The sequence below is a fragment of the Capricornis sumatraensis genome, chromosome 6 (genome assembly GCF_032405125.1).
Source record: "Capricornis sumatraensis isolate serow.1 chromosome 6, serow.2, whole genome shotgun sequence".
Classification (NCBI taxonomy): Eukaryota; Metazoa; Chordata; class Mammalia; order Artiodactyla; family Bovidae; genus Capricornis; species Capricornis sumatraensis.
The window spans coordinates 73,875,047-73,934,079 of NC_091074.1; the positions used below are offsets into that span (position 1 = coordinate 73,875,047).

At 44.6% G+C, this 59,033-nt stretch overlaps 2 protein-coding genes across 2 annotated transcripts; both read right to left on the reverse strand.

Moving 5' to 3' along the window:
* Window positions 1–11,836: 11,836 nt before the first annotated feature.
* On the reverse strand, window positions 11,837–27,666 carry LOC138080747 (putative serine protease 47). The gene is made up of 6 exons (XM_068973612.1): window positions 27,638–27,666; window positions 27,162–27,460; window positions 25,981–26,164; window positions 24,262–24,539; window positions 21,813–21,973; window positions 11,837–12,184 (listed from the first exon to the last, which is right to left on the reverse strand). The coding sequence occupies exons 1-6, from the start codon at window positions 27,664–27,666 to the stop codon at window positions 11,837–11,839; spliced, it is 1,299 nt and encodes a 432-aa protein (XP_068829713.1).
* Window positions 27,667–36,057: 8,391 nt separating this feature from the next.
* LOC138080749 (uncharacterized) lies at window positions 36,058–39,018 on the reverse strand. The gene is given in 3 exon segments (XM_068973613.1): window positions 36,058–36,096; window positions 36,099–38,507; window positions 38,509–39,018. Coding segments are annotated over 3 exon segments (2,958 nt in total).
* Window positions 39,019–59,033: the final 20,015 nt, after the last annotated feature.

Below are 59,033 nucleotides of genomic sequence, written 5' to 3' on the forward strand. Positions count from 1 at the left end.
CATTTCTCATGATGTACTCTGCATAGAAGTTAAATAAGCAGGGTGACAATATACAGTCTTGACGTACTCTTTTTCCTATTTGGAAACAGTCTGTTATTCCATGTCCAGTTCTAACTGTTGCTTCCTGACCTGCATACTGGTTTCTCAAGAGGCAGGTTAGGTGGTCTGGTATTCCCATCTCTTTCTGAATTTTCCCCAGTTTATTGTGATCCACACAGTCAAAGACTTTGGCATAGTCAATAAAGCAGAAATAGATGTTTTTCTGGAACTCTCTTCCTTTTTTGATGATCCAATGGATGTTGGCAATTTGATCTCTGGTTCCTCTGCCTTTTCTAAAACCAGTTTGAACATCTGAAAGTTCATGGTTCATGTATTGCTGAAGCCTTGTTTGGAGAATTTTGAGCTTTACTTTACTAGCATGTGAGATGAGTGTAATTGTGTGGTAGTTTGAGCATTCTTTGGCAAAATTCCCTGAACAGTCAGAGATAAATGTTTATATACCAGATTGAAAAAAGGAGGACATTTAGGGCTTCAAAGGGAAAGTATGTTTCCCACTGAAAGGAAGATTCTATTGAGTTTTTTTATACTAATGTCAGCTGAGTTTGGACTTCCCTGGTAGCTCAGACTGTAAAGAATCTGCCTGCAATGCAGGAGACCTGGGTTTGATCCCTGGGTCAGTAATATCTGCTGGAGATGGAAATGGCAACCCACCCCAGTATTCTTGCCTGGAGAATCCCATGGACAGAGGAGCCTGGTGGGCTACGATCCATGGGGTTGCAAAGAATTGGACGTGACTGAGCAACTAACACACATAAACGCAGCCGAGTTTATACTTTCTAATGCTGAGGGTCAGTCTTCTTTCAAGAAGGAAACTTTCTTGGAGGAGGGTAAATAGCAGCTGTATTTCTACAGGTTCTGCTAAAGTTCAGCTAACAATTTTTTTTTTTTCCTGTGGCTGCTGATTGCTGAGATGTTTCCAGTTTAAAATAATTTCCAGACTGCTTTCATACCACTTTGGTGAGCTGTTAATGCCTTCAGTTTGATAACAACTAGCTAGCTTTTGCTTCTGCAGTATATCAGATTCATATGTCTTCCCCAACACAGAACACTTTCAACACTTACCCAATGAAGAAATCCTAATGTTCCATGCTGTCAATGCATTCAGGAGAGTGACTTAGTGCATAGCTCCTGTTGAAGATCTTGTCTCCCCTCAGTGACAGAGAAACCAGCACAGGTGTTGGATTTTTATTTACCCTTCAGTTCAGTTCAGTTGCTCAGTCGTGTATGACTCTTTGCGACCCCATCAATCGCAGCATGCCAGGCCTCCCTGTCCGTCACCATCCCTGGAGTTCATTCAAACTCACGTCCATCGAGTTGGTGATGCCATTCAGCCATCTCATCCTCCGTTGTCCCCTTTTCCTCCTGCCCCCAATCCCTCCCAGCATCAGAGTCTTTTCCAATGAGTCAACTCTTCACATGAGGTGGCCAAAGTACTGGAGTTTCAGCTTTAGCATCATTCCTTCCAAAGAACACCCAGGGCTGATCTCCTTTAGAATGGACTGGCTGGATCTCCTTATAGTCCAAGGGACTGTCAAGAGTCTTCTCCAGCACCACAGTTCCAAAGCATCAATTCTTCGGTGCTCAGCTTTCTTCACAGTCCATCTCTCACATCCATACATGACCATTGGAAAAACCATAGCCTTGACTAAACGGACCTTTGTTGGCAAAGTAATGTCTCTGCTTTTGAATATGCTATCTAGGTTGGTCATAACTTTTCTTCCAAGGAATAAGCATCTTTTATTTTCATGGCTTCAATCACCATCTGCAGTGATTTTGGAGCCCAAAAAGATAAAGTCTGACACTGTTTCCACTGTTTCCCCATCTATTTGGTAAGTAGAAGTAATGTATGCCTCCTTCAGGCCTGGCCCATAAAAATGTTCCACGAGTGATTCTCTATATGCTTTCTCCATCTCATATTTTGAGATAGAGAAACTAGATGCCACATTTATATGGCTTTTCCAGTTGTTCATTGCTAACATATAGAACATATCCTGGTTCAAATAGGTTAATATGCAAGTGGACAAAATTTTTCCCACACGCGGATATCTAGGATGGAAGTAGCCATTTGAAAAGGGCCATCTGCTGGTCTTGGAGAGCCTCCCATAGATGAGGAAGGCAACTGGGACTCCACTGGGGACATAGACGCTGGAAGCAGCCATTCTGGTGGGCTCGTTCCACCATGAGGATGCCGATGCTGTCAAAAGCCATTTTGGAATCCTCACTCTAGTTTATTAGTGCTGACGTGGCCCTGCCCGTCAGGCAGTTAGCACCAGTGCTGGGATACCCCAGACCAAGCAGCTAGCCAGGCAGGGCTGTAGCATCACCTATCAGCAGACCAGTTGCCATAAGAACCCCTGCGTCCCTAACCAGTTGGGGACAAAACCCACCCACCAGTGGGCCAAAGCCAACTCCGGGAACCCTAGAACTCTGCAGCCAGAGATCCCAGCACACAGCTCCACCCACCCCTGGGGAAATGCCAGCCCTAAGGCTATCACAACCCCTTTAGCCAGCCAAGACCGGACCCACCTGCTAACAAGTCAACACCAGCCTCAGGACACCTTCAGCCCCTCACCTAAATGCCTCAGGGTCTAGCCTCTCCTACCAGTGGACTGACACCAGGTTTTCCCTGGTGGCTCAGATGGTAAAGAATCTCCCTGCAATGCAGGAGACCCTGGTTCCATCCCTGGGTTGGGAAGATTCCTGGAGAAGGGAATAGCTACCCTCTCCAGTATTCTTGCCTGGAGAATTCTATGCACAGAGGAGCCTGGTGGGCTACAACCATGGGACTGCAAAGAGTCCTACACGATGGAGTGATTAACACACACACACTTGGAACACCTCAGAGTCCACAGCCAGCTGTGTCAGGAACCAACCTCACCTACTGGCAAGCCAACACCAGCCCCAGGGATGCCATGGGCCAGGCCTTGCCCACCAGCGGGCTGACACTGGCTCTGAGACACCCTACCTTGCAGCCAGCCATCTGGCTTCACCCACCAGTGGACCAGCAATAGCCCAGAGACCCACCCAAGGGAGGGCTCTGCAGTTGGCTGCTTTGTGACCCAACCACCTCAACCACAGGCTAATATTTTATTAGTCTCAGGTGCCTAACATAGTGCTGGGTGGGGTTGATACTGGTACATAGGTCAATGCAGCAGAATAGAGAGCCCCAAAGTGAACCCACACATACATGGGCAATTAATCTATGACAAAAGAGGCAAGACTATATGCAATGGGGAAAAGATAGCCTTTCAATAAATGGTACTGGGGGAACTTCACTTGTGGTCCGGTGGCTAAGACTCCTTGCTACCAATGCAGAGGGCCTGCATTTGATCCCTTCTCAGGGAACTAGATCCCTCATGCACACTACAATAAAAAGTTTACTGCTGCAACTAAAGATTCCACAGGATGCAATGAAGAGTGAAGATCCCACATGCTGCAGCTAAGACCTGTGCAGCCAAATAAATAAACATTTCAAAAAATAAAAATAAAAATAGATTTTGGGAAAACTGGACAGATACATGCAAAAGAAACAAACTGGACTACTTTCTCACACCATAGACAAAAACAAACTCAAAAGGGATTAAAGACCTAAATGTTAAGAACTGACATCATAAAACTCCTAGAAGAAAACATAGGTAGTACACTCTTTGACATGTCTTAGCAACATTATTTTAGATCTGTCTCCTCAGGGAAGGAGAAATAAAGCAAAACAAGCAAATGAAACTACATCAAACTAAAAAGATTTTGTACAGCAAAGAAAACAATCAACAAAATGAAAAGGCTGCTACTCAGTGGGAGAGGATATTTGCAAATAATATATCTGGTAAGAGGTTAATATCCAAAATATACAAAGAACTCATACAACTCAACATCAAAAAAATAAAAAAACAATCCAATCAAAAAATGAGTGGAGAAACTGAATAGACATGTTTCCAAAGACATACAAATGGCCAATGGGCACATGAAAAGATGCTCAACATTACTAATCATCAGGGAAATGCAAATCAAAACCACAATGAAATATCACCTCAAGAATACTGGAGTGGGTAGCCATTCCCTTCTCCAGGGGATCTCCCTGACCCAGGGAATGAGCCTGGGTCTCCTGCATTGCAGGCAGACTCTCTTTACTCTGAGCCATCAGGGAAGCCCTTTTTAAAAAGAGTAAGCCCTAAATCACAAGGAAAAAATATTTTCTCCTTTTTATTTTGTGTCTGTATGAGATAATGGATGTTCACTAAAATTATTGTGGTAATCATTAAAAAAGAAGAACAAGCAAAGGAAACTAAAACTCAGGAAAAAAAATCTAAGCAAAAGTACAAGACCTATATTGACAAAAGCTGTCAAAGCTGACCAATGGACATAATTTTTTTTCCTTCTAACTAAATGGAAAATCATTGTACATGAACTGGTTTGGAAGACCCAAATATAGTGGTGTTTCTTTTGCCCAAATTAAATCTATAAATTTCAAGGCAAGTCCCACTTAAAATCCCAGTTGGATTAAAAAAAAGAACTTGACAAGATGATTCTAAAGTTCCTTTGATTCACGGTAGCATTCTTTGTTATAGCAAGGGATTGGGAACTACTTAATGTGCATTGGAAGGGAACAATAGGATGCTAAATTGCTATTAAAAAGAATGAAGCTGAACTATAAATATTGACATTGAAAGCTTTCCAAGATCTATTGTTAATGAAAAAGCAAAGTACAGAACAGAGTGCATTCTACCCTACAACCAGGGCCAAAAAGGAAGGAGCGTATGTATGTGTACATATGCACACATGCTTGTGTATATCTAGAATACTTCTGGAACAACACAGAAAAACCTAATAACGATAGTTTCCTTGGAGAAGGGAATTTCTGGAAGTGGGGGTTACAGATGGGAGGGGAAACTTGCTTTTCACATAGCCTTTCATCATCATGTACGTGCATTAATTAAAAAGAAAAAAAATTTATCAAACAAGTTCACTTGGAAACATATGCATAAGAATAGGCAGATTCTGACAAAGAAGACCATGTAGGGGATTTATTCAACTGAATTTCCAAATGTACACAAAGTTGTAGTAATTAAAATTCTGTGATAGCAGACCTAGAATAGACAAATAGATTGATGAAGCAAGGAGACCCAGGTATACTGTGTTAATCTAGATCCTCTGAGAACCAAATTGCGAGATACTGCTGCATTGTTGGTGGGAATGTAAATTGGTACAGTCACTGTGAAGAACAGTATGGAAGTTCCTCAAAAAACTAAAAGTAAAACTACCATAGGACCCAGCAATCCCACTACTGGGCATATACCCTGAGAAAACCATAATTCAAAAGGACACATGTACCCCAATGTTCATAGCAGCACTATTTACAATAGCTAGGACATGGAAGCAGCCTAAATGTCCAATAGATGAATGGATAAAGAATACACACATATACAATGGAATGTTACTCAGCCACTAAAAAGAATGAAACAGGGCCATTTTGTAGAGATATGGATGGACCTGGAGTTTGAAGTAAGTCAGAAAGAGAAAAGCAAATACAGTATATTAACCCTTGTATGTGAAATCTAGAAAAACGATACAGGTGAACCTATTTCTAAGGCAGGAATAGAGACACAAGTATAGAGAATGGGCGTGCGGATGCAGAGGGGAAGGGGAAGGTAGGGCGGGTGAGGTGTTAGGACTGATGTGTGTACACTGCTGTGTGAAATTGATTGGTAGTGGGAACCTGCTTTGAAGCACAGAAAGCTCAGCTTGATGCTCTGTGATGACCTAGATGGGTGGGATGTGGGGGAGAAGGGTAGAGGGAGGCTGAAAAGGGAGTAGATATATATGTACACATATAACTGATTCATTTCATTGTACAGCAGAAACTAACACAACATTGTAAAGCACTTATATTCCAACTTAAAAAAAAAAAAAAAGAGCTCATATGCCACCGCTGAAGATCTTGTATGCCCCAACGAAGATCACAGATCCCAAGCGCTGCTGCAACTAACACCCAGAGCAGCCACATAAATAAAAACAAATATTAAAAAAGGAGAATATGAAAGGAACATCAGAGGATGTAAGTGACTGTGAGTAGATACAATGTATTCCATATAGAGTAAATGGTTGTACTTATGTACAATATATTATGTTTTATGGAATATAGTGAATCCATTAAAAAGAAAAGAATACTATAGCTTTACATAAAACTAGTATGTAGAGATCTCCAAGATCTCTTTCACTATTAAGTGAAAAATCAATGTGTGGAACAATGTTATAGTGATTTCTTTTGTGTTAACTTTTAAAACAAAAGAAAAATCAGTATGGATAGTATATGTTAATAAATGTAATTCTTTCTAGGAAGAATCACATGCTATCATGTTTTTCTTTTCTGAACGGTTTCTATTCTCTAGCCATGAATGATTATTGCTTTTATTATTTAAAAACATCCATAGATGGAGAGTGAGATTATGGTTTCCTCTGTATTTTTTTCTGAATTTGAAAAAATATAGCAAGCATTATTTTTAAAATTTAGGCTGCACTGTAAGGATGTAAAATCTTAGTTCCCTGATCAGGGATCAAACCTACGCCTGCTGCAGTGGAAGCAGGGAGACTTTCCCAGACTGCCAGGGATGTTCCAGGAATATTATTTTTAAATAACATTAAAAAAAAAAAGAAAAACTTTACAATAAAGAAGTTGAATCTGATGCCTATGGTTTATTGTGGCATGAAAAGAGAAAGTTGTACAGCAAATGTATTATAAGAGCCTCTTTATTAATGAAAAGCAAACATATGGAACTATATAATATACTTGCATAAATATGGATAAATAGTATAATAGATATTGATACACGATGGATATAGGTGCACACCCACACACTAAGCAGATAATAGGGCTGGTGGGTGGCGAGGGAAGTGATATTGAGGGTATAGATGGAGGAGGACTTCAACTGCACACACGTCTTACTTCTGCATTGTAGCCTTTAAAGTTTTTCTTATTCCTTATACTTTTACAGAGTCACCAGACTGTATCCAAGACTTTCTTCCTGAGAAGTTAGATTTCTTTTAAGTTCTCGGCAATTATCAGTTGCTGTCTCTTCACTAACGCTTCACTAGCATCCTTTCTATTCCCTTCTGGAACTCCTATGTATCTAGATCTAGATCCATCTTTGAACTTATTTTTAGGCACCTTTACCGAGATATAATTCACATAGCACATAATCATTCACCCACTACTAAATATATATTTGAAATGTCTTAAAGTGTCTTCCATGTTTCTCAACTGTTCACATTTTGGAAACAACCCTTTTGACTGTGGGTACTCTGGAAGAACTTATCCATGCTATTTCCTAAGTCCATGGGAACATTGCTTCTTTCCTCATCCCTTGTCCTAATCATCTCTACCACTTAGCTGTTTCTAAGTTACATCCTTTTGCAGTAGACCAGTAATATAGTCAGTTCAGTTCAGTTCAGTCACTCAGTCATGTTCGCCTCTTTGTGACCCCATGAACCGCAGCACGCCAGGCCTCCCTGTCCAACACCAACTCCAAGAGTCCACCCAAACTCATATCCATTGAGTCGGTGATTGCCATCCGACCATCTCATCCTCTGTCATCCTCTTCTCCTGCCCTCAATCTTTCCCAGCATCAGGGTCTTTCAAATGACTCAGTTCTTCGCATCAGGTGGCCAAAGTATTGGAGTTTCAGCTTCAACATCAGTCTTTCCAATGAACACCCAGGACTAATCTCCTTTAGGATGGACTGGTTGGATCTCCTTGCAGTCCAAGGGACTCTCAAGAGTCTTCTCCAACACCACAGTTCAAAAACATCAATTCTTCGGAGCTCAGCTTTCTTTATTGTCCAACTCTCACATCCATACATGACCACTGGAAAAACCATAGCCTTGACTAGACGGACCTCTGTTGACAAAGTGACGTCTCTGCTTTTTAAAATGCTGTCTAGGTTGGTCATAACTTTTCTTCCAAGGAGTAAGTGTCTTTTAATTTCATGGCTGCAGTCACCATCTGCAGTGATTTTGGAGCCCAGAAAAATAAAGTCAGCCACTGTTTCCATTGTTTCCCCTTCTATTGGCCATGAAGTAATGGACTGGATGGAGAAGGCAGTGGCACCCCACTCCAGTACTCTTGCCTGGAGAATGCCTCGGATGGAGGAGCCTGGTTGGCTGCGGTCCACGGGGTTGCAAAGAGTCAGACACGACTGAGTGACTTCACTTTCACTTTTCACTTTCATGCATTGGAGAAGGAAATGGCAACCCACTCCAGTGTTCTTGCCTGGAGAATTCCAGGGGTGGGGGAGCCTGGTGGGCTGACGTCTACGGGGTCGCACAGAACCAGACACGACTGAAGCGACTTAGCAGCAGCAGCAATGGGCCCGGATGCCATGCATAAGAAGCAGTAAAACAAAACAAATGTCACTACAGAAGTATCAATGAATGAAATAAATTTTTATCATATATGTCAGGATGAAAAAACTGAAATAATCAGTGAAAGAGAAAATAACTTAGGGAAAAAGAGTCAGTGTAAAACAGGAAAAAAGGGAATTCAAAATTAAAATCTCTATAAAAGAAAGTGGGAGAGAAAGATTTGTGGACTCTAAAAACATTGCTTAGTGCCCTGAGTGTCATGTCATTTCCAAACATGTGGACCCTGATCTATACCACCTCAGTCTTCCCTGACAGCTCAGCAGGTAAAGAGTCTGCCTGCAATGCAGGCGACTCAGGAGACTCAGGTTCAATCCCTGGGTTGGAAAGATCCCCTGGAGGAGGAAATGGCAACCCACTCCAGTATTCTTGCCTGGGAAATCCCATGCACAGAGGAGCCTGGTGGGCCACGGTTCATGGGGTCGCAGTCAGACATGACTGGATGCACTAGCACCTACACCATCTCATCGTGCAAACACCTCCTTGCTGGATACTGCCTTCAGCAGAAAGCCTCTGTCCTTGCTACTTTAGCAAGGCTATATATATGGTACCTGGGCTTCCCTGGTGGTGCAGAGGTTAAAGCATCTGCCTGCATTGGGTTGGGAAGATCCCCTGGAGGAGGAAATAGCAATCCACTCCAGTATTCTTGCCTGGAGAATCCCATGGACAGAGGAGCTTGGTGGGCTACAGTCCACGGGTCGCAAAGAGTCGGACACAACTGAGCGACTTCACTTTCTTTCACTTTCACTATATGGTACCTAACCTTTAACCAGGCACTCAAGCCTGAGCACACCTTTCAGATCTTTTAATCACGCAATCCCTTGCCTAACTTGTCAGTTCTTTCAGTATGGCAAAGAAGTAAGAAACTAAGACTGAATAATTAACAGGTGACCAGATTTCTTTCCTAGACTCCCCTTTAGTAATCCCGTAAACAAACTGTGTGAACAAGATAAGGACTAGAGGAAGATCACAGGGAGTCCTGGAGCCTGCATGCAATGACTCTGACTCAATCTCAAGGATTAACTGAAATTACTTCTCTCCTTTCCCTAGTAGTTCAGCTTGTAGAGAATCTGCCTGCAACGAAGGAGACCCCGGTTCGATTCCTGGGTAGGGAAGATCTGCTGGAGAAGGGAATGGCTACACCCTCCAGTACTCTGGCCTCGAGAATTCCAAGGACTGTATAGTCCACGGGGTCACAAAGAGTCGGACACAACTGAGTGACTTTCACTTTTCCTTTAAAATTTTCACTATTGAGTAGAATCTCCAGAAGTAGTTTTCTGAGGGACACGGAGTTTATCATCTTCCCAGATTGCTGGCACTCTGATAAAAGACAACTTTCCTTTCTATCAGCATTTGTAAATTTGATTCTGTAAGTGGTAAGCAGTGGGCCTTGATTCAACTATTCTGTAATCCCCCTTCTCTATCTCTCATCCTCACCCTGACATCCACCCCCAACCCAAGATTTTACTCTTTTGTTGTAACTCAGTTCAGTTCATTATGTCCCTTCTGAACCTAAAAGTGAGAACAGGGAATGCAGCTCTTGCATGTTGGGGGCCTGCATATGGTAGACATGAATGCATATTTCTTTTTAAAAAATATTTATTTATTTATTTGACTGCATTGAATCTTAGTTGCAGCATAGTGAAAGTGAAAGTGAAGTCACTCAGTCGTGCCTGACTCTTTGCGATTCCATGGACTGTAGTCTACTAGGCTTCTCTGTCCATGGGATTTTCCAGGCAAGAGTACCATTTCTTTTTCCAGGGGATCTTCCTTACCCAGGGATCAAACCCAGGTCTCCTGCATTGCAGGCAGACGCTTTACCCTCTGAGCCATGCAGGATCTTTAATTGCAGCATGGTAACTCTTAGTTGTGGCACATGGGATCTAGTTCCCTGCCCAGGCATCAAACCCAGGAAGCTGGGGCAGTGAGTTTAGGACCAGGGGGTGGGTGAGGGGACATGGGGGTGGGTGAGGGGATGTGAGGGTGGGTGAGGGGACGTGGGGGTGGGTGAGGGGATGTGGGGGATGGGTGAGGGGACGTGGGGGTGGGTGAGGGGACGTGGGGGTGGGTGAGGGGACATGGGTGTGGGTGAGGGGACGTGGGGGTGGATAAGGGGACATGGGGGAGGGGGAGGGGCCATGGAAGTGGTTGAGGGAGCACGGAGATGGCTGAGGGAGACTCTGGGAGTCTACTCTAGGATCAGAGATGTGAGGACTGCCAGACTGGACCTCAGCTCGCGGCCTGACAAGGGCCTCCTCGTCCTGTCTCCAGCTCAGTCTCCTAGATCCCCCACATTCAAGAGCCTTCTGTGCTGCAGGCTGGAACTCCCTTCTTTATGGCCTGGGTCATTATACTCCAGTTCAACTCAATTGTCCTGGACTCTGGGAACTTCCCTCTACCTCCACCAGGAGGAGCTCCTCCCTCCTCCAAACCCGGGGAGTGATGCTTCACTACCTTACTCCCCTGCACTACAGACACCTGACGATATGTCTTACTTCCTATTACGGGCTGAATTGTGTACCCCAAATTCTTATGTTGAGTCCTAACCTCCAGCACCTCAGAATGTGACTTTCTTTTGGCTGCGCAGTCCAGCAAGTGGGATCTTGGCTCTCCACCCAGGGACTGAACCCACATCCCATGCAGTGGCAGCCTGGAGTCAACCACTGGACAACCAGAGGTCCCCAGAATGTGACTTTATTTGGAGTAGAGCTTTTAAAGAGATAACTCAGTTAAAATAGGACCCACTAGGTTGGGTCCTAATCTAATATGACTGGTGCCCTTTTAAGAAGGGGAAACGTGGACACAGACACACAGAGGGAAGGCAGTGTGAGGACAGGGAGAAGATGGTGTCTACAAGCCAAGGCGAGAGGCCTCAGGCTGCTGGGCTCCAGAACCGTGAGATGATAAATGCGTGTTGTCTAGAACACATTGCCTGTGATATTTGTTACGGCAACTGGAGCTGACTGATGTTCTTCCTCTGAGGCCTGTGCATTTCCATGGTAGGAAGACACCCTTCTCTCTCCCCAGCTGGACTCCTTCAGAGTCCCCACCCCTGCCTCCTCCTGCTGTAATGTTCCTGCCGGTTCCTGTTTGCTTGTCCAGGGAATCAGACGACAGACCTCAAGAGAAGGGCTGAGTGCTGAGGATCAGGAGGAGCAATAGGGCCCCAAGACAGAATCAGGATGACTCTTTCATTTGTTTTTATTTGGCTTTTCAAGCTTGGATTGTGGGGGTCACAGCTGGTAGACAGGGAAGCCAAGAAGGGACCACTGAGAGTGACGGGGCTGGGGGAGGGGAGAGGGGAAGGTTCCAGTGAGGAGGCTGGAGCCTGAGGCACAGAGCAGGAGCTGAGGGGCTTGGTGCATCACCGCATGGTTTGCCTCGGGGAACCAAGCAGGAACAGCAGCAGGGGCCAGGTCTGTGGAGGCCCAAAGGCTGTGCCCAGCACAGACGAGGCGGCAGCCTGCAGAGACTGGTGTGGAAACTGGGTCTGTGGAGGAGTGGACGTGGGCTCAGGGAGCGGTGTAAGAGCAGACATGGGCTCAGGGTGGGGTGTGAGTCTCTGGATCTCTTCGATCCAGTTGGTGAAGTAGGCGACATTGGTGAAGATGCTGGGGTAGATGGGGTGTCGGCAGTCAAAACCCCAGCTGGCCAGCCCCATCAGAACCCAGGAACCGATGAAGTCACAGACGAGGGGGCCCCCGGAATCGCCCTAGGAAAGAAATGGGAGTTCACGTGAGTGACTGAGCCAGTTCTGAGAAGACCAGGTAGCAGGGTGGGGCTTATGAGTCTCTGCCCTCCAGCCTCATTCTGTGAAATTCCAAGCACCAACTTCCCACTGCAGATCAGCCCAATTAAGCCATGCAGGCAGGCACTGGAATCATGCTTCAGGAAGTCCTGATTGACCCTCAAAACAATCACAGATCTATATCCATCAATATATGGATCCTATGCCCAGGGAGGGTGTGGTGGCCAGGGACAAAGCACTGTCCAAGGCCGAGAAGGGACAGACAGCTGCAGGATCTGAGCTCAAGAAGGCTGGTCTGAGAGTGGAACCAGCTGAAGCTGCTGCAGACCTGGATCTTGCAAATTCTGAGCTGCAGCAGCACATGTCCACCCAGGTCCGCCTCCTTTTTCACTCAATTCGTCAGTCCTTTAGTTTTCTCTCAAATTCTTGGTTGAGCATCTTCAGAAAGTGCCCATACCCAGGCCTGGGGGAGGCAGCCTGTATTACTCAGAGAGCAATGAAAGCTGCTAGGGTCCCCTGAAAGCTGCTAGGAGTTACTGGAGTCTTGAAATGCTGTCAGGGCAGGACCACCTGGGTGGAAATCTCTCACTTCATCACCCAAAGGGAAGGTGTCATCCTTGGAGGCAGGGTGAGAGGAGCAGGATAGCTGTGCTTGCTGCCTTCCATACACTTGTCTAACACGCACATCCAGCATCCAGGGAAGCTTCTGCCCTGGGCACAGGGGTGAAATGTCAAGGTTCCTCTTTCATGGAGTTATTGTAAATAAGGCAACCAGCCTGTCATTGTCAGATGTGACATGTGGAAACAACACATGGAAGGGACAGGAGAGGAAGGGAAAGGCATTTCATAGGGTGGAAACATGGAGCTTTCCCAAGCTGAGAGTCCAAATGGGACAACCCAACTTTCTGATGCTGGAGCAGAGGGAGCAGTGAGTGCAGACGAGGAGAGGAGGGATGGCCAGGTGGGTGGGAGGAAGAGCAATGACATATGGGAAGCGAGGGGGGTAGACGGGACTCGGATTCCCAGGGCCTTATGGTGGGGGTTGGAGTTGACGCCCATGGAGAACTGAGCCTATCTCAGGGAGGCGGTGTGGAGGGGAGGTATAGCCCCGGGGTCTCCAGCATTCAGAGGTGGGCAGGGAGGGGACCAGGTGCAGAGTGGAGTAGCTGGCTGGTCCTGGTGCCCAGGAAATGGCAGTGACACTTGGTCAAGTGCCGAGTGAGAGGAGGATTTGGGGCCACGGGTGTATCTGGCAAGACAGGTCCCCAGGGACATTGGCCATGTGGCTCTGGTGGTACTGGGGACACTCCTGGGTAGAGTGAGTTAGATCCAGGGCTATTAGGAGGAGTCTCTGGGGGAAAGGAGGCAGAGAAACTGGGCAGTAGCGGGAAGGAGAGTGCCACTGCACATTTATACGAGAGCCGTGAAAGCGGAGACAAGACATGGAGCAAGGGAGCCTCTGGACACCCAGAGCTCCAGGAGGGACTGGGTACAATGGGCCAGGAGGCTCAGAAGAGATGGAAGATGTCCACTGGACTGGGAAGATGAATGGCATTTTGTCCAACAGAATGCTTTGAAGTTCTCAGTGAAATAGGAAGCAAGCTCTCCAGCTGAGAGGGAGGGGTGGGGGAAGTGGTGACTTGAAGGAAAGAGAAGGGTACATGGTGTGGCTAGCCAAAAGTAACCCTCAAGGATGGCCATCCTCATCAGCAGAACCTGGGGCTATGTTACCTTACGTGGCAAAAGGGACTCAGCAGCTGTGATGGAGTCGAGGATCAGGAAATAGGAAGATTATCCTGGATGATCTGGTTGGATCCAGCATAAACACAAAGGTACTCATGAGGAAAGAGGGAAGCAGGAGGTCAGAGTCAGAGGAGGAGATGTGATGACAGGAGCAGAGGGAGGAGCAACGTGATTTGGTGGCGCAGGAAGGGGCCATGAGCCGAGGAATGCTGGGGACCTCTAAAAAGATAGAAAAAGCAAGAAAACGTTCTCTCCTAGAGCCTCCAGAAGGGAGCAGCCAGGCCCACACCTTGATTTTAGACTCTGACGTCCAGAAATGTAAGATAATACATTCTGTTGTCTGAGCCACCAATTTAAGGTGATGTCACCAAAGCACCAAGAAAGTCACACCAGGGGCTTCTTGGACATTGGGAATGTGCCATCATCAACTCAGTTCTTCCCTTCTGGTGTCCCCACCTGGGTTGCCCTTGGCCTTCCCCACAGTGTACCCTCCCTGAGCTGTTCAAGGCCAGGGGAAGGCCTGGTCCCTGTCTACCACAGGCCTCCAGGATTCGTGCAGATAAGCCTCATGGTTGCTGATATTATGGTGAAATCTGGGCCAGTCTGTGGGAGATGGGAAGGGCTCCAAAAGCCTCCTGCACCCTAGGGAGCTCTCAGCACTAGTGGGAAGCCCCAACACTAGTGTATCCCATGGAAAGTGAGCTGTGGTTTGCACTATTGAAGAGACAGAGCAAACCAAGGCAGTGTGTGTGTGTGTGTGTGTGTGTGTGTGTGTGTGTGTGTGTGTGTGTGTGTGTGTTGTGTACTGTGTGTATATGTGTTGGATGGGGCCAGGGCAGTGAATTCTACCTTGGGTGAGAGGACAGGTCCAAGACAGGCCCAGAAGAACAGGTACAATCCTGGTAGAAGGAGACAGAACAGGCCAGGATATTGAAAGCCAAAACTTGCTAGTTCAGCTTCAGTTCAGTCACTCAGTCATCTCTGACTCTTTGTGACCCCATGAATTGCAGCACGCCAGGCCTCCCTGTCCATCACCAACTCCCGGAGTTCACTTAGACTTGTGTTCATTGAGTCCATGAAGGCATCCAGCCATCTCATCCTCGGTCGTCCCCTTCTTCTCCTGCCCCCAATCCCTCCCAGCATCAAAGTCTTTTCCAATGAGTCAACTCTTCGCATGAGGTGGCCAAAGTACTGGAGCTTCAGCTTTAGCATCATTCCTTCCAAAGAAATCCCAGGGCTGATCTCCTTTAGAATGGACTGGTTGGATTCCCTTGTAGTCCAAGGGACTCTCAAGAGTCTTCTCCAACACCACAGTTCAAAAGCATCAATTCTTCGGTGCTCAGCTTTCTTCACAGTCCAACTCTCACATCCATACATGACCACTGGAAAAACCATAGCCTTGACTAGACAGACCTTAGTCAGCAAAGTAATGTCTCTGCTTTTGAATATGCTATCTAGGTTGGTCATAACTTTTCTTCCAAGGACTAAGAGTCTTTTAATTTCATGGCTGCAGTCACCATCTGCAGTGATTTGGGAGCCCCCCCAAAATAAAGCCTGACACTGTTTCCATTGTTTCCCCATCTATTTCCCAAGAAGTGATGAGACTGGATGCTATGATCTTCGTTTTCTGAATGTTGAGCTTTAAGCCAACTTTTTCACTCTCCTCTTTCACTTTCATCAAGAGGTTTTTTAGTTCCTCTTCAATGTCTGCCATAAGAGTGGTATCATCTGCATATCTGAGGTTATTGATATTTCTCCCGCCAATCTTGATTCCAGCTTGTGTTTCTTCCAGTCCAGTGTTTCTCATGATGTACTCTGCATAGAAGTTAAATAAGCAGGGTGACAGTATACAGCCTTGACGTACTCCTTTTCCTATTTGGAACCAGTCTGTTGTTCCATGTCCAGTTCTAACTGTTGCTTCCTGGCCTCCATACAGATTTCTCAAGAGGCAGGTTAGGTGGTCTGGTATTCCCATCTCTTTCAGAATTTTCCGCAGTTTATTGTGATCCACACAATCAAAGCCTTTGGCATAGTCAATAAAGCAGAAATAGATGTTTTTCTGGAACTCTCTTGCTTTTTTGATGATCCAGTGGATGTTGGCAATTTGATCTCTGGTTCCTCTGCCTTTTCTAAAACCAGCTTGAACATCTGGAAGTTCATGGTTCAAGTATTGCTGAAGCCTGCCTTGGAGAATTTTGAGCATTACTTTACTAGCGTGTGAGATGAGTGCAATTGTGTGGTAGTTTGAGCATTCTTTGGCATTGCCTTTCTTTGGGATTGGAATGAAAACTGACCTTTTCCAGTCCTGTGGCCACTGCTGAGTCTTCTGAATTTGCTGGCATATTGAGTGCTGCACTTTCACATCATCATCTCTCAGGATTTGATATAGCTCAACTGGAATTCCATCACCTCCACTAGCTTTGTTTGTAGTGATGCTTTCTAAGGCCCACTTGACTTCACATTCTAGGATGTCTGACTCTAGATGAGTGATCACACCATCGTGATTATCCGGGTCATGAAGATCTTTTTTGTATAGTTCTGTGTATTCTTGCCATCTCTTCTTAATATCTTCTGCTTCTGTTAGGTCCCAACCATTTCTGTCCTTTATAGAGCCCATCTTTGCATGAAATATTGCCTTGGTATCTCTAATTTTCTTGAAGAGATCTCTAGTCTTTCCCATTCTGTTGTTTTCCTCTATTTTTTGCATTGATCGCTGAAGAAGGCTTTCTTATCTCTTCTTGCTATTCTTTGGAACTCTGCATTCAGATGCTTATAGCTTTCCTTTTCTCCTTGGCTTTTCACTTCTCTTCTTTTCACAGCTATTTGTAAGGCCTCCCCAGACAGGCATTTTGCTTTTTTGCATTTCTTTTCCATGGGGATGGTCTTGATCCCTGTCTCCTGTACAATGTCAACAACTTCAGTTCATAGTTCATCAGGCACTCTACCTATCAGATCTAGGCCCTCAAATCTATTTCTCACTTCCACTGTATAATCATAAGGGATTTAGGTCATACCTGAATGGTCTAGCAGTTTTCCCTGCTTTCTTCAACTTCAGTCTGAATTTGGTAATAAGGAGTTCATGATCTGAGCCACAGTCAGCTCCTGGTCTTGTTTTTGTTGACTGTATAGAGCTTCTCCATCTTTGGCTGCAGAGAATATAATTAATCTGATTTCGGTGTTGACCATCTGGTGATGTCCATGTGTAGAGTCTTCTCTTGTGTTGTTGGAAGAGGGTGTTTGCTATGACCAGTGCATTTTCTTGGCAACACTCTATTAGTCTTTGCCCTGCTTCATTCTGCATTCCAAGGCCAAATTTGCCTATTACTCCAGGTGTTTCTTGACTTCCTACTTTTGCACTGCAGTCCCCTATAATGAAAAGGACATCTTTTTTGGGTGTTACTTCTAAAAGGTCTTGTAGGTCTTCATAAAACCGTTCAACTTCAGCTTCTTCAGCATTACTGGTTGTGGCATAGACTTGTATTACCGTGATATTGAATGGTTTGCCTTGGAGACGAACAGAGATCATTCTGTCATTTTTGAGATTGCATCCAAGTACTGCATTTTGGACTCTTTTGTTGACCATGATGGCTACTCCATTTCTTCTGATGGATTCCTGCCCGCAGTAGTAGATACAATGGTCATCTGAGTTAAATTCACCCATGCCAGTCCATTTTAGTTCACTGATTCCTAGAATGTCAACGTTCACTCCTGCCATCTCGTTTGACCACTTCCAATTTGCCTTGATTCATGGACCTGACATTCCAGGTTCCTATGCAATGTTGCTCTTTACAGCATAGGACCTTGCTTCTATCACCAGTCACATCCACAGCTGGGTATTGTTTTTGCTTTGGCTCCATCCCTTCATTCTTTCTGGAATTATTTCTCCACTGACCTTCAGTAGCATATTGGGCACCTACTGACCTGGGGAGTACCTCTTTCAGTATCCTATCATTTTGCTTTTTCAAGGAGTGGTGGCTGTGCGGGCACAGGAGGGCCTAGAGGAGCCATCCCACGCTGAAGGTCAGGAAGGGTGGTGGAATGAGATACTCCTCATCCAAGGTAAGGAGCAGCAGCTGTGCTTTCCTGGAGCAGCCGTGAAGAGATACCCCACGCCCAAGGTAAGAGAAACCTAAGTAAGATGGTAGGTGTTGCAAGAGGGCATCAGAGGGCAGACACACTGAAACCATACTCACAGAAAACTAGTCAATCTAATCACACTAGGACCACAGCCTTGTCTAACTCAATGAAACTAAGCCTGCCCTCAGGGCAACCCAAGACGGGTGGGTCATAGTGGAGAGGTCTGGCAGAATGTGGTCCACTGGAGAAGGGAATGGCAAGCCACTTCAGTATTCTTACCTTGAGAACCCCATGAACCATATGAAAAACTTGCTAAGTACCTACTGAATGTCAGGCACAGTATTAAACTTTCTACAGGGACCCTATTAAGAGGAGGCTGTTAGCAACGCCATTTCATGGGTGAGGAAACTTAGCTAAGGTCACAATCCCAGTAAATGACAGATCGAATACTGAAACCAGGGCTCTCCTGCCCTGCAGTCTGAGCATTGAATGCCTCTGTGGCCTGTCTCTCCTCAGACCTGTTTCTGAGTGCCCTGCACAGGGGGAGGGGTACTTCCAAGGAGAGGAGAGGGGCCTGGGTTTCAGGGTGGGGGCTGGAGCAGGTGATGCGGCAGCAGATGAGTCTAGATGGAGTGTCTCAGGTAGGCTGTGGTGACTGAAAGGCTAAGAGAGGGAGGAGGGGGGTCATCTAATGCCTTGGCTCTTGGGGGTCCATCTCAGTGCTGTCCTCAGCCTGGGACGAAACGAGAGGAGGAGTGGGCTCAAGGGGCCCTATGGATGTCCAGCAGGCAAGGAGACAAAGGGTTCCAGCCCTGAGCTCCGTGGGCATGACCTCTGCAGGCTGGAAGGGAGGTCTCGGGTGACAGCAGATGGGGACTCAGGGTCTGAGCCCTTTGTTTCACCTTCAGGTGCAGCTGACTCTGTGAGAAGGACAGGCCAGGCCAGACAGCCAGACAGTTCATACCACTGGCTGTGGACTGGGAACCAAGAAACCTGGGTCCACCTCCTACAAGGAGGGCAAGGGGCCAAGCTTCTCCCCTCTGGCTCAGCAGCTCACTGGGCCGCCATGAAAACAGCTGTCTGTGAGGCCATCCTGTGGGCCAGGTGCATCTCATCCCTCCTATGTGCATTTCCTGGCATGCCAAAGCATATCACCACAGACTGGCTAACTCCTCTGAAATCAACAGAAATTGATCTTCTCACAGTTCTAGAAGTCAGACGTCTGAAATCAACTATCTGTGTCTCTCCGTCTTTCTATGAGAAAACAAGTCACTGGATTTAGTCAGTTCAGTCAGTTCAGTCGCTCAGTCATGTCCGACTCTTTGTGACCCCATGAACTGCAGCACGCCAGGCCTCCCTGTCCATCACCATCTCCCGGAGTTCACTCAGACTCACGTTCATCGAGTCATTGATGCCATCCAGCCATCTCATCCTCGGTCGTCCCCTTCTCCTCCTGCCCCCAATCCCTCCCAGCATCAGAGTCTTTTCCAATGAGTCAACTCTTCGCATGAGGTGGCCCAAGTACTGGAGTTTCAGTTTTAGCATCATTCCTTCCAAAGAACACCCAGGGCTGATCTCCTTTAGAATGGACTGGTTGGATCTCCTCGCAGTCCAAGGGACTCTCAAGAGTCTTCTCCAACACCACAGTTCAAAAGCATCAATTCTTCAGCGCTCAACTTTCTTCTCAGTCCAACTCTCACATCCATACATGACCACTGGAAAAACCATAGCCTTGACTAGACGGATCTTTGTTGGCAAAGTAATGTCTCTGTTTTTCAATATGCTATCTAGGTTGGTCATAAATTTTCTTCCAAGGAGTAAGCATCTTTTAATTTCATGGCTGCAGTCACCATCTGCAGTGATTTGGGAGCCCCCAGAAATAAAGTCTGACACTTTATTTCCACTGTTTCCCCATCTATTTCCCATGAAGTGATGGGACCAGATGCCATGATCTCCGTTTTCTGAATGTGAGCTTTAAGCCAACTTTTTCACTCTCTTCTTTCACTCTAAATTCAGCAAGGTCTCATCTTGTGATTCTCAACAATCGTCTCTGCAAAGACCTAATTCTAAATAAGGTCACATTCTGAGATTTAGAAGACACAAATTTAGGAGACACTATCCAACCTACTATACTATCCTTGCAACAATCCCATGACGGAGGCCTCAACACCCTACGCTATGAATGAGGACACAGGCTCAGAAGTTGAAAAGACCACCCAAGGTCACATGCTGGTGCAGTGTCTCTAACTCCCGAACCCTAACACTTCCCCTCCACTCTACGACACCATCTATGGAAGAATCAGCACATGATGCCAGCTTGGGAGCCTGGGCCCTGAGGATGATGTGGTAGAGGTCAGGTTAGGCTTGGAATCAGAACACAGGGGCCCAAGTTGTGGTGTCTTATTTTAGGGTAGCCACTTTCCCTCTCCAGGCTTGTTTTCTCACCTATAAAAAGGCACCACAGAGAGTGGAAAAAAAGCTTCACAATCAAATATCCAACAGTGGGACTTCCTTGGTGGTCCAGTGGTTATGAATCTGCCTTCCAATGCAGAGGATGCAGGTTCAATCCCTGGTGAGAGAACTAAGATCCCACATGCCCCAAGGCAGCTAAGCCCACATACTGCAGCTGCTGAGCCCATGCGCTCTGAAGCGCGCATGCTGTAACTAAAGGGAAGCCCACACGCTGCAATGGAAAGCCTGCCTGTCACAACTAACACCCAGCCAACACAGGCAAAACAAACAAACAAAGCAAAACCAAAACCCCCAAAAACAAATATCCAGCAGCAGACTGATATCTGGAATATGTAAAATGCACAAAGAGCCCCTAAAGGAAGAGACAGGCAACCCAACAGAAAAGTGAGAGGGGAGAAAAACCCTGAAAGGAAATGTTACAGAAAAATATGTCCAAAGATAGTAAATATGCAAAAGTACATTTAATTCATCAACCACAATAATTATGAAAATAAGAAAAGACGGAAAGTGCTAAGTATTGGTGAGAATATGAACTCTCATCCACTGCTTGAATGAGTGGAAATGGTGAACCACTTTGGAGAAGGTTGGTAACATCTGCCAAAGTTTAATATACATGTACCTTTTAATCCAATAATTCTACTCAAGGGTTTTGTGAAATAGAAGATAAAACATTTGGAAGTGAAATGAAATGAAAAATTTGGAAAGTACAAAAATATGCATTACAGTGTACCTGATCATAGGATTCAGTGGACAGAGGAGCGTCCGATAGAGTAAGAAGACTGAACACACTACAACTACAGGCAACAGTATGGACGAATCTCACAAATACAACGTTAAGACAAGAAAGGTTGACAACTGGAAATACATTCTATTTACAGAACATTCAGAATCTAATCTAAGGTATTACAGGTGAAGATGGTGGTTTGTGTTGGGTGTTGGTGACAGGAAGGAGGTGTGAGCGGGGCCTCTGGGGTACTGATCACATGTTGCCTCACTATGTGAACATTTATCCAACTTATGAAAAGAGCATGGATATACTCTTTTGTATGTATGTTACACTTCAATAAAAACTTTAATATATGCCTCAAGAATAGATGCTGTCGATGCCCTCATGTGCAAGGGAGTTAGGAAGGGGGGTTGACCTGGGGGACACTGCCAAGGGATGGAGCCCAGGAAGACGCATGGAGGAGGAAACGGGAAGTCCCAGGGGCTCCACAAAGAGAGCAGAGGCAACACAGCCCCTCCCCAGAGAAACCGAGGCCCTGAGACCAGCAGGGGAAACAGAAAGGACCTTACTCACTTGGCAGATGGACTTTCCTGTGGAGAAGTCCCCAGCACACAGCATGTCCTCCTGCACAGAGAGGTTCTTGCCTTTCGCAAATCCATATAACATATTACAGAACTTGTTCTCAATGAGGCTCACCTTACCCTCCTGGAGATGGAAGGGTTTGAGCAGAGGTGCTGTGAGGATAAGAAGAAAATCAGGGAAGGATGCTGTAGCCGAGCTACAGAGCTCTGCCTTACCAGTCAGCACTGCCCCTCAACATGAGGTTTTCTCTGCACAGCTGAGCTTTCATCCTTGTTTCAGTCTTCTACCTATGCCTAATAAGCCCTCCCGTGTTTCTCAAACGTTTCCAAACTCATCCTATTCCCTCCACCTATTTCATAGCAACAAACTACACTCCTCCTATTCCACAAAGGAAAAAGGCAAATCCCTCCAACACATGCCACTCACTGGTGCTTAGCAACCATTCACCAATCTATCTACCCTGTCACAAACCATCTCATCCACTCACCTTTTGTCTATCATTAACCTGGCTTTCCATTCACTTGTCCCTCCATCCATCTACCTATCTTTCCTCATGTCCCATTCACCCACTCACCCTTCCATAAATTTGCTTATACACTCATCTCTTCATCCATCCCTCCATTCTCGCCTCCAGCAATAGACCACTCACTGCATCTCTCTCCACCACCCTTTCACCCACCCGCCCAACCATCTTCCCTTCCACCCACTCATACTCCCTCCTTCTCCCATCCATTCTCTCATCCAATCACTGATTTATTCATCATTCAATTACTCATTTATTGCTCTATCCTCGTGCTAAGTATCTTTTAACTAATGATACAGGGGAATATTTTAGTTGCGGCAGACAGGGTAAATGAAGTAAATAAATAGCATTACTTTAGATCTAATAAGTGGTATAAAGGAAATATAACAGGAAGATGTGCCATTAGGGGTTGCCTATTTTAGCTCACATGATCAAGTAAACTCCTCAGAGGGGCAGCTGAGTTGTATATGTAAAGAAACAAGTCATGACAAGGTTAGTTGGGAGAGTAAATGCATCCAGGGAGACAGCCAAGGTGGAGACCTGAGGTGGGAATGGCCTTGGCATCGTCAAGGCAGGAAGGAGGCCTGCTGGCTGGGGTGGTGTGGGTGAGGGATGCAGCAGGAGGTGAGAGAGAGTAATGGGGCCTGAGAGCCAAGGCAGGGAGTTGTGACCTTATTTTAAGTAGAAATGAGAAGGCACTGGGGGTGATGAGCAGGGAACTGGCATGACTCCTGCTCTAAAGCAAATACTCAAACGGCTACATGGAGAGTAACATAGAGCACACAGGGTGGGAGCCGAGATCAGTCTGGAGGTCCAGGGAAGAAGCACCCAGGGCAGCAGTGGGATACCTACCAGGTGCCAGGCCCTGCCTGGGGCACGGACTGGGATATTGAAACAAGAAAGACAGGGTCCCTGTCCTCAGGAGGAACCAGTCTGTGTGTGTGTGTGTGTGTGTGTGTGTGTGTGTGTGTGTGAAGTGTGAAGTGTGGTATACATGTGTGTTGTGTGGGTGGTGTGAGAATTCTGGGGACCTAGTTGTTTGTCCTATGATTATTGAGTGTTAACCGACACACTAATAGGCAAGGACCAGGGATGCTGGAACATCCCACCTAATGAAGCAGCATCTGTTCAAAATGCCTGCAGCACCTCTGTAGAGAAACACCATACCAAATTATGACCCTACAAATAATGACAAATAAATATTCTTTCCCTCCCTAATTTGGCATCGTAAGCATTTCACCAAGTCATAGACACTCCTTTCTTTAGTGGAGACTCTTGTTCATAAGTTTTGGTCTCCTTTTCTTCTCTTTCAATCTTAAAAAATACAATTTTTTCATGTTACTCAGTTTGTCTAACAAGTCTACAAATTAGATAGATGACCTGACCTGGGAGAAAACCAAAGTGAGGTCTGGAGAGTGAAACCTTCTCAAGTTGTAATAATTCTAAATTGATCAGGCAGACTCAGAGGTCAGAGGTCATATTTGAGTTTTTTTCCACTTTTCCAAAGCACCTCCTATGGCACTGGGAAATCAGAGAGTTTGTCAGTGACCTGGAAGGAGTCAGGCCCCAACCATGACCTTTGAGTTAGATCAAGTCATCTCAGATCTATGGTTGATTTAAACCTTGGAATCAAGAACCAGAAAGACTTCAAGAACTCAGATTCTTGATTCCAAAGTCAAATATTCCCAGACTTCAGAGTTTTACACTTAGGGAACACCAAAGCTTTAGAATCACACACTTTCAGAATTAGAACTAGAATGGTTCAGTCCTCTGGAAATGAAGCATAGTGGGCCAAGGGGACCTTTGCCTGGGGATGCCTCAGGTGGAGACACACCTCTCTTTTTTGCCCCTCTGTCCTTCTCCCCTTCCTCCTCCTCCCCATTCTCATCCCCCCTCCAACTCCCCACATCCCCTTACTTTCCTCGTTGAGCATCCCCCAGCCAGTTATCCAGCAGGATGAGTTACTGGGGAGCTTCATGCCAGGGACTGGGAGGCAGGCAGGGATGACGTAGGAGGTGAAGTTCACAGGAAAGCGCAGCTGCAACATGGCAATGTCACTCCCAAAGGGATGTAACTTCTCGAAGTCTGGGTGTGTGATAATCCGGCTCACAGACACCTCCCGGGTCTGAGGGGTGTGCTGGTACAGCTGGGTGCTTCCTAGCAGAACCTGGTAATTCTCCGGGGCTTTGGATTTCCTGGAGGAGGAAAAGCGCACTGCCACCATCATCTCCAAGTGGGGACTAGCTCTTTCCCTGCATCCTCATCTAACTGCCCACACGCCTCTGGACCCCTCCACCCGACATGACACCAGACAGCCTTTGTCTCCCCATTTCTAATGTTCAGGAGCCCTTCTTTCCTGAGGCTAATTGATACCCTACTTACAGTTTCAGACATATGGCTGGCTTCTCCATCACACACTAGAATTGAGGAAGCACTGAATCCTTGTTCTGGAAAGGTCCTTGGTGAGGTCATTAAATGAAGGCCTTCTGATTGTACACAGCAGGCATTCTGGCTCAGTTCAGGCTCTAACTTTACCCTACCCGAGATGCCATACAACCCACCTTCTGGCCCCACACTCCTGTTAACCATCCCCTTTCTCTAAACACATCCATGCCCAAGGCCTGCTTCTCCACTTAGTTCCAAGGACAAAAGATTTGTTAAATAAATGAGCAAATGGGTGCAGGAAATGGAACTTTGCCTTGTTCCCCCAACACAGGTGCTGAAACTTCCCACCTCCCTGACTGTCTTCACAGCTCATCTACTTGCAGACCCTCTCTCATGTTCCCCTCACCCAACCCTTCCCCTCCAGCAAGGCCTCCCTCTCCACACATCTTCTCCTGATCCCCCACCTCATCTGCTCTGCCCTTCTCATCCATGCTGGGCTTTCCCTTCTGACAGGATGGAGACACGGTGAGGTGGGATTTGCCACCCCTGATGCCACCAAGGGTCTTGCACGGAGCATGGCACAGAGCGGGTGCCGATAAACTCTGAGCCCTCAAAGCTCCAGTGCCCAGAACTGGGCTGTGATGCCTGAACTCCCTAGTGACCCCTCCTCATCCGTTCAGAAGCCAGTCACTGAGCCAGCCCCACCTGGCTAGGTGAATTAGACTCTGAGCAGCCCTGTCACTCTCCCAGGGAGCCCACCTCCCCCTTATGCAGCCTGGCACCACGGCTCCCTGCATGCACGCCAGTGACTGTGACTCCTCCTGGGCACAGTTTCGCAGGACTAATAAGAATCTCCCAGCTGCTGGCCACACATGTGGTCCCAGGCCCCCGCCAAGAGTCTGACACCTGGAAATATGGGGACACTGAGAAGAAGCTGTGGTCTGAGATGGGTCCACACCACATGGCAGTGAGGACTGACACTGCCGCTTTCCTGAGGCACACCTGTGTTGGGGAACGGACACAGGGGCCAAGGGCAGAGCATGAGGAGGATCTGGGCAGGTGAGCAGGGAGGACAGTCCAGGTGGAGGGTACACAGCCCAAAGGCAGGAACGACATGCCTCTGAAGGCCACAGACTGCCCAGAGGAAAGCCCAGAGGAGCTGACATGGGACACCATCCCCCTTTTCTCATCTTCCCCTGCATCCCCCTCCCCTGCCAGAGCCTGCGCTGGCAGCCTAGGAGGGAGACTCACTTGAGAAAGCAGTGGGCAGCGGAAAGAAGCCAGCTGGAGTTAATGAGGACAGCTCCACAGATGTGCGAGCCCTGGGACCGCAGGCTGGCCTGCCACGGCCACTGGCCAGCCTCCACGTCCCGGCCACCATAGATCCTCCCCATCACCTTGGATTTCCCGCACACCGTGGAAACTCTGCTGCCACCTACAATAGAGACACTGTTGGTGCCCCAAATGTCACAACCAGGAAGCTCTCCCCACTTCACAGATGGGAAAACCAAGGCCAGGCGTCTAGCAGTCTAGCCAAAAGGCCAGGCGTCTAGTGGTGTAGCCAAAATGACAGGACTCTGCCTTCACTGGCTGCCACTGAGGACTGGACAGCAGAGCACAACACATCAAGCCCTGTGGGGAAGAGGACCCAGGGGTCTGGGGGGTGGGACAAGGAGGGACCAGCTCACAGGAGCGTCTCCAGGCAGGTGGACATCCTTGAGCAAGGCTGCCGAGCGCTGGGCATGGCACAGACCTCACTTCCCTCACCTCGCTCGCCTCAATGCCTTGTCTGGTAGATCAAAGAACTAAAGGTCTCAGAAGTTACCAACATTACTTTCTCAAGATCACGGCTTCTAAGGGCCTGTGCTCCCTCCACTCTACCCCATGTCTTAGGGAGGAGACTTGCAGGCAGAAGTTGTGGTGCTGTGTGATCTGGGGCAATTCACTCCCCTCTCTGACTCTGCAGGAGTCTCCATGTCTAAAAGAAGAAGGAGTGGGCTAATGGGGACAGCCTGGTTCTAGGACTCACACTCGGGAGGGCAGGAGTGTGCCCAGGCCCCCTGAGACCGGCATCCGGTCTAGGGCCTGAGCTCCCAGGGCCTCAGTGAGGGGAATGACACCCCTGGTCCCTGGACTCAGGCCTGTTCACTCAGTAGTCCTAGAACTTTCTTCCACCCAGCCTCCAACCTCCAGGGCAGACCCTACTAGTCCCCACTCCCACAGCCCCACAAAGGAATTGGGTCTCTTCCCTCCCAGAGGCCTCACGGTGGAGGGCCTGACCCACCTGTGTGGAGGGGATCTCTGGGCTGCCTGGTTGGAGGGAAGGCCAGAGAAAAGATGATACTTAGTGACTCACCAGGCCCTGGTCACAGCCGGCCGCCCACAGGCCCTGTAGGCTAGGAGATCTTGGCCCGAATGGAGGCCCAACTCACCTGTAGCTCCCGGAGCCAACCGCTGTGCTCGCCAAGTCGGAGCGCCGCCCCTCAACGCTCCCCCATCGCCTGCAGTCGGGCCGGGGGCGGCCGTGGCTGGGGACCCTCGCAGCTCCCGGGTGGCCACGTTCAGCAGCAGCAGCCAGAGAAGAGCCGCGGGCTGGCCTAGGCGTTGGGGGATCCCCGCCTCCCCGCCCATTGCCAGGGTTACTGACCCCAGCCTGACCCCACCCTGCTCTGGCCCCGCCCCAGACCAACCCCAATCCACCCCTATCTTCTTGAAAACTTTATAAACAGCGCTACTTTTAATTTTTAAACCATCAAGTTCATTTATACAAAGGACAAGTCAATGATTTTCAGTAAATGTTTTAAAAATTTATTGATTTATACTTAAGTAAACCTTTTGTTTTAGAACAGCGTTAGATGTGCGGAAAAACGGCAAAGATGATAAAAAGAGTTCAAATATTCCTCCTCACCCGTTTCCCGCAATGATCAGATCTTGCATTACTCTGCACGTTTGTCACAAGTAGTGAGCCGGTACTGATACATTAATATTAACCTAAGTCCATTCTTTTTTTCTTTCTTTTTTCAATCTTTTAAGTTTAAGGTGCGTAGCATAGTGATTTGGAGAAGGAAATGGCGACCCACTCCAGGATTCCTGCTTGGAGAATCCCAGGGACAGAGAAGCCTGGTAAGCTGCCGTCTATGGGGTCGCACAGAGTGGGACACGACTGAAGCGACTTGGCAGCAGCAGCAGCAGCATAGTGATGTGCCTTGGGTGCACCATGAAATGGTCATCCTGATAAATTTAGTGAACCCACATGGGTACAGAATTAAAAAAATAGGAAAAAAAATGTGTTTCCAATGATGAGAACTCAGGATTCACTCTAATAAGTTTCCTGTATAATATAGGGCAGTGTTAATTATATTTATCATGTTGTATATTACATTCCTAGTACTTAACTTATAACTGGAAGCTTGTTTCTTTGACTATAGCTATCTAATCCCTACCTCCCCATTCCTGGCTTCTTGTAACCACAAATTTGATATCTCTTTTTCTGTGGATTTGTTTTTGAAGTATAATTGACCTACAATGCTGTTAGTTGCTATTACACAACATAGTGATTGGATATTTCTGCACATTTCAAAATAATAGGAATAGTTATGATATGTCACCATACAAAGGCATGACATAGTTATTCACTATATTCTCTGCGGTGTTATTTCTTACCCATTTCATACTCATTTATTTGGCAATTAGAACTTAAAAATATATATATATATATATATATTTTTTTTTTTTAATTTATTTTGGCTCCACTGGGTCTTTGTTGCTCCACGAGGGATTTGTCTAGTTGTAGAGAGCAGGGAGTAGGACTCTTCGTTCTGGTGTGCAGGCTTCTCATTGCTGTGGCTTCTCTTGTGGAGCACATGTTCTAGGGCATGGAGGCTTCAGTAATTGAGGTGCACTGGCTTAGTTGCCCCATAGCACATGTTGTCTTCCTGGATCAGGAATCGAACACATGTCTGCTGCATTGGCAGGCGGATTCTTAATCACTATACCACCACGGAACTCTTGCCATGGGAACTTTATACCTCAATCTCCCTCAGCTTTTGCTTTCTTCCCCCCAGTCTTCTCCCTTCTGGTAAACACCTGTTTGTTCTCTTTGTCTATAACTCTGTTTATGTTTTGTTATGCTTGTTCATTTATCTTTTAGATTCCAAAAGAAGTGTAATCATACAATACTTGTCTGTGTCTGACTTATATCACTTAGCATGACAGTTTCTGGGCTTCCCAGGTGATGCTAGTGGTAAAGAACCCACCTGCCAATGCAGGAGACATAAAATAAGCAAGTTCTAACTCTGGGTAGGGATGATCCCCTGGAGGAGGGCATGGCGATTCTCCCGCAACTGCCCCAGCACAGTATTCTTGCCTTGAGAATCCCATGGACAGAGGAGTCTGGTGTGCTTCAGTGCTCAGCTTTCTTTATAGTCCAACTCTCACATCCATACATGACCACTGGAAAAACCATAGCTTTGACTAGACAGGCTTCTGTTGACAAAGCATTGTGTCTGCTTTTTAATGTGGTGTCTAGGTTGCTCATAGCTTTTCTTCCAAGGAGCAAGCGGCTTTCAATTTCATGGCTGCAGTCACTATCTGCAGTGATTTGGGGGCCCCAAATAAATAGTTTCTCACCGTTTCCATTGTTTCCCCATCTATTTGCTATGAAGTAATGGGACCAGATGCCATGATTTTAGTTTTCTGAACATTGAATTTTAGCCAACTCTTTCACTTTCATCAAGAGGCTCTTTAGTTCTTCTTCGCTTTCTACCAAAAGGGTGGTGTCATCTGCATATCTGAAGTTATTGATATTTCTCCCGGCTATCTTGATTCAGGCTTGTGCTTCATCCAGCCCGGCATTTCACATGATATACTCTGCATAGAAGTTAAATAAGCAATATGTGTGAAAGGACCCTCATCTTTCTGAATCATTGCGTTGTTCCTATCAGGTGGGTCAAAGAATTCCCATCACTGTTGGGGATTCCCAGCAGAAATCATGCAGATGGATAGAGGGATGTCTGTACCTTAGGCTCGTGGGCACTCCTTCAGCATTTGTGTGGTGGGTCCTGGCATCTGGGCTCCTAGAAGGGTGGGTCTGGTGGACAGATGGCATGCAGAGGAGAACCTTCAGAGGTGTGTTGTTGGTGTAACAGGCAGCAGTCAAAAGTCATGGTGCTTCCTGGATAAGAGGTCAGATAACCAAGTGCTCTCTCAGGAAAAGGCCCTGAGAGTCAGTTGGACAGCTCCAGGTGTTGCTGGCTATTCTGTGGCACAGCTGATGGGCAAGGACAACTCCACATTGGGTCCAGGTGGTGAAAGTCTACAAGTCTTGTGTCCCTGAACCCAACTTCCCCAGGAGCTGTGGGGACTTGAGTATCAATCTGGTCAGCTGTATCACTAGGTCTCAACCAACCTGTGTGTGTGTGCTCAGTCATGTCTGATTCTTTGCAACCTCATGGACTGCAGCCTGCCAGGCTCCTCAGTCCATGGGATTTCCCAGGCAAGAATACTGCAGTGTGCTTCCATTTCCTCCTTCAGGGGATCTTCCTCACCCAGGGATCGAACTCAGGGAACCAGGGATCAATCTGCACTGCAGGTGGATTCTTTCTTTTAAGGCACCAGGGAAGGCCTGCAACCAGTCTAGCTCCATGGAAACCTAACTTCTCAGGGATACACAGGACCTCTGGGGATCAGTGAACTGACAAGGATGAAGGTGGGTGTTTTGCAGAAAGTTTTCACTTTCGTCTCAGGTTCAAATAATTTCTTAACAAAATAAGCCACTTGTTATACATAAATAAATAATACAAAAATTTATTAGAGAATTATCTAGCTTTCTTTCAATATACTAATGTTAAAAGAGAAGAGAAATAGAAACAGCAGAGGATACATCACCGAATTGGGTTTTGACCAACATTCAGAATTAACCGCACTGGGAAGTCCCCTGACACAGCATATCTGGAGTCCTAGTTGGGAAAAGTTCCCAGGCAATGCATCTGCTTCATGAGTGAGACTTCAAATATTGCAGTTTGGGATTCCAGTTTATAATCCCAGGATGCAAACTGATACCATCATCAATCTGTGAGCAATTTCAGCTAGGTTTCACACTAATGCTATTTGTTTGTCATGTAAAACTTGGAATATTGTTAAGCCTGGGGCTTGGTTGGCCAGTGTCCCTCCGGAGGCTCAACAATTTCAAGACTTGTCTCCTGTCTTGCCTATGGTTCTGCACAGCTTGCACTCACAATAGGCAATCAAGCCACTCAAGTCAGTGCTGTGTCCAAGTAAGTTAGAAGCAAGGTCAGAAGCCTGATCTGCTTTGTCTCTGAAGCCTGATCAAGACTATTTATTTAATTTCCCTAGTAGTAGGGAGGCTTTGTTCCTGAGAGAGAGCATTGCTCCTGCTGCTGCTAATTCGCTTCAGTCGTGTCCGACTCTGTGCGACCCCATAGACGACAGCCCATCAAGCTCCTCCGTCCCTGGGATTCTCCAGGCAAGAACACTGGAGTGGGTTGCCATGTCCTTCTCCAGTGCATGAAAGTGAAGAGTGAAAGTGAAGTCTCTCAGTTGTGTCCGACTCTTAGCGACCCCATGGACTGCAGCCTACCAGGCTCCTCTGTCCATGGGATTTTCGAGGCAAGAGTACTGGAGTGGATCGCCATTGCCTTCTCCAGAGAGAGCATTAAGGACTGAGATTTGGAGAGCCTGGGGAGTCCCGCTCTGAGGAAATACAGTTCTGACATTCTCAAATCCTTTAGACATGTTCTCCATTCTTTTCTGAAGGCTTAGGATTCTTCTAGCAGTGGAAGCTCATCTCAGTTTCATGTTTCCTTTATAGGATGAAGTGACCCATTTTTTTAAAAACTATTCAACAGGAATTCGGCAATAAGGATCTCATGATCTGAGCCACAGTCAACTCCCAGTTTTGTTTTTGCTGACTGTATAGAGCTTCTCCATCTTTGGCTGCAAATAATATAATCAATCTGATTTCGGTATTGTCTATCAGGTGATGGCCATGTGTAGAGTCTTAAATTCAGACTTAAATTGAAGAACGCAGGGAAAACCACTAGACCATTCAGGTATGACCTGAATCAAATCCCTTATGATTATACAGTGGACGTGAGAAATAGATTTAAGGGATTAGATCTGATAGACAGAGTGCCTGATGAAGTATGGATGGAGGTTTGTGGCATTGTATAGGAGACAGAGATCAAGATCATCGAAAGAAAAAGAAATGCAAAAAATCAAAATGGCTATCTGAGGAGGCCTTACAAATAGCTGTGAAAAGAAGAGAAGCGAAAAGCAAAGGAGAAAAGGAAAGATATAGCCATTTGAATGCAGAGTTCCAAAGAATAGCAAGGAGAGATAAGAAAGCCTTCCTCAGTGATCAATGCAAAGAAATAGAGGAAAACAACAGAATGGGAAAGACTAGAGATCTCTTCAAGAAAGTTAGAGATACCAAGGGAACATTTCATACAAAGATGGGCTCAATAAAGAACAGAAATGTTGGGGACCTAACAGAAGCAGAGGATATTAAGAAGAGGTGGCAAGAATACACAGAAGAACTATACAAAAAAGATCTTCACGACCAAGATAATCACGATGGCATGATCACTCACCTAGAGCCAGACATCCTGGAATGTGAAATCAAGTGGGCCTTAGGAAGCATCACTACGAACAAAGCTAGTGGAGGTGATGAAATTCCAGTTGAGCTATTTCAAGTCCTAAAGATGATGCTGTGAAAGGGCTGCACTAAATATGCCAGCAAATTTGGAAAAGTCAGCAGTGGCCATATGACTGGAAAAGGTCAGTTTTCATTCCAATCCCAAAGAAAGGCAGTACCAAAGAATGTTCAAACTACTGCACAATTGCACTCATCTCACATGCTAGCAAAGTAATGCTCAAAATTCTCCAAGCCAGGCTTCAACAGCATGTGAACCATGAACTTCCAGATGTTCAAGCTGGTTTTAGAAAAGGCAGAGGAACCAGAGATCAAATTGCAAACATCCATTGGATTATCAAAAAAGCAAGAGAGTTCCAGAAAAACATATATTTCTGCTTATTGACTGTGTGGATCACCACAAACTGTGGAAAATTTTCAAAGAGATGGGAACACCAGACCACCGGACCACTTGAGAAATCTGTATGCAGGTCAGGAAGCAACAGTTCGAATTGGACATGAAACAACAGACTGGTTCCAAATCGGGAAAGGAGTACGTCAAGGCTGTATATTGTCACCCTGCTTATTTAACTTACGTACAGAGTACATTATGCGAAATGCTGGGCTGGAAGAAACACAAGCTGGAATCAAGATTGCTGGGAGAAATATCAATAACCTCATATATGCAGATGACACCACCCTTATGGCAATAAGCAAAGAAGAACTAAAGTGATGGAAGTGAAAGCGGAGAGTGAAAAAGTTGGCTTAATCTCAACCTTCAGAAAACTAAGATCATGGCATCTGATCCCATCACTTCATGGCAAATAGATGGGGAAACAGTGAAAACAGTGGCAGACTGTATTTTTTTTTGCACTCCAAAGTCACTGCAGATGGTGACTGCAGCCATGGATTTAAAAGATGCTTGCTCCTTGGAAGAAAAGTTATGACCAACATAGACAAAATATTAAAAAGCAGAGACGTTACTTTGCCCACAAAGGTCTGTCTAGTCAAGGCTATATTTTTTCCAGTGGTCATGTATGGATGTGAGAATCGGACTATATAGAAAGCTGAATGCTGACTAATTGATGCTTTCGAACTGTGGTGTTGGAGAAGACTCTTGAGAGTCCCTTGGACTGCAAGGAGATCCAACCAGTCCATCCTAAAGGAAATCAGTCCTGAGTGTTCTTTGGGAGGATTGATATTGTAGGTCAAACTCCAATACTTTGGCCACCTGATGTGAAGAACTGACTCATTTGAAAAGACCCTGATGCTGGGAGAGATTGAAGGCAAGAGGAGAAGGGGATGACAGAGGATGAGAAGGTTGGATGGCATCACTGACTCAATGGACATGAGTTTGAGTAAACCCCTGGATTTGGTGATGGACAGGGAGGCCTGGCGTGCTGCAGTCCATGGGTTCTAAAAGAGTTGGACATGACTGAGTGACTGAACTGAATTGAACTGAACTGTTTCAACAGGAAGCTGCAACGCCATCAGATGGAGCCATGTGATCAGTGTGGAAATCAGCTGACCCCACAGCCACCTCCTGCCTCCCATGGATTCACCCAAGAATTTCTGAACCCTCTTAACGGTGAGTCTTCTGGCCTTTTCTCCCTTATTGTGAATCCTCCTGCTAACAAAACATTCTGTGGAAAATTAAGAAAAGCAAACCGTAACTATAGTTGGAGTCTGGAAGGTCTGTAGAGGGAGCTCTCATGCCGTGTCATTCATCCTCAGTTACCCAACAGGAAGAAATAAACCTTGCATTCCCAAACAAGAAGTGCAGCCACATCACCACTCCAGCTGGAGGAGGAAGACTTCCCTTTTGGCCAGCCACAAACCCAGCTAATAGAAAATTCTTCAGTTTAGCTAAAGAGAAGCCATTGTCCCCTGAATGTTTTCTTTCTTCTGCTGAAGTTACACTTTTTCCCATGCTGATGACTTATTCCGTTGTCCTGCCCTCCTTACCTTAAAAGCCTTCCATGATGTGTAACTCCTTGGAGCATCTCCCTGTCTTCCAAATGAAGTGCTGCCTGGTTTCATGAATCAGTTCTAGAGTCCATTTATTTTAAATTTGAAGTAAATCTTCAAATTTACTTTTTACTTCAAATTTACAAATTTTTCTTTCTTAATGTGCTGGTGACAGCGATGGGATCTCAAGGGAATTTCTGATGACATTTAGAGACAAGGAGAAACAACTGTGGTGCCCACACATCCTCTGAGTTCACTGTTTTTCTTGCCATTCACAGAGATTGTTAGTAAGCTCCTCTTGGTTTGCACTCCATTCTCTTTGCATTTGTGCCCCTAATCTAATTGGCTTTCCTTTCAGGGAGGTTTGGGTTGGCTGGCAGATCATTCTGCCTGAGGCCAAACCCATAACCTATTAGATCAAATTTCCAGTGCACAGTAACATTTCTTGGTTGTTGCCAATCTATTTTTGAGTGGTAAACCCTAGCCCCTAATTTTGTTTGCTAGATCCCAATTTGGGAACCGCTGACGATGTAGTTTCTACTTCCCCATGTGTTTGGAATCAGTATCAGCCCAGCTTCTGTGCTCAGAACTGTCGGTGGCAGCTATAGGTCTCCATTTTGCATGGAATCAGTTTGTAGTCCCCATTTCTAGGGATTTGCTGGTTTTATCATTTTACCCAATACAAGGTTCTCTGAGAATTAGTGATTGTGCACGCCAGCCTTATTTTGGCCAGGCCATAGTAGCATCTCTCGGGTAGTGTTGATGTATTATGGCATAGGTTTGTTTGTCTTGTTTGGGGATGACAAAGGCTAGCTAAAGAAATGGGAGCCTAATCCTACTGAGCATGTCACCTTCTGGCACAGCTGCTTATTTTATATTTTATATGGAAGAGCTATAGACCTTGAGGCTATAGATATTTAGAAAGATGGCAAATTTTTACTAATATTGATCTAGAATTATAGTAGTCATTGTGGGGAGTGTTCCAGGTAGACAAGATTGTTCATTTAAGGAAAATCCTAGAGAGCACAGGATCCCAAATTGGACAAAGTGAAGGAGATGCCTACTTTAATTGACATGTAAAAGCTTACAGAAGGTTTCAAGATTCCAAAATAGCTTCATTTAAGTACTCAGTACAAAAAGCTAAGGAATGCATTGAAACATGTGCATTACCATATGTAAAATAGTTAGCTAGTGAGAAGTTGGTATATAACACAGGAAGTTCAACCTGGTGCTCCTTGACAACCTAGAGAAGTGGATGAGTTGGGGTGGGAGGGAGGTTCAAGAAGAGGTGGATAAATATATATATTCTCATGGCTGGTTCACTGCCGCGGCCAGCACAAGCAAGAGTTGCACCTGCACAGGGAGAGAACGGAGCGTCCCCGCTAAGAAAAATAAGAGAGAGACAAAAGATGGGGTTGAGAGGATCAGACCACAATTGGCTGATGCCTTTCTTTATTAGGCTATAGTATTTATAGGATAATGTACGTGACTTAAGACATGTACAAGATTATTTTTTAACCTCAGGATACAATCACTAGACCCTTACCATTGTGTACAGAGTATACTAAGTAATCTGTCTTCTATGACATGTTGCAGGACACCCTGACCTTAAGGGCTGTAAAAACTCTTCAAGGGTGGCGGGACAGGGAGCTTAGGAACAATGCCTAAGGCTCTGCATACCTGCCGAGCAGCTCCCAAGACTTAACCCTTTACGGGCGGTCCCCCGCAGCTCCCCTCTCTTTATTTTTTTTTTTAAAAGCTCCATAAGGTGTCGGTGTTGCAACATGTTTTTATGTATCAGAATTTTCATGTGTAAGAATTTTTTAACAATACTACAAATAAAACAAGGAGCCAAACAAATCACGATAAGCACAACAATCAAAACCGCGCCCACAGCAATTATGCTTCGCCACAGTGAATGCAAGCTAGGGAAGTTAGAAAATAAATTTTGTAAAAAATTGTCAACAGTATCAGCTATGTTTAGAGTAGCTTTAGGAGAATTTTTAATATTAAGAATTTCATTATGTAATTGCAATAGGTCTAGAGAAACATTAGTATTAAACCAAATTCCTTGTAGATGTTTTTTCACCTTATCCCATGGAAAGTCAGATGCATTATAAGCCTTTTTTGTAACACAAATCCATTTATAATTAGCATGACATTGAATTTTCATGCGAAAGCTAATGCTCTGAACTTGTTCTCCTAGAACTCTAACCACATCATATAAAGCTGATAATCTATCTTCTATTTTTCTATCTATATCTTCTTGTGTTCTCATTACTTTAGTAACGTTATATGACAAGGAATCTACAGTATGAGCAGCTTGAATGGATTGTGCCAGAGATACAGAAGCAGTAACAGCAGTTGCTATAAGGGTGATTAAAGATACTATACCCAGAACAATCAGGCTCACACTTTTTTTAGTGCGGTTAAGAGCCGTGTTAATGCGTTGTAGCAATTTTAAAGCAGTCTCGTCATACCAAGCTTCAGTTATTTCAACTGGTAACATTACAAAAGCAGGTTGTTTTACTATTATAACTTGTTCTCCTTTTGCAACACCTCTTATGCAATTGGTAAGTATGCAATTAGAACAATTTAAATGATAAATATTCAATGACAATGCTATTTCCACATGGCTTTGTATCAACATAAATGGGTAAGGGACACAAGCTCGGGGATATAAAAACCCCGTAACTCCTACATTACCATATTTACTCCCACTGATATTGGGTTGTAAATATAGACTATTGCCATGACAAAAAGCAGCCAAAAGTTTCCACAGTTCTGTTTGATATGTGTGAGCAGCGTTTACAGAGAGAATGGGTGGATGCTGTCCTCGATATTCAGGAAAATCAGGTTTTCTTCCAGGTGCCCAATCTCATAAAAAGGTGGTATTGGCATTGTTGATGTTGTACACCGACGCAACCCGGGCTCGACATAAAGTCCAAGGAGTGTCTATTCCTATGCGGATGCTTAGATGTTTGCCACAAAACGGAATGTCGAGAGGTCCAGTTCCGTCACAGTGCGATCTTTTTCCGGTTTTTTCATCAATGCCAGAAATAGTCACTTGAGGATAGGATATATCAGCTGACACCTGTATACAGTGAGGATGCTGTAATTGATAAGAAAAGCACATAGGATATTGCGTAGTAAGACCATAAAAGGAGATATTGGCTTGTTGCTGAAAAAGTACCTCTTTAATGTTTTTTCCTTGTAATGTCGCTGCCATAGCAATGCCTTGCATATAGGAGGGTCCAATGTCAGCACAAATACGAATATAATCAGACAGATCTGCCTTCTTTCTATAAGGTCGTAAAGCAGCTTGACAGGCAGAGTTAGCGTTTTCAAAAGCCAATTGTTTTGCTAATACCATCCCAGCCTTTTCATCTGACATTATCTTACCTATAGTATCTAAGAGTCGTGCCATGAAGTCCTGATAAGGCTCATCAGGTCCCTGTCGGACCTTTGAAAGATCTTCTGTCTTAGTACTGGAGCTAGGGAGTTTTTTCCATGCCTGTCGGGCTGCATTTGATATTTGTGCATATGCACCAGGTAAGAAATTAAGTTGAGTATTAGTAGCCTGGAAAGCGCCTTCACCAATCAACATTTCATAGGTTTGTATACCTTGCTGCCGATTAACATCGGCTATACGAGCACACTGTTCAACATATTCAGATTTCCATAATAAATAATCTCCCCCCGAAAGACAAGCTCTAGCTATTTGTTTCCAATCATTTGGGGGTAGATTCTGAGTACCCAAACTTTCTATCATAGCAACAGTGAATGGAGCGGTAGGACCGTATTGTGAGCAAGCAATCTTTAACTCTTTCAATTGCTTGAAAGGCAGCGCTTCATAGAAACGCTGGTTATTATGTTCAAAGACAGGAAAAGCAAGAGAAAAATCGGAGACAACCTCACCAAGTCGTTGTGCTTGTCTCAATGCCTTTTGTAGCGGAGACACATTTTCAGATGGCGGAGGAGGAGGCCCCGGAGGGGGATCGAGACCAGCAACTACGGAAGGAGCATAGCCAGGGGGAAGAGGCGGAGCAGAAGGAGATTTGGAGTTGTTACTAGGAAGCTTGATTCCTGAGTTTTGTAAAGCAACAGTGAGATTTTTTAAACATTCAACCAAATCATCTTTAGATGTTGACGCCCCCTTTTTGTTGTGCCAAAAAACCCCAATCTTCTTGATGGTATTTAGCAGCCTCTTCGTCTAATTCCGCCTCATCTGTGGAGGAAAGTGAATCATCATTATCCGGCGGACGCGATAAGTTACAAAACGGAGGGTCACCTTCAATTCCCTTGGGAACAGCATACTTGGGCTCCGAATCAGGAACATGAAGAGGATTTTCTTCCTGTTTTAACAAATTTCCTAAACGTTTTAATTCATCATTATCAAAGTCCAGGCAATCACGAATTAGTGTCCAAAAGGATAAAGTTTCTACAGGAACCTTTTCAGGGCCATGTAAAGTATAATGAGTCCGAATTTGTTCCCCTACCTTCTTCCACGTCTCTAAACTTACTGTGCCTTCTCTGGGGAACCAAGGGCAAACTTCCTCAATAAATGAAAGAAAATTGATTAATTTAGGTTTGGAAATAGTAATTCCCCGGTGTTTTAACATTACAGATAACATATGTGCAAACAATTGACGACTATGCGTCTGTCCCATATTTATACTCTCAACTATATACCTTACTACTCCTCCTTAATTTAAGTCACTTGTATACTTATATACTCACTCTTTTCAGCTTAATAAGAGTAGTGGCGAGGAAAACTGTCGAACTGCCCCACGTTGGGCGCCACCTGCCGCGGCCAGCACAAGCAAGAGTTGCACCTGCACAGGGAGAGAACGGAGCGTCCCCGCTAAGAAAAATAAGAGAGAGACAAAAGATGGGGTTGAGAGGATCAGACCACAATTGGCTGATGCCTTTCTTTATTAGGCTATAGTATTTATAGGATAATGTACGTGACTTAAGACATGTACAAGATTATTTTTTAACCTCAGGATACAATCACTAGACCCTTACCATTGTGTACAGAGTATACTAAGTAATCTATCTTCTATGACATGTTGCAGGACACCCTGACCTTAAGGGCTGTAAAAACTCTTCAAGGGTGGCGGGACAGGGAGCTTAGGAACAATGCCTAAGGCTCTGCATACCTGCCGAGCAGCTCCCAAGACTTAACCCTTTACGGGCGGTCCCCCGCAGTTCACGTTGTTAAACTGCAGAAACCAACACAACATTGTAAAGCATTTATCCTCCAATTAAAAATAAGTTTATAAAAAATTAAAGGATAAAATGTACCTAAATCAAAAGACTGTAAAGACTTAAATCCTACTGCCCACCCTATCTTGTCTTTTTTCACCTGAGTACTCATGTTTTACTAATTCTCTGTCTGAACTACTTTTCTAATCTAAAGAGCATATTTAACAATTATCATTTAAAATAACTGTACCTGAGGTTGCAGGCAAACCCCCTCAGGTGTTCTTTACTCCTTTGCCAAACTGAACAAAGAGCTCCAGTCAAGGAGTTCTTTAAACCTAAGAAAGTGAAAAGTGAAAGTGAAGTCACTCAGTCTTGTCCGACTCTTTGTGACCCCATTGATTGTAGCCTACCAGGCTTCTCTGTCCATGGGACTTTCCAGGCAAGAGTACTGGAGTGGGTTGCCATTTCCTTCTTCAGGGGATCCTCCCAACCCAGGGATCGAATCCGGGTCTCCTGCATTGCAGGCAGACACTTTACCATCTAAGCCACCAGGGAAGTCTAAGAAGGAGCCTGCAATATTTTTTGAAGAGCTAAGGGTCATTGTGATGGCCTTGACTCCAAACTGCTAGATCTTTCTCAGCTTGTACACATGTTGGCAGGACCAGGGAAGGTCACCAAATGGATATAGCAAGCAAAATAGGAAAATCCTAGGATAATATTTAGGGGTTGGGAAGAACCCCTGGAGGAGGGCATGGCAACCCACTCCAGGATTCTTGCCTGAAGAATCCCAGGAGACACAGGAGAACTGTACTACAAAGGTGGTGAGCTGCAATCCATGAGGGCAGAGTCAGGCATGACTGAGCGACTAAGCACAGCACAGCAACCTTAATAAAAGGCTTCCGAAACAACAACTGACTTACAAGCCATTTCTAAAGCCATCCTTGCTCACACTGATTGATCTGTTATTCTATCATACAAATGAAAGAGGGAAGAATCTGCGGCCATTGACAGCTAGTTTAGAAGCTCTCTTTTTACAGCATCTGGGATTCCATGTAATAAAAAGGACACTCAGCAAACTTTAGCTGCCCTCTTTGTAAACACATTATCTTCTGAGATTGTTGTTGTTCAGTCACTAAATCCTGTCTAATTCTTTGTGACTTCATGGACTGCAGCATGCCAGGCCTCCCTGTCCTTCACTGTCTCCCTGAGTTTGCTCAAACTCATGTCCATTGAGTCAGTGATGCCATCCAACCATCTCATCCTCTGTCACCCCCTTCTCCTCTTTCCCTCAATCTTTCTTAGCATCAGGGTTTCCCAAAGGGTTGGCTCTTCAAAGTAGGTGGCCAAAGTATTAGAACTTCAGCAGCAATCCTTCAAATGAATATTCAGGGTTGATTTCTTTTAGGATTGACTGGTTTGATCTCCTTGCATTCCAAGGGACTCTCAAGAGTCTTTTCCAGCACCACAGTTCAAAGCATTAATTCTTCAGCATTCAGCCTTCTTTATGGACTAACTCTCACATCTATATGTGACTACTGGAAGAACTATAGCTTTGACTATAAGGGCCTTTGTCAGCAAAGTGATGTCTCTGCTTTGTAATACACTCTCTAGATTTGTCATAACTTTTCTTCCAAGGAGCAAGCAACTTTTAATTTCATGGCTTCAGTCACCATCTGCATTGATTTTGGGCCCAAGTAATGAAATCTGAACTGTCTTCACTTCTCCCCCACCTATTTGTCATGAAGTGATAGGACTGGATGACATGATCTTTGTTTTTGAATGTTGAGTTTTAAGCCAGCTTTTCACTCTCCTCTTTCACTTTCATCATGAGGCTCTTTAGTTCCTCTTTACTTTCTGCCATTAAAGTGGTGTCATCTGCATATCTGAGGTTATTGGTATTTTCCAAGCAATCTTGATTCCAGCTTTGAGTCATCCAGGCCAACATTTCTTTTGAGGTACTCTGCATATATGTTAAATAAGGAAGGTGACAATATACAGCCTTGACATACACCTTTCCCAATTTGGACCCGTCTGTTGTTCCATGTCCAGTTCTAACTCTTTCTTCTTATCCTGCATGCAGGTTACTCAGGAGGCAAGTAAGGTGGTCTGGTATTCCCATATCTTTACAAATTTTCCTCAGTTTGTTGTGATCCACACAGTCAAAGGCTTTAGTGTAGTCAATGAAGCAAAAGTAGATATTTTTGTGGAATTCTCTTGCATTTTGTTGATTCAATGGATACTGGCAATTTGGTATCTGGTTCCTCTGCTTTTTCTAATTCCAGCTTGTACATCTGGAAGTTCTCAGTTCATGTACTGCTGAAGCCTAGCTTGCAGGATTTTGAACATATTTTGCTGGCATGTGAAATAGTGCAATTGTACAGTAATTTGAACATTCTTTGGCATTGCCTTTCTTTGGGATTGGAATGAAAACTGACATTTCCAGTCCTGTGGCCACTGCTGTGTTTTCCAAATTTGCTGGCATACTGGGTGCAGCACATTAGCAGCATCATCTTTTAGGATTTTAAATTACTCAGCTGAAAATCCATCACCACCACCTGTTTTGTTCATAGTAATGAATCTAAGGCCCAATTGACTTCACACTGCAGGATGTCTGAATCTAGGTGAGTGACCACACCATTGTGCTTATCTGGGTCACTAAGAACTTTTGTGTAAATTCTCCTCTGTTCATGGGGTTTCTCAAGGCAAGAATACTGGAGTGGGTTGCCATACCTTCCTCCAGGGGATCTTCCCAACCCCGGGATGGAACCCATGTCTCTTATGTCTCCTGCATTGGCAGGTGGGTTCTTTACGACTAGTGCCACCTGAAGGAAATAAATAGGTCGTAAGAGCCCTCATATCAACCCTGCTTCTTTTAGAGGAAAGATTGTCATCATGCAGATAATCTGACTTAACAATGATAAGTGCATGGCAGCTATCATTAAGTCGATTTTAACAAAGCAGGGAAACTAGTTACATATGAGCAATGACAACTATGTCTGTGATATCACAGAAGTCCCCCTTTGGGAAGGGCTGGATTTACAGTGTGAGGATTTTGATGATTGCTGTACACCTTGTGTATGTCAATGCACACTTTGATTATTTATGTAAACATTCTTTGATTCAGATGTGAAGTCCCTTCTGGTCATTTTATTAGACCATGTGTATATATCAAGCAAGATTAAATGATGTCTTTTGTAAGATTCCACAGTATTTGAGGCAATGTATCCTTTTCTAGCCCTATAATGGACATAAAATTGAGCCCATTTGAGTCTTGGAAATTGTACATTTTAAAAGAATTATTTAAATACTGAATCTTCTTAAATGGTTAATAAGTTTAAGCTATGTTACATGGACATTAAGATTATATCATATTTTGGAAATATGCATAATATCATTTGAGGGCATTACCACATTTTGAGAAAAAAATAAGTATTTTTTTGCAGGGGACCAAAAAGCAATTGCCAGTTACATGATTCATTTGAAAACCTACACATAATTTTAGGCTGTTGCCTTTGAACTTAAAACCCAAGCCTGACACAAGCCGTTATGTACAAAATGCTGTGTTAGTTGCATGGCCCCCTGGGAGGTGAGTGAAACTCCACACACCTTGTTGCTGGTTAATTTTATTCCTAGAGCCCATTTGCTGCCGTGCTTTACCTTGTTTCCAAAGTAAAGAAACCTGCATCATGAGTTCAGATCTTATCCTCCAGAAAAGAAAAAATATATGATATTGGCACCATCTGACAGGAAGATGAATAAATGGGACAAATAAGATGCTTTCATTGGAGGTTGGCAGCATTTAACTCATGTTTAAAATTTGTGATTCTCTAAGCAATGTGAAGTCGAGTGCATCGCTACGAACAAAGCTAGTGGAGGTGATGGAATTCCAGTTGAGCTATTTCAAATCCTGAAAGATGATGCTGTGAAAGTGCTGTGCTCAATATGCCAGCAAATTTGGAAAACTCAGCAGTGGCCACAGGACTGGAAAAGTCAGTTTTCATTCCAATCCCAAAGAAAGGCAATGCCAAAGAATGCTCAAACTACCGCACAATTGCACTCATCTCACACACTAGTAAAGTAATACTTGAAATTCTCCAAGCCAGGCTTTAGCAATACATGAACCGTGAACTTCCAGATGATCAAGCTGGTTTTAGGAAAGGCAGAGGAACCAGAGATCAAATTGCCAACATCCACTGGATCATCGAAAAAGTAAGAGAGTTCTAGAAAAACATCTATTTCTGATTTATTGACTATGCCAAAGTCTTTGATTGTGTTGATCACAATAAACTGTGGAAAATTCTGAAAGAGATGGGAATAGCAGACCACCTGACCTGCCTCTTGAGAAACCTATATGCAGATCAGGAAGCAACAGTTCAAACTGAACATGGAACAACAGACTGGTTCCACATCAGGAAAGGAGTACATCAAGGCTGTATACTGTCACCCTGCTTATTTAACTTATATACAAAGTACATCATGAGAAACGCTGGGTTGGAGGAAGCACAAGCTGGAATCAAGATTGCCTGGAGAAATATCAATAACCTCAGATATGCAGATGACACCACCCTTATGGCAGAAAGTGAAGAAGAACTAAAGAGCCTCTTGATGAAAGTGAAAGAGGAGAGTGAAAAAGTTGGCTTAAAGCTCAATCATCGGAAAACTAAGATCATGGCATCCAGTCCCATCACTTCATGGCAAATAGATGGGAAAACAGTGGAAACAATGGCTGACTTTATTTTGGGGGGCTCCAAAACCACTGCAGATGGTGACTGCCACCATGAAGTTCAAAGAGACTTACTCCTTGGAAGGAAAGTTATGACCATCCTAGATAGCATATTAAAAAGCAGAGACATTACTTTGCCAAGAAAGGTCCGTCTAGTCAAGGCTGTGATTTTTCCAGTGGTCATGTATGGATGTGAGAGTTGGACTATAAAGAAAGCTGAGTGCCGAAGAATTGATGCTTTTGAATTGTGATGTTAGAGAAGACTCTTGAGAGTCCCTTGGACTGCAAGGAGATCCAATCAGTCCATCCTAAAGGAGATCAGTCCTGGGTGTTCTTTGGAAGGACTGATGTTGAAGCTGAAACTCCAATACTTTGGCCACCTGATGCGAACAGCTGACTCATTTGAAAAGACCCTGATGTTGGGAATGATTGAGGGCAGGAGGAGAAGGGGATGACAGAGGATGAGATGGTTGGATGGCATCACTGACTTGATGGACCTGGGTTTGGGTGGACTCTGGGAGTTGGTGATGGACAGGGAGGCCTGGTGTGCTGCGGTTCATGGGGTCATAATGAGTCAGACACGACTGAGTGACTGAACTGGACTGAAGCCATGGGATAGAGCTCAAGCTAAGGAAGATCTGTGGAGGAAAGTCTTTTGCAGGTCTGCATGTGGAACACCATGACTCTTCTGTTCAGAGGCAATGGTTACAAAGGACAGAAGGCATGAGCATTTCCTCAAGCAGAGAATGCCATTTAGGGCAATGCTGACAGTATCTGGATATCTTGGAGTTCTGGGACTTGGGGTAGGGGCTGGGCACCATCTCTGGTCCTTCTTCTGTGCTGCCAGTTTCTTAACTGACATCTGACCCACCATGAAGGACCTGTCAAGTGGGTGGATACTCAGATCCTAAAGAACACCTGTGAGGTGTGTGCATGGGAGGTCTCACAGCGAGGTCTCTGTGGGATGCTTGAGTGAGATTTCTCAGAGTGGATGTGTGGGAGGTCCCCATGTGGGGACAGTGTGGGTCTCTGTGTGGAGTCTCTTAGTGAGGGGACCTCCATTGCTGGCTGTTCTGCATCTTTCAGCAAGAGAAGGGCACAGGGATTTTCCCCTTCTGGTTTCTTGCTCTTTGTTGGTGTCCCTCTGCGTCACATTTCCTCACAGGTATCTTCAGGGTCAGCGCCCCCCACTCTCAGCACTCACCCCTCAATGCCTCTGAGAGGACCAGGCAGCACCCAGGCTCAGAGTCTCTGTTTTGTGCCCTCCTCTATCCTGAGCTCTGGAGGCCACTCTGTGCCCTGGGTTCTAGCTGCTCCCTTAGACCCTGTCTGAGCACCCACTGCTGTGCCCACCCTGGGGGATGGGGCTCAGAGGCAAGACCTGGCTCCAGGTAAAGACCTCAGCACACACAGGCCTGTGCACGCTGCCATGCAGACCTGGACCTGGTCCCAAATGTGAGGGTTGTAACAGGCATGGGGCAGGGATATTCCAGCTGTCACTGGGATCAGAGGCCCCTCCTGGAGCTGGTCTCTCCACCACTGTAGTGACTATGATACAGAGCCCCAAATTGCCCTAGAGAATTGCTCTTGTCTCCCTGCTTTTCAGGGCACCCTGGTGGCTCAGATGGTAAAGAATCTGCCTGCAATTCAGGAGACCTGGGTTCGATACCTGGGTCAGTAAGATCCCTTGGAGAAGGGCATGGCTACCCACTGCAATATTCTTATCTGGAAAATTACATGGACAGAGGAGCCTGCAGGCTACAGTCCATGGGATCTCAAAGAGGTGGACATAACTGAGTGACTAACACTTTCCTGTGCAGATGGGTCCTGGGGAAGAAAGCTGACAGCACCCTTCTCCACAGGTTGCTTCCAGCTTGCTGGGTGACACATCGTGTCTGCTGGCTTCCTCACTGTCTGGGCTCTGGGCTGAGCAAGGCTGATGACAGGTGAGACTTGTGATGACTGTAGCAGAGCCCTTGGGCCTGTTGAGTTCACCTGTCCTCTGGGAGGCTCCTTGGGCCACGTGCATAGGTAGAGGTCACAGACCACGAGTCTATCCCGAGCTCCCAGTCCTATGATAGCTGATTAACCACACTGTGGAGCGGTGAAGATTGCCTGCTTGGAGGCTCTGCTGCTTCTGAGAGCCTGGCCCTCTGTCAGGGAGTCCAGGTGGCCTCCCTCTGTCTGCATTCTGGAGGCTAGAGTAGAGGGGAGACTCTGGGGTGGGGCCACCAGGAGCCAACGGCCCTGTAACTTCTTTCCTCTGGGCCTGTAGATGCTGGTGGGACACCAGGGGCTCCTTGGTCCCTGCACCATCTATGGGCACCTCTGCCCCCTGCCTCCTTTCCCTGTATCTGACACTAGGGGCACAGTGTCCCACCCTCAGACTCTGAGGTGACTGCACACAAAAACATACCCCTACCCATTTCCTGGCAGAGGTGGGTACTATGAGCTGTCCTCTTCTCCAGGGCAGGGGTGGGCCAGCCCTCAGGGGCCTCCATGTTCCACACTGCAACCCTCATAGCTGAGCGTGTGTGGTCCTCATTCTCACCCCTGCTCCAGAGCATGAGAAAAACAGAAAGGGTGACAGGCCTGGCGCACCTCATTACAGCTGCATCTGGAAGAAGAGGGGCTTCCAGGACTGTGTCATCTAATCCCACCATGACACAGGAATGAGGTTTCTCCCACCCTGTACTCGGGGCCAGCACTGCCCCAAACTCCTTTCCTTATTCTGACGAGTGAACTTGTTTCTGACAATTTCTGAGCCTGAGGGGGGTGGAATTTCAGCTTCTGCAAACTCTTCCCCTACAGCCTCACAAGTTCAAAGTAGAGAGAGAGATGGGGAGGACTGAGCTGTCCTCTCCCTTGAGATGGGAGAGGTCTTTAGGTTTAGTTCACCGTGACATATCCTGAAGGCTGTTGCTTGTTTCTGTAATACTGTGCTGGTATTATGGACACTGAGGTGCAGGGAGGGAATTGAGGTATGGGTTGAGTATCCATGCTTGGGTTCACCTTCCTTCAGTGACCCCGTCCCATATGGAAGTCAAAGCACGCACCTGGAAAGAGTGGATGCTTATCCATTTCCTTTCTTCAAGCAGACAGAGCACCATTTCTCATGAGAAATAACATTTATTTCAGGAAACTAATTTTGTGGTAGGAAGAAGCTTTTAGCACACAGAGGATGTTCTAACATGAGAGAAAAACATTTTCATGTGCATGGTATGGATTTTTTTTTGAGAATAGTTTTCCTTTCAGGAAAGCTGTGACAAGCATGTTCTGATTGGTCAGAAGAGGTGTATTTCTGAAGAAGACAGTGCCTTGGGCTGTGGAGGGGATGGTATGGGATACTTGTCACTCTTGATCCATGCTGGCAGGCTCTGCCCAGAAGGGGACCTGACTCCCTGGGTGGGAAGGTCCATGTGCTGTTCCTGGGACTGGTCCACTTACTCTTGGTAGGATACCTGTGGCCTACGGGGGTAGCTCGCTGATGGTGGGCTGTTTGTTTCATCACTCTCCTTTGCTCTTGATTTCTGAGAAAGCCGTGGTAGCAGTAAGCTGGACCTAATGGGGCCTGCAGTTCTGCTTTGTACCAGTGAAACTACCCTGGTGAAGCTCCATCTTCTTCTATAAGATCTGTCCAACAGATGTCATGAGATCCTGAGCCTCAACAGCCTTGCTCTCTGTAATCAGACTTCTTTTGACAGTTCCTTGGCTCTGAGCAGTGTCTGCTGCAGGCTTGCTGTTGCAGGGCTTGTTATAGTCTTTTGCCTTCATAGGGGCAAATCCACTGCAGAAAGTGCTTAATCCTTTCTCTAAAGTGGTTTTCTGAAGAAACCTGTCCCTTCTTCAGGATTAACTGTTTTGTAGGGACTCTGCTGATTCCTTGTATTCCAGTCCCCTATAATGAAAAGGACATCTTTTTTGGGTATTAGTTCTAATAGGTCTTGTAGGTCTTCATAGAACTGTTCAACTTCAGCTTCTTCAGCATTACTGGTTGGGGCATAGACTTGGTTTACTGTGATATTGAATAGTTTGCCTTGGAAACGAACAGAAATCGTTCTGTCATTTTTGAGATTGCATCCAAGTACTGCAGTTTGGACTCTCTCGTTGACCATGATGGCTACTCCATTTCTTCTGAGGGATTCCTGCCCGCAGTAGTAGATACAATGGTCATCTGAGTTAAACTCACCCATTCCAGTCCATTTTAGCTCGCTGATTCCTAGAATGTTGACGTTCACGCTTGCCATCTCCTGTTTGACCACTCCCAATTTGCCTTGATTCATGGACCTAACAGTCCAGGTTCCTATGCAATATTGCTCTCTACAGCATCAGACCTTGCTTCCATCACCAGTCACATCCACAACAGGCTGTTGTTTTTGCTTTGGCTCCATCCCTTCATTCTTTCTGGAGTTATTTCTCCACTGATCTCCAGTAGCATATTGGGCCCCTACTGACCTGGGGAGTTCCTCTTTCAGTATCCTATCATTTTACCTTTTCATACTGTTCATGGGGTTCTCAAGGCAAGACTACTGAAGTGGTTTGGCATTCCCTTCTCCAGTGGACCACATTCTGTCAGACCTCTCCACCATGACCTCCCCGTCTTGGGTGGCCCTACAGGGCATGTCTTGGTTTCATTGAGTTAGCCAAGGCTGTGGTCCTAGTGTGATTAGATTGACTAATTTTCTGTGATTATGGTTTCAGTGTGCCTGCCCTTGGATGCCCTCTTGCAACACCTACCGTCTTACTTGGGTTTCTCTTACCTTGGACGTGGGGTATCTCTTCACAGCTGCTCCAGCAAAGCGCAGCTGCTGCTCCTTACCTTGGCTGAGGGGTGTCTCCTCACCACCGCCCCTCCCGACCTTGAACGTGGTGTAGCTCCTCTAGGCCCTCCTGCACCCATGCAGCCACTGCTTCTTGGACGTGGGGTTGCTCCTCTCGGCCGCCGCCCCTGGCCTTGGGCGTTGGGTAGCTCCTCCTGGCTGCTGTCCCTGACCTTGGACGTGGGGTAACACCTGTCAGCTGCCCCTGTGCTGTTGCAGCCTGGCACTCTCAGCCGCTGCCCCTGACCTCGGACGTGGGGTAGCTCCTCTCGGCCGTGCTTGTGCACCATCGCAGCCGCCCGCACTTTCATCAAGAGGCTCTTAAGTTCTTCTTCACTTTCACAAACATGGTATGTCTTTGTTTCCTTAATGGTTCATAGTGGAGTGGAAGACAAACTGTCTTCTGATGCTTGTGATCCTTGTCCAGAGATGTTTTGTCTCTGTGGTCAATCAATACCTGTGCCCAGCCTCTCTGCAGGAATAGTCAGAGGTAATGATCTGAAGGAATTTAGATACTCCCTTCCATGACTGGTCTTCCCAATTTATATTTGGGCTGATTTGAATATATCTGTCTCTGGGGTGTAGTATTTTGTTAGTACAAAAATGATTACAGAATTATGACAGGATAGTTATTCCACAATGCAATTTCTATGTAAATGGCACTGAGAAGATGCACTCAATATTGTATTCCAGTTATGAGTAAGAATCTTGTAAGTAACTAATAGAATGACTTAACAAGAGGACAAAGCAACAAGGAAGCTTTCTTTTCTTGAGTGCCTGTGTGCAATATTTTGCTTCACCATCCCTCTAGCATGAAGTTATTGGTTGAAAATCTTTTAAGTTTTCCTTCACAATAAAAGCTCAAGTACTGAGTGATATTTCCAAGTTACTTTTTCAGTCCCCAAAAGGAGTTTCTTCATACAAATTTCACCATGATATTGCTTGAAATACTCTCACCTCATCTTCTTGTCTTCTTTTGAAACTGTTTTCCCTTGCAAGGGGCAAGGAGCTTCTTAAGCAGCAACAGGAGTCTTTTTCACAGTGTGAAATTGTCCTTCTAAACCTCTCTTTCTTTCCCCAACACCCCATAATCAGTACTGCTGCTATAGCAGGGAGTGGCTCTTGTTTCTCAAGATATTAGTTTACAGTCCTCTGAGGTTTTCGCCCTTCATCTCCCTTGACAAGATTCTTAACAGTTCTTCTCACAACACAAATGTGAATACTCTTTCATATCATTGTGATAGTGATAAACTGACTGATTCACAAATGAAAATAAGAATCAGGCAAATTTTTTTTTAGAAGAGATGTCCCCATGATTTCTGTGCAGATGGGACCATATGCAGTGACGAGCCCAGGTTCTAAAGAGCAAGGGAATGTGATGCAAACAGGAAATTCACAAGCTTATAAGCTGGGCTTGCAGGTTAGGATTTAGATGGAAGTAGGTTTGTGTGAATGGAGAATGGCTTTTGGTAGATAAACTCTTGACATTGTTGGAAGGCACACATCCATTTCACGGTTAGTGGATTTTTAAAACCTAGAAAAACCAGGACTCTAGGATATTTAGTCCCTATCACAAGGAAAGAGAAGATTTTTGTCTTCTTGTTCCTTACGTCTGCCTTAGCCTTACTAAAAGTCTAAACATTGAATGCTATATGATGGCTCTTCCAAATCAATTTCCTCTAAAAAGTCTGAAGGGTTTGTACATGTTTGCAATTGTGTTTTGTATTGGACACAAAATACACACTTCTGTCTATTGACTGCCGGTTCTCTTTCTCAAAAGATGAGTAACTATTAATGACTTAGCATGTTACACTTTCCTTGGAAGTGTTGCCAGATAGAAAGCATATCTTGAGGTAACTGTAAATCTCACTCATATAATCAGAGAAAGAAATTGCAGTAAAACTATTTCCAAATATTGCATAGGACACAGTTATACTAAAAATTGTCACTTCTGTGAAATTCAAAAATCAAGTTCAGTTAAGCATCTGTTATTTTTATTTGCTAGTTCTGCCGACTCTATCCTTTCAGTTACTTTAAAATTTAAGAGACGGTAGAAAATTTTTGTTCTAGGACTCTAGTCCAGGAACAGTGGAGCCAGGATATCAGTACAAAGACAATCATTGGAAATACACTCAGATATATTGAAACATGTATGCTACCCACGCCAGTATTCTTGGGCTTCTCTTGTGGCTCAGCTGGTAAAGAATCCATCCACCTGCAATGCTGGAGATTTGGGCTTGATCCCTGTATTGGGAAGATTCCCCCAGAGAAGGGAAAGTCTACTCACTCCAGTATTCTGGCTTAGAGAATTCCATGGACTATGTTCTTTCACTTTCACATGAATATTCAACCAGGAGAAAAACTGAAGGCAGTTGTAGATTGCACTCATTTTTAGTTGCAAATCACATCTATGGAAGGACTTTAATAAAACAGATAACCCTGGTTTCCTCTGGGAAGAGGATAGGGTTGACAGCATAAAGATGTGGGAGGTGGGCTTGTCACTGAAAGGCTGCTGCTGCTAGCCGTGTGTTACACCGGATTTGTGACCTCCGGAGGAGAGGATTTTGATCCAGGGTCAGAGATGAAGCTTGACTGCTTGGAGCTTTTTGTGTAGCAAAGTTTTATTAAAGTATAATAGAGATAGGGAAAGGCTCTGACAGAAGGGTACAGAAAGAGTGCCCCCTTGCTAGTTTTTAGCAAGGTGTTTTATGTCTGTTAGAAAACTGTTTAATTAGATAAGAGAGACACCTCAAGGCTGAGGGAGTTTCACCAGGCACCTCTCCCACAATATGCACTTTTGAGATAGGATGGCATGAGATGTGTCATCCCCCGTCATAACACAATTGACAGGAATACTGGTTTGTCGAGCCATTATCAGCCCAAGGTTTAAGAAACGAAAAAAGTTAGTCTTAGTTTGAACCATTTTAAAGAAAGGCAAATTCCAAAGCAAATACATAGTTTCATTACATAAGAAAAACTCATTGGTTAGCTCAAGGTAGAACCAGGTCTCCTCAACACAGAATAAAAAAATTAAAATCTTTTTAAATTTTGTGTATAGAAGGAAAAAGCATCTGCCACTTGCAGTTTCTTTCCTCCTGCCGCTGGGAGACCTCTGGCCTTCCTGCCCATTACGCTCTCATCATTGCCTAGTTCTATTTTGCACAGTGTAAAATATTGCACTAAAATAATTTAAAAAGTTAAAAAAAACTAGTTAACAATAATTAATACTATGAGAAACACATTTGGTGAATTCTGGTCTTGGACATGTGGGCTGCATGATGTTTTATTTTTTATAGACGGGGCGTTCCAGCAAAAAAGACCATCAGTAAGGAAAGTCCTGCTGCATGTTGGTTGGGGCACAAGAAATGCTTCCTTAGGAATAATGTACATACAACAATCATACACCCTGCATCTGCAGAGACAACCCTAATTTCAAACACTTGGTTCTATGTGGCCATAAATGCCCAAGTGTTTATCAGAGAAAGTTCTGAACTAAGTTGAGAAAGTCTAGTCTCTGTTGAAGTAAGCCAAGAGCCAGGCAGGAAGCAGAGAGGGTTGAGGGACACAAAACTATGGTTAATAGGTAAAGAAGTGAAATAAAGGGAACATCAAGATGCTACCATCAAGAACAACCTTGATGCTGTGAATCTGAAAACCAATTGATAAATTGCCTAAAAAGGCAGACACCAATTTTGTTGCTACTACGTAATGTGGAAGGAATGTCTGGTTCTTGCTTTCCTACCAGAGCCCTTCATGGCTCTTCACCCCACAGGCCCACCTGCCCTCTGCCCCTCCACCACTGCAGAATGTTTCAGTTCCACATTCTACAGTTTGAATTCAAACTTTTCCCTTCTTTACTTGGATGCTGAGTATCTGCTGAAGCAGGTCACTCTCTGGGTCCTGGTCCTGACTATTCTCGCTGAGGTTACCAGGCAACAGTGGTCAGTGTCCAAGCCTGCAGGAATAGCTTTAGAAGTAGGTAATCCTGGGGTTGTGTTCTCAGAGACTCTGCCATTTCTCAGATCCCTGAGTCCACATGTGACATTTCACTGTGGGCACATGGTTGAACTGAAGTTGAGTGAGGAGAGAGCATCAAACCCAGAAGGACTTCTGGGGAGCCTGAAGAGCCAGAAGAAACCTGAGACTGCATGGGGGAGGAGGTTCTTTGGAGTGGATCAAGGGAAATTGCCCTGGGTATGGAGAAAGATGGCACCAGAAGTCTTGGTTATTTCTAGAAGGAAGATAAGCCACTTTGAAATGTGTGTGTATGGAGTGTGAGTGATGTCCTGGTAGTGACAGAGGGAGGGTCATAAGAAGAGCCTAGCCCTGTATTGTGTTCTTTAGGCACTGGAAGCTTGTCCCCACTGCATATCTTTCTGAGTGGTTTTAACTGTATCTAATGGGTCTTCCCTGGTGGCTCAGATGGTAAAGCGTCCGCCTACAATGCAGGAGACCTGGGTTCAGTCCCTGGGTCAAGAAGATCTCCTGGAGAAGGAAATGGCAACCCACTCCAGTATTCTTGCCTGGAGAATCCCATGGATGGAGGAACCTGGTTAGGCTACAGTCCATGGGGTCGCAAAGAGTCGGACATGACTGAGCGACTTCACTCACTCACTCACTCACTCAATGGGGCCATGGGGAGAGATGCTCTTAGTCATAAAACTATTCAGTGGGGTTCTGTGTGGCCACACCTGTAGTAAAGCATCTGTTCTGAGAACTAGGCAGGAAGTTACCCTAACTGCCACAATCCAGATCTATTCTACTTCCAGCGCATAGCTCACTTCTCTCTTCAGGTAACTGTTGCCTTGGCTTCAATAGGATCGACAGCCATGTAACTTCAACCAAGACAGGGCTCAGGTTCCTTGGCAAAGGGATGTGTTAATATCCTCTTGCAGCCATTCACAGGTGGACGATGTCAGGATGTTTCCCTGAATAAAGCACTTTGGTTTAACATTCAGGCAGAAGGGCAGGGTTCCCTGAGGCCGGTCATTATGTATAGACAGAATCCATTTAGCGAACAAAACCAAGAAGAAGCAAAAGTTACAGAAATAGATTCAACATTTAGTCAGATTCTGTTCTTCCCTGTAATATCCCCTCACTGTCCATGTCCATTTCACACTCTTGCGGGGAAAATGGCCATGACCATTATAATTGCTTCTTGTTGCATTTCATCAGATGGATCTCTGGGAATGTCTACCATCAGGGCCAGTGTTCCAAATGTCACTTCTTTTTGTTTCTCTTTGGAAAGTGTCTACTTTATATCTGTAGACTTAGAAATATTTGCAACCTAAAAGTTGAGAGTTATGTTTTATTCAGTAGGAATTTTGAGGACTTCATGCCTGGGAGGCAGCAACTCAAATTAACAAATTTACCTCTTTTCCATGAATGGGAAGATGCAAAGTCAGGGCTCATTGAAATCATTCCCTTGATACATACCTCAACTATCTGGGATCTATATCCTGTATTCTCATATCCTGAGTTTCCTCAGGACTCATCGTGGGTGGGGAGTGGCCGCAGTCTGATGCCTGTTGGATGACAGATATTTTCCTCCTTTCTGAGTTACCTCAAGGTTCACAGGTTCACATTGGAAGGCTGTAATCACTGATGAATGACACAGCAGGAAATATTTCATTTCACAGATCCTTTCGTCTTGGTCAGGAATTTGACCAATATTTGGGAGATATTTGTTAAAATGCTTGATATGCCAATCCAGGTGCTAATTTTTGGATTAGAACCTATTGGTAATTGAAGAGTCTCTGGATTTTCTGTCTAATTATGGTCCAGTAGACATTTTCCCTTGTTTCTTCCCATACCTAGAATCATGCTCTTACAATTATTTTTTGCTATGTACGTAATCTATTTCCTCAAGATGTTTAGCCATAGAAGTTTTACTGGAAGCCTGGATACTCACTGGGTACTGTAAGAGAAAACAATCTTATAAAATAGAACATAAGTAATGTAGTTAGTAAAACTGACAATGGTATAGTACAGCAGGGGGATACAAAGCAGAAGCAATTTGAATACAAGGAACAAATCAAAACAATGATTACTAAAACTAGTTGTAATCCAGTTGCAATAATGAGTAACCAAAGGAACTGTAACTGATTTGATGAGCTAAATGCAGTTTCACTGTACCAGGCAGGCATACACGCATGGCTTAATCTTTGAGACAAGCATAGGCTACTGGCAGGATTGACCAGGTAGTGAGAAAATGATACACATTTCAGTTCTCCTTACAAAGGTAAAATTTACCAAATTACTGTAAGTCATAATTAGTTTAAGGGGAAGTTTTCCTTTATACCTTAAAAACACAGATTTAAACCAGTAATTTTTCAGAAAGAAATCATAAAAATCATAATGATATTCACCAGTACATTCAGTCCTATATAACTGATCCTTTCTGTTAACAGCTTTGAGAAGCCATCAGGTTTATCATTTCTTACCCAAATTCAGCATTATGATTTGAAAGCCAGAGACTTGTATTGACCTAAAAGTCTTTTCTATAAATATTCTTGAAGAGGAAGCATTTTTGAAAACGTATCAGAAAGAAGCCATAACTGTCCATAATGACAAAGACTTAAGAAAACACATTTAAATATTACAATGCAGTTGACAAAGTAAACTGGTGACTATTGTGACATATAATGCTTTCAAATAATAACTAAAATTATGACTGGTAACATAGATGGGAATAGCAGACCACTTGACCTCCCTCTTGAGAAACCTGTATGCAGGTTAGGAAGCAACAGTTAGAACTGGACATGGAAGAACAGACTGGTTCCAAATAGGAAAGGAGTACATCAAGGCTGTATATTGTCACCCTGCTCATTTAACTTATATGCAGAGTACATCGTGAGAAACGCTGGGCTGGAGGAAGCACAAGCTGGAATCAAGATTGCCGGGACAAATATCAATAACCTCAGATATGCAGATGACACCACCCTTATGGCAGAAAGTGAAGAAGAAGTAAAGAGCCTCTTGATGAAAATGGAAGAGAGTGAAAAAGTTGGCTTAAAGCTCAACCATCAGAAAACTAAGATCATGGCATCTGGTCCCATCAATTCACAGCAAATAGATGGGGCAACAGTGGAAACCATTGCTGACTCTGTTTTTCTGGGCTGCCAAATCACTGCAGATGGTGATTGCCGCCATGAAGTTAAGATGCTTACTTCTTGGAAGGAAAGTTATGACCAACCTAGACAGCATATTAAAAAGCAGAGACATTACTTTGTCAACAAAGGTCCATCTAGTCAAGGCTATTGTTTTTCCAGTGGTCATGTATGGATGTGAGAGTTGGACTATAAAGAAAGTTGAGCACTAAAGAATTGATGCTTTTGAACTGTGGTGTTGGAGAAGACTCTTGAGAGTCCCTTAGACTGCAAGAAGTTCCAACCAGACCATCCTGGAGGAGATCAGTCCTGGGTATTCATTGGTAGGACTGATTTTGAAGCTGAAACTCCAATACTTTGGCCACCTGATGTGAAGAGCTGACTCATTTGAAAAGACCCTGATGCTGGGAAAGATTGAGAGCAGGAGGAGAAGGGGACAGCAGAGCATGAGATGGTTGGATGGCATCACCGACTCAATGGATATGGGTTTGGGTGGACTCCAAGAGTTGGTGATGCACAGGGAGGCCTGGCGTGCTGCAGTTCATGGGGTCGCAAAGAGCTGGACATGACTGAGTGACTGAACTGAACTGAACTGAACATTTTATCAGGACATGTTAGATATTTAGGAATTCTATAAAAATTTCTAGGATATCTGCATCATTTACCATACAACGTAACCTAAGAAGATTTATTACTCATTTAATAACAATTCCCATGTAATTTAACATCCAAAGTGAACCTATTGGTTTCATATCTCTCTTTAGGGTGTTTCAGGGACCCTTTGAAACATCTCAAAGCTAGTTCAAGGTCAAAGGAACTTCATTATAATTTGATTTTGGAAGTTATATTGAAAAATATCAAAAAAGTTTTAAAACACCATAGGATCATAAGTCACTGTGAAACAATAATTTTTCATTTAACCAAAGTCACAAAAAGATTAAAAGAAAACAAATACAGATCACCTAAGGACACAGAAATGCTTGCAATCTGTTATCAAAATGGTGTACTTCTAACAGAGAGAGAGAGGTCAAATTCCAGTCTTATATTCTTACTTAACATAATCCATTTACTTAGTTAATTTCCACCTAAATTTAGTTAATCCTGATCATGTATAAAACTTTCACATTCTTCATACCTCAACTGAAAACATACATTCTACCATATTGAAATGTTTTATTATTTTCAGTGGCTTTATTTATATGCTGAAGCTAGAATCCCTGACTTCTTGAAACCTTAATTTCTAGTGAAAACCAAGGGGCAAATAATAGTTACCAAAATCTGGAGATACTATTTTAGGTGATTTTTAGAACATAATTATTCTCATAGAGTTTACCTAAAAGCTCTTATATAGTTTACATTTACTTTAAAGTCTCATCATATCAAGTTATATTTCTTGCTGACAAATTTGCAACAGGTATAACAAGATTTTATTTAACTTCTATTAAACCTATGTGTAGTGAAAATATTATACTTAATATTGATTATTCTAAATAGCTGTCTATATTAATTAATTAGATCAACAAATTTGACATAAATACTAGGCATTAATTTAATACTGAATACTTCCCAGTTCACATGAACCTGAAATTCAGTTAGATAATTTCTCTTACATTTATAATTTTTTGGCTTGTAATTGCTAATTTTTCTTTAAGCCAATTAAACAGAACTCATCCACAAATCAACCACAGACATATTATTCAAAGACAAAGACACGAACAAACAGAGACCTCATAGTTCTCAAATCAGATTTTAGCCCTGAGTAATGTGCAGCAATGTAAAACCCATCAATTTACAAAAGTGGTTGAATTAATGTTGGATTTCTGGCAAATAGAGAAAATTAAGCTCACTTGTCAGATGGCTATATATTTAGAGAAAACGTACTTATGATTTCTATTTACACTTGACAACATAATTTGAAATTACAATCAGTTTCGAAATTACTTTACCCTCTTTTCAAAATCTGCATTTTAAAAAGATAGCAGAGATGAGCATTCCGGAGAAGACCAGATACAACTTTTGCATCTCAAAGGTATAGGAACGTTTTCCTTGGGTGACTTTGTTTCCCCTTTGTGTAATACTTACAAGCCTCCTAAGATAAGCAGGAAAGGTTTGGGGAGTGGTATCTATTAGAAAGTCAATCAACTTCTTCCCTACTGTTAAAGTTACCCAGGACTCTTGCAGGGAAATTCAAACAGGATGCCTCAAGCCCAAGGGAGTCCTCTGGTCTCTTTTTGTCCTAGAACTGAAATAAGCAGCTCCAGGACAAAATCACTTTTTCCTTTTATTAGTAACAAACTGTATTTCCAGTCTTCATACCTTCTTTTCTGAAAACATACTATTTTTCTTAAGCCACCATGAACTGCCTTTAACATTAGCAGTCCCTGATTGGAAAATCCTAATACTTCTAGAAACATGCAACGTTCCAAAGCACAATTACTTTCGTTAAGATGCTGCAAGACATGTGTCTAATGAACCCAAATGACTCTCTCACAAGGAAAACAGAATAGGTAAATTTAGACCTGTTTAGCAATTAATGTTTCATCACAGTTAAAATGACATGGGGACTCAATAGATTACTACATTTTAACTTAATTTAGTTTCAAGTTACCAAAATTTGAAGGGACTATTCTAAATGGACTTTTCCAAAATACAGTTATTCCCATGAAAGTGTGAAAGTGTTAGTCACTCAGTCATGTCCAATTCTTTGGGACCCCATGAACTGTAGCCTGCCAGACTCCTCTCTGTCCATGGGATTCCACAGGCAAGAACACTGAAATGGGTAGCCATTTCCTTCTCCAGGGCATCTTTCTGACCCAGGGATGGAA

What these genes read in the sequence shown, in the direction of transcription:
- LOC138080747 (XM_068973612.1), bottom strand. Translation starts at nt 27,666, where the DNA reads ATGCAAGATCTGATCATTGCGGGAAACGG. An exon ending in GTTGGCTCCGGGAGCTACAG is followed by an intron (nt 26,165 to 27,161) that starts GTGAGTTGGGCC and finishes TCTCTATTGTAG; the next exon opens with GTGGCAGCAGAGTTTCCACG. An exon ending in CAGGAAAGTCCATCTGCCAA is followed by an intron (nt 12,185 to 21,812) that starts GTGAGTAAGGTC and finishes TTTCTTTCCTAG; the next exon opens with GGCGATTCCGGGGGCCCCCT.